Source organism: Phodopus roborovskii, unplaced genomic scaffold (genome assembly GCF_943737965.1).
Source record: "Phodopus roborovskii unplaced genomic scaffold, PHOROB, whole genome shotgun sequence".
Lineage (NCBI taxonomy): Eukaryota > Metazoa > Chordata > Mammalia > Rodentia > Cricetidae > Phodopus > Phodopus roborovskii.
Genome location: NW_026126525.1, coordinates 33,988,716 through 34,042,500, shown reverse-complemented (window position 1 = coordinate 34,042,500; position 53,785 = coordinate 33,988,716). Strand labels below are relative to the sequence as shown.

At 39.5% G+C, this 53,785-nt stretch overlaps 1 protein-coding gene across 2 annotated transcripts; it reads left to right on the top strand.

Annotated features, from left to right (window-relative positions):
• Positions 1 to 20,831: 20,831 nt before the first annotated feature.
• On the top strand, positions 20,832 to 41,697 carry Tmem33 (transmembrane protein 33). 2 transcript variants are annotated; one of them, XM_051198570.1, is made up of 9 exons: positions 20,832 to 20,978; positions 21,120 to 21,189; positions 23,891 to 23,985; positions 24,380 to 24,567; positions 27,544 to 27,611; positions 29,314 to 29,447; positions 37,493 to 37,576; positions 40,036 to 40,156; positions 40,921 to 41,697. In XM_051198570.1, the coding sequence occupies exons 2-9, from the start codon at positions 21,145 to 21,147 to the stop codon at positions 40,924 to 40,926; spliced, it is 741 nt and encodes a 246-aa protein (XP_051054527.1). In that variant the 5' UTR covers positions 20,832 to 20,978; positions 21,120 to 21,144; the 3' UTR covers positions 40,927 to 41,697. The 2 variants fall into 2 exon arrangements, with proteins under 2 accessions (XP_051054527.1, XP_051054526.1); XM_051198569.1 differs by having other exon boundaries at positions 40,036 to 41,697.
• The last annotated feature ends 12,088 nt before the right edge of the window (positions 41,698 to 53,785 follow it).

Here is a 53,785-nt window from a genome sequence, read left to right as displayed (position 1 = left end):
AAAAAAAAGTCTTGCATTTTACAGAGAGAAGAATTAGATATACCTAAACATCAATACAACTTGTACTTTTCCCTTTTGAGGAAAAATTTGAAGATATGCTGCCAAATATCATGGAATAATTATTTATAAAGGCCTGTTGGAGGGGGGGGTGTCCCATTTCCATGTCAGCCTTGAAAGGAAACAGTTAGACCAGACTATCTGGACGATTAAACTCAACATCCAGAATTGCCCTGGCCTGGCAGTTCTGACCAGGGACAGCTTCCTACAGAAAATGTCTGTTGTCTTTTGGAAATGGAGCCAAGACCAGGTGAATTGTCACTGTAGGAGAATTAAAAGGGGCCTCTGTGTTTTATAGTTAGCTGGGAAATTTGGTCTCAGTGTTACCTAACAATAGATTTTCATCTTCTCAGAGTCAGTCTGGAGCGGAAAGATTACCTGACTGGTTTGACTGGTGAAATATGTTGGCTAATGGATTCCACTGTACATTTAACCTTAGATTAGTGCTCATTCTGGGTCCTATACCATACTCTAACCAAGTACAAGAGTCCCCTACCACTCTCAGACCCAGAAGGACACACCTGGTAACTACCACCAAGGAACTTTGAAAAGTGCAGGTCACTCCCGTTAACCATAACCACATTGCACTTCCAGGGAGATGGACTATTTACCAGTATGCCGCCTACTCTGTCTCTGTGGAAGGGGGAGCTTTTCTCTGGTGTGTTTGTACCTTGGCTGGAGTCACCATTGTCTGCATAGTCACCATTGTCTGACTTCTCCTAGGGTACCTTGTTTCCTAACAGCCACACCTTTCCCTGGAAATGTACCTCTTAGGGTAGCTTTTGTTTTAAAGTCTCATTTTACAGCTGTTACAGCTGTGACTGTGCTATCCTTCCTGGGACCAACAGTGTTACCCATGGCAGCAGAAGGAATACTTCATTTGGAGATGGGTGAGAGGGGCTGGGTTTCAGGTTCACTCATACTCCTGCAGAGATTGGAGAGGAAGGGGACCTCATTTGATTAGGACTGGTTTGGGGGTCCCCTCTCAGTACTTAAACAAAAACAAAACAAAACTTCTTGAGGACATTATGACACTCAGCGATGGTTAAGAACCACATTGCTGGGGTCTGGAGAGATGGCTCAGCAGTTAAGAGCATTGACTCCTTTTCCAGAGGTCCTGAGTTCAATTCCCAACACCACATGGTGGCCCACAGCCATCTGTAATGGGATCTGATTCCCTCTTCGGGTGCCCATGAAGAAAGGTCACTCATATTCATAAAATAAATATTTTGAAAGTGAGTAAATAAAAAGCTAGTTTAAAAAAGAAGAACCACACTGCCCTAAGCCTAGTATAGTTCATGTCTTAGAAGGTAGCCCTCTACTTGGAGTCAGTGAGACATAAAACCAAGGAGAAAGCTAGTGGCAGGATATCTAACTTGGCTCTCTGTAAAGAAAACAAAACAAAACAAAACAAAGTACAAAATCACGCATATGATGCTTTTTATGATTCTACAAATAATATCTTGGAACATGTACTGAAGAGGGGAAAACACTCACAAGTTCAGGGTGTGGCTCCTGACATTGCAGCTGTGTGAATCTGAGCAAGCCTCTTTATTTCCTTGAGCCTTCATTCTAAATAAATAAATAAATAAAGGCCACACGGAGATGACAGTTTCTAGTTTACAGGATCAAATTACAACACTGGCATCTCCCCTCCCTCCTGAAGCTCTGAACCTCCAAATGCTCTGTGGATTATCTTATTGAACCCTTGCAAAATCCCATTTGTGGAGGAATTAGGAGGCTGGTGTGTTGACAAGTAAGTGTTTTGTAATTGATAAAATGCTATAAATATTTGATGTGATACTATATGATGACCTCCGTGGTGAGAAAACATGGAGACCTCACTTGAATTGGTTTCCTCCTTATTAGTCCTTCATGGTTTTGCCAAGCTCTCCTACTCACAAGGCTCATAGCTTGAAAGATGATAAAATTTCTATTTTTGCTCTAACATCAAGGTCATCCATCAATCTTTCTCCTATACTGTGTGAATCCTAGTTAATACAAATTATGTAGCACATTGGAACTCAACTGGTCCATCCACTACATTAGCTTCCCCCCAAATTGGAACAATTTTCAGAGTTGAAAAGGCCTGATTTCTTTCTTTTCTTTTTTTTATTTAATTTTATATAACAAAGTCCAATTAAATGAAAACAAACATTTATACACAATAGTTGGGAATTTGGGCGTCGTTCTTTCCAAACTACTTCCTGCTGGTAAGGGGCGCTGTCTTGGGGGATTCGAAGAAGATTCAGATATCCTAGCTGTAGTCTGTAGGGCTGTTTTGTCCAGCTGTTTGGAATGTAGGATCAGCTTGTACTCTGTTTCAGGCGGTCTGGTGTGATCAAACCGGCCTGATTTCTTTCTAAGTATGACATCTATATTCTGATTGTTATGGGGTACATCTCTTCCCAGGCTAGATATCAAGCCAGAGCCAGGTATTTATTTCACTATAAAGACCCCAGGCTTAACACAATGTGGACCAGCCATTCTAAACACTACAATGCATCCCCCATCCTTGTTTTACAGTGACTGCTCTCTTTACCACTTTAAATGGCCAGGACAGGATAAAAGGCACTGTGGATGGGTTTCTCCTGAGGCTTTGATACCGATTCGGACTGAATTTGTTTCTCTTGCATTTAAATCCTGTTTTTTGAACAGTAACTTCATCAGTGGGTCAGTTTGCCTTGGAGGGTACCCTGGGAACCTTTCTCATCTGCCTGGCTGGCTCTGATTCCAGAAGCCGCTTCCCTGTGTATCCTGTCTCTCTGTTGTCCATCTGACAGAGATCAGGAACAGTTCTTGTGTGTGGTTGTTGCTCTAGTGGAAGCTTTAGTGAAATTGAACTTAATTTTTAAAGAAGAGATTTCTCTTCTTTCTTTTTTAAAATGACAGGTTTTTATATTCTTGGCCTGTTGGCTCTTGGTTTCCATGAGAGGACTGCCCCCTGGTGGACAAGAATTATCATTCACCTGAAATCTTTTGCTTCAGTTACCTGAATCTTTGTTTTGGTTGATATTAATTTTATTCAAATGAACAAAAGAGGTTGAATATATAGGATGTAAGTTCCATTAACATATGCCTCAAATGTCCCTCCAGGTATTCCAGTAGGAGGATTTTTTTGTTTTGTTTTTTGAGAGAGAGTTCCTCTGTGCAACAGCTCTGGCTGTCCTGGAACTTGTTCTGTAGACCAGCCTGGCCTCAAATTCACAGAGATCTTCCTGCTTCTGCCTCCCAAGTGCTGGTATTATAGGCATGTGTCACTACTACTCAGCTAGTAGGAGTGTCTTAATCTTTGAAAAAGAAATTCTGTGGACTGTAGTGGCTGGGGAGTTATGAGTTCTAATCTGTAGGTTAATCATAGCCACTGATGTAGTGTCTGCTACAGGAAAACAGTTTTCACCGAATCAGTATACTGCATGGAATGGAACATATAGATGCTGAATGCTGTTTTGGGAATAATCATACAGAATGTACACAAAGTAGCCCAGGCATCTAAATTTATTTCTCTTTTCCTGTAGGCGGTCTTGGCAGCTGTCACTCTTGTGCAGGTGAAGAAACCAGGAACTGTCATTCTAGGAAACGACATGGCTGGGATTTAAGCCTAGGTACTTGGGTTTCAGAATGCATACTATACTACATGTCTTCACTTCCCAGTTTCAGTACACTTTAGGATTCCAGAAAGTTCGGAGAGCCTATCATGCTGTGCTGTCAGTGTCAGTGTTATGGAAGACTGGAATTTACCAATGGCAGACCCCCCCCCATCATCTTCTCCATGTGACACTCATGAGGTTGGATTAGTTTAAGTATTTCTCCAAAGCCTCAGCTCTCAGCTTATTTGCTTTCCTTTCTTTTTCAAAAGCACTGCAGTGGATCCTGCATGATCAAAATACAATTGTTTGGCTTTTTCCATTCGGAACAGCACGAGCTACGTGCTGGAATGCACTTAGAACATCACGTTCACTGCAAAGCTTTCCCAAGCCAAGGAGACTACAGGTCTATTTTCATCTCTAGGATGCAAATTCTCCATGTGGACAGAGTCCACACTTCTGTATCTAATCCCTTTAAAGGGCTTCCTCGAAAATGGGCCTGGGCAAAGTCGAAAAAGATTTATTGAAAAATTACTTAATTCAAGCCGGGCATAGTGGTGTATGTTTTTAATTCAAGCATTCAGGAGGCAGAGGCAGGCTAATCTCTAAGTTTGAGGACAGCCTGGTCTACACAGAGAAATCCTGACTCAAACAAACAAACAAACAAACAAAAAAGAAACCAAAAGAAAGCCACTTAACTCAAAACACTGTAGCTCACACCTGTTACCTCAGTGTTCAAGAGACTGAAGCAGGAGAATCTTTCATTTGAGGCCACACAATGAGACTCTGCTTAAAGAAAGAATGAAAAGGGATGAAGAGAAAATTCACCAAACTCACATTCTGGAGTGGGACTGAGTCAAAAAATTAGGGTCCTGGCTGGACATTGATGCCTTTAGTCTCAGTACTTGGGAGGCAGAGACAGGTGGATCACTGTGAATTCGAGGCCAGCCTGGTCTACAGAGCTAGTTCCAGGACAGCCTCCAAAACAATACAGAGAAACCCTGTCTCAAAAAACCAAAACCAAACCAAACAAACAACCAGGGTCCTGAGAATTCAGACTCAGAAAGTGGCTGGAGAGTATCTCCAGTCCCAAAGCCTTCCTTTTCTGAGTGACATATGTCCTTCCTCTCCATGCAGTTGGGCTGTTTGCTTCCAGTCTCGGGCACTTGTGGCCTTGCTTACCCACCCAGAGCCTAGCTGCAGCCTAGCTCTCCACCTCTCCCACACAGAGCCCAGCTGCACCCTAGCTTTCCACCTCTCCCACACAGCTGCTTCAAAGCCTGTCTTTTCAAGGGCTGGTCTCCATTTTGAAGGATGAATTCCTCCTGTTTGGAGAACCTAAAACAAGATCAACTATTTATAAAGAAACAAGGATTTTTTGGCAAGGTCCAAGGCACTTCATTGAATACTATATGGCTTAAAATACTGACCTGGTGTGGGCTTCCCTAGAACAGCATTCCATCCATAACAGATGATGTTATGTATATTTGAGTGTACAACACAAACTTTTTTTTCTTAAATATACAAATATTTTCCTGGGAAACCACCACAGCTCTTGAAAACTGCTGTACGACTCTCTATACATTGACTGATAAGATGGCTCCGTTAGTAAAGATGCTTGCAGCCAAACATGACAACCTGAGTTCTGTTCATGGGACCCATGCAGTGGAAGGACAGAACGAACTCCTGAAAGTTGTCCTCTAACCTCCGCACACTGACTCACCTGTGACTGTACGCATGTGCATACATCATCATGCGTGTACACACACGCCAAATAAATCAAGTTTAATTTGTGAAATATTTAAAGACCATACACTGTGAAAGGAGCTCAGTCAAAGTGATGACTTTGCATGCATGAGTCCCTGGGTCCAGTCCCCAGCACCACATACATCAGGCATGGTAGCACACGCCTATAATCCTGTCATTTGGGAGGTTGAGTATAGGTCAGAATGCAGACAAGCAGGAGAGTCAGAAGTCTAGTATTGCCTTTCAGCATGTAGTGAGTTCAAGGCCAGTCTGGAGTACACAGGCTGTCTCAAAATCAGAAACAAAGACTCTACCCACAAACACACATTTCAGAAATACTTATCAAAATGTGTTGGAGAGGAGCTGGAGGGATGGCTCAGTGGTTAAGAGCCCTGGCTGCTCTTCCAGAGAACCCAGGTTCAATTCCCAGCACCCACAACTGTCTGTAACTCCAAGATCTGACACCCTCACACAGATAAACATGCAGGCAGAACACCGATGTACATAAAATAAGGATAAATAAATGATTTAAAAAAATGTGTTGGAGAAGTTCCTTCAGTGACCTGAAAATATTAACATGGTTTCAAAATACTCTCTGCTATCCCTGTACCTCCTTTAATTAACTATGAACCCTGTCAGAGTGTTTCTTACCTTTGCTTCTGCTAAAACCCCGTTTGACTGGTATTTGGCTGTTGTTTTTCTCCAAATTTAAAACAAGAAAGAAAGGACTTCAGTTGACAGCACAACTTGAAAGCATTTCACTTTACACTAATATGAAAGAAATGAAATTCTATACTTGTCAAGGCTGAAATATGGATTGAATGAATTAATACAGCCTGCAATGATGTTTCCTACCCCCGATTCCATCCCACTGCCATCTGTATTCACCCAGAAGTGCATGGTGCAAATCAGACCGTCTGGGTGTCTTGGGCACAAAGGAACCCTTTGAAAAATCTGATTTGAGCATATGAGTGTCAAGAACCCCCCAAACAGAGCCGATCCGAGTCATGCTACAGGGTCTCCATTCAGAGGGCATCAATGTGCCTCTTTAACGGTTTTACAGAATCCCAGGAAATTGTGATTACATGGCATTAGCTTTTCATTTGCTGAAGAATGGACGAAAAGCTTGAGAGTCCGCTTCACAATGTGAAGAAAAGTATTTTTGGTTCTGGTCATCTTCTGCTGTTCTCCGGTGAAAAAAACTACACAGAAAATGCCTTTAAGATGCAACACAATTATATATACAATTATAGTTCAGTGGCTCGGGTGCTGGGGAGAGTACAGTCTCAGCCAGACTGAAAAGGACTCCCAAATGGCTATTGTTCTCACGGAATAGTCACTTAGTCAAGGGTGGGATGGGCAGTCATGATTTCAGGAATTTAGTTTTCTTTCTCAGGGAGATGCTTCCCTGGAATTCCCTGGAATTCAGGATTGACAGAAAAGCTATTTCTAAGGAAGTAACTGTGGTTTAAGTGAAAACTTATTTTAGTTGTTTGACTCTATACTTGAGAAGGAAAGCACTCAAAACTCGCGCTTTAATTATGAATGTATCGTTAGCCTGACTGTAGTCTTTGTGAATCAAGGATTTGTTGGCTGTGAATAAAAAAGCATCAAAACCAACATTACAGAAGAACTTCGGGTGACTGACCAGGTAGCGAGATGTCTCTGTCATTTCTAGAGTTTATATATTATCCCTCTGTGGTCTTTGAAGGAGTTGAAGACAGTTATGGTTATAGTTTTCCTTAGTTAGGATTAAAGATAAATTACATATAAGACTTTAGACTCACAAAGATAGTATAGGTAATGGAATTCTTTCTTAAAAGAGGAGGTGATGGGAGATGTCATTCTGTAAATATGTTTCTCTTATTAGTTAATAAATAAAGCACTGTTGGCAAATAGGAAAGCAAGATAGATGGGACTAGGAGACAAGGAGGATTCTGGGAGATGTAGTAGGAGATTCAAGATGTAGAGATTTGAGAGAGCAGAGGTCCGGCCTCTGGAAATGGAAATACTTAGATTGACAGAAATGGGTTAATATTTAAGATAAAGCTAGCCAATAAGAAACACTAGTAACAGGCCAAACAGCTTTATATCTAATACAGCGTCTCTGTGTGCTATTTGGGGCTGGTGCGGCTGTGGGACCAGGCTGGCAGATCCTTTGTAATAAGGATCAGTGCACAGATTGAGGCAAAAACTGACAAATACCTTACTCCTAAAAGGAAAAAGCTACCATGTGCAAGTTTCTTAAAGTAGTTTGGGAACATATAAGCCCTTGAGTATATTAAAACCATAGCAGAAAATCCAAATCCAAGAACTTAATGAAAACAACAGACCAAAGATGTATATCACCTGGACGACCTAAACAGGAAACAGATGGGGCACAGTGGCTCACACCTTTAATCCCATCACTTGAGAAGCAGAAGGCAAGTGGGTCCCCCTGAGTTCTAGGTCAGCCAAGGCTAGATAGAGAGTTCCAACCAGGGCTGCTTAGTGAAACATTATCATAAATAAGGGAGACCATCTAATATTGGGATGCCAAAGGCCCCACAAACTTGTCATCTGACTACCTGGTGTGTGTGTGTGTGTGTCTGTCTGTCTGTCTGTCTGTCTCTGTGTGTCTATGTCTGTGTCTTTGTACCAACAGGCAAAGAGTTCCCAATAGTGCCCAGGTTTCACCTCAGCTCCATCACCTCTGCTTGACATGACATAATCAAATTTCTATCTATCCATCTGCCCATCCATCTATCCAGTCCTGGTCATGCACCTCACCTCCACAGTCCTGCCCCTCCACAACTTTACTGGCTCTGAAACCCTGAGCCCAGTTCTGTAACTCCAATGGCTTTCTAACCGGGTTCCTTAATGTTTTACTCTAGCTCTACAATGGCTGTCTTTGCAATCTGCATCTACCTCTGTCTCCAGTAAAGGAAAGGATCTTTGAATTGCATGGCTTCTTTAATTTTTTTGTAACTATTCTATAACACACACACACACACACACACACACACACACACACACACACACACGCAATGCTGGTTAGTTTTGTTTTTTTGTTTTGTTTTTGTTTCTGTTTTGTCATCTAAGAAGAGGGAACCTCAGCGGAGAAAATGCCTCCATAAGAATGGTCTACTGCAAAAAGAATGAGATACATTTTCTTAATTAATGATTGATGTAGGAGGGTCCAGACCATTGTGGGTGGTGCCTTCCTTGGGCATTTGGTTCTGGGGTGTATGTAAGAGCAATCCGAACAAACCATGAAAAATAAGCCAGCAAGCAACATCCCTCCACAGCCTCTGTTTCAGTTCCCATCTCCAGGTTCCTGTACTGAATTCCTGCCCTGACTTGCCTTCTAGATTCTTCAAAGCTGACAGCACTAATACAGTGGATAAGAGCTATTTGGAAGGTGAAATCAGAGAGCTGTGGCAGGACCAAAAGGGAATTAACCTCGAATGACAAATTACAGAATTTATTATCAAAATTATGTTGGAAACATTTAAAAGAAAATTTTCATTCTCCATCCCCAAATAAAAACTTTTTACTGTTATTTATTATTTTAATTGTTCCAGGCAGGCAGACAATGGAAGACTCTCAAACCAACAATTTGGATACATACTATTCATCCTGAGGCTGAGGACGTGGCTCAGTGGTAAGAAGAGTCTTGATGAACACGAGGGCCCTAGGACTGATGCTCAGAACTAACTGTAAAGGAGAAAAGGAAATGTTACTATTTGAATATGTATATGTCTTTCAGGAAACTGGATAAGCTAAGTCCTGTCTGACACAGCTACTTAGGGGAGAACAGTGACCTCCTCCTCAAAGCTCACCTGGCTGTATTTATAAACAGTGTTGTGCCCATTCCTAGCTTGTGTTTGTTCTTTGACCACACTAATGGGAAGTCCCTTTATAAGAGGTCCTAGTGTCTCTTCACAGCAATAGAAATCAGCATTAGTAGAGGAGTATGCAATGGTGTGAACTGGAGCCAGCCTCCACATACAGCAGGGGTCTACATTACCATTTGCAGCTATGTGAAGGGGCTGAAGTGTGGTAGGATATAGTTCTCCAGAATGGTTACGCTGCATTATCAATCTACTATTCCTAGGGTTCTCAGAAGAGACAGACATTAAAATATGGTGCAACATGTGTGGTTGTGAGTAAATGATGCATCCCACTTCATACTGAACAACGTACCCATATTTCAGTAGTAAAGGTGAAGTGCACAAGCATCTTGATAGGACATCTTGTACAATGGCACACTCTATGTGTGAATGTCTTGCTACACTGTGGTTCCCATGAGAGCAAAGTGTTTACTTTAAATCTGTGTCCCCTGCACTTTGGAGGTGTCAAGTCAAGCTTCCACAGCAGGAGAAGATTGTGTAGAAGTTGTGTGGAAAGAGAATGTGTGTAATGTGGATGTGTTGTTATTTTACGAATATCTCTGCTTGTTCTTATCAGTGAGTATTTCAGGAATGGAACAAGTAACTACCTACTCAGTATTACTCAGTGTGTGTGTGTGTGTGTGTGTGTGTGTGTGTGTGTGTGTGTGTGTGTAGGCCAGAAGTTGACTGGGTATCTTCTTCAGTGACTCTGCCTCAGTATTACTCAGTGTGTGTGTGTGTGTGTGTGTGTGTGTGTGTGTGTGTGTGTGTGTGTGTGTGTGTGTGTGTGTGTGTGTGTGTGTGTGTGTGTGTGTGTAGGCCAGAAGTTGACTGGGTATCTTCTTCAGTGACTCTGCCTCATTATTGGGACAGGGTCTCTCACTGAGCCTAGAGCTTACCAAGTCAGCTGGACTGGCTGGTCACTGAGTACCAGTCTTCCTGTCTAAGCTTCTCCAGGGTTGGTTAAAGACACACAGCACTGTGCAGGGCATCTTACTGAGTGCTGGAATCCTAAACCAGGGCCCTTGTGCTTGTGTGGCAAAAGCTTTAACAGCTGTGGCTTAAATGAGATGTTCCCATAGCCTCTTTGAATACTTTGACCCCAGTGATGTCACAGCTTTAGGAGCGGCCTTGCTGGGGCAGGCCTTTGAGGGTTTAAAGACTTTCACCATTTCTAGTTTGTTTTCTCTCTGCTTCTTGGAGATGTGAGCCTTCAATTTCCTGCTCTAGCGCCTTGCTTGCTGTTTGCTGCCACACTTGCCCACCATGACAACCCTTATGCTCTGGAAACCTAAGGCCAAATCAAGTCATTCTTCTACAGACTACCATGATCATGGTGTTTTACCACAGCAACAGAAAAGTAACGAATAACCAGCTGAGCCACCTCCTCAGCCCCTGCATTGCTTTTCGTTCCCAGACAAAAAAGGACTAACATGTGAGCCTCATCTCAGTGCAGACTGTATCCCATGAGGACTCTCTGAATATAGTGCAGTTATTTATGGGCAAAGGACTTTGGGCTAAGCATTGTTGAATTTCTTCACATACATCAATGGAGGGTATAGTTTGTTTTATGATAGCATAGGATGTGAAGCAATGTTTTAATCTTGAGAATGATTTCAGCGATATGTAGGGCTTTTGAAATGTTTATGATCCTCGAATATCATCTCTGCATTTGAAGTAGTATTTCAAAGATACTGTTCAGGCCTTTCAGAATGAATAGTTTCTATCTAAATTGTCAATTTATTTGTGAGTCTGCCATCTTTTACCTACTTTGCATAATTAATATTGCAAACAATATTAATGATGTTCTTTGATATTGGACTTGGGAAGGAAAATTTAATTTTAAGGGTATTCTGCAAATAATTTTATAGTTGATTCTGTAAATGTCATTTTAAATGTACTTATAATTGTTCTCCAAACAATTCTTCTGGCAATAAGCCATATTATATAGCAAATAATTTCTTTATCTTCTTGGATTAAATAAAACAACATATTTATCTCTGTCTTTGTTTGGATTTTTCTTGCTATGACTCACTTTGCTAGCAAAGTGAATTTTAAAAATAAATAATAAGCTGGGCAGTGGTGGTGCACACCTTTAATCCCAGTACTCAGAGGCAGAGGCAGGTGGATTTCTGTGAGTTCAAGGCCAGCCTGGTCTACAGAGTAACTTTCAAGACCGCCAGAACTGTTACACAGAGAAACTGTCTCAAAACAACAACAACAACAAAAACATAAATAAAATAAATTCTGATGACGTTTTGTTTTCTCACCATATATAAAAAAGGAAAAAGAAGGATGAATGCAAGCTTAAGAATATAAAATGCTTGAAAGTATCTTGTTAAAATTTCAGAAGATAGACAATAGTAGTCATTTCTTAGGACTGCCATCACAAACAGTGGGTTAGCAGAAATAAGGTCTCATCGTTCTTGAAACTGCAAATCTAAAATCAGGTATCAGTAGACTGCTGTTTCCCTCTGCCCTGTGTGTGTGTGTGTGTGTGTGTGTGTGTGTGTGTGTGTGTGTGTGTGTCTGTGTCTGTGTGTCTGTCTGTCTGAAAACTGAATAGGATTTCTTTGTACCTCATCCTTTCTTTGTGGATACATCTCAACAACCTCTTTCTTCCCATGACCATTTCCCTACAGTGACACTCGTCATACTGGAGTAGAGGTCTACCCCACTCCACTATGACTTCCCATTGGCTAATTATATTGGAATTAGGGCTTTATACTCTTTTTGAAAGGGGCTTGATGTGGTAGTGTATCTTTAATCTCAAAACTCAGGAGGTAGAGGCAAGAGAAACTCTGTGAGTTCAAGGTCAGTCTGGCCTACATAGTGAGTTCTAGGCTAGCTGGGGCTACATTGTGACACCTTGTCTTAAAAAAAAAAAAAAAAAAAGGACAGAAGAAAACAAAAAGGCATAATTCAATTTATAAAAAACATTTTGCTATCAAAATTTAACAAATATTTGGATCTGGAAAGATAGCTCAGAGGTTAAAAGCACTAGCTGCTCTTCCAGAGGACCTGGGTTTGATTCCCAGCACACACCATCTATAACTCCAATTCCAGAGATCTGACACCTTCTCTGGCTTGTGCAAGCAAAGAAGCATACACATGGTACATAGAAATAAACACAGATCAAACCCTTATACACATAAAATAGAATAATTTTTTAAATTAACAAATATTTGCATAGTATTGTTACCTTCAATTATGTAACTGAAAGTGTTTCTTCCAGGTGGTGGTAGTGCATAACTTTAATCCTAGAATTCAGGAGGCTGAGGCAGGCAGATCTCTGTGAGTTCAAGGCCAGACTGGTTATATAGAGAGAGTTTCAGGACAGCCAGAGCCCCTGTGAAGCAATTGTGACCCCCCCTAAAGGGGTCGGGACCCATAGGTTGAGAACCACTGCTCTAGCAATTTGAGAAGAAAGCTTGGCTGTGGTTCAACAACCAGAGAAGAGACATCAAAACACAAGAAGAGCAAAGGTGAAGGAGCCACCGTTTCAAAACCAAAGGGTGCACCTTCAAGCAACGTAACAGAACACTTCACAGGTGTATTCTTCTCCGTTCATGAAAACGCCATCATTTGTAAACATTTAAAAGTAGAAAAGTCTGGTACGTACATTTCCTGATTGTCATGAACCAAACTGTTCTCCTGCAAAACCTACTGAACTCCTACTTCCTGATGTGGCAGTATTTGACTATGGGACCCTTTATAGGAAATCAAGTTTAGATGAGGTCAGGAATGGGGGGGATTATTATTCTATGGAGAATAGATGCAAAAACATTTGTGTCTGGTGGGAGCCGTCATTCTGTAAATATGTTTCTCTTATTGGTTAAAGCACAGTTGGAAAATAAGAAGGCAAGATAGGCAGGACTAGGAGACAAGGCGTATTCTGGGAGATGCAGTGGAGATTCAAGATGTAGAGACTTGAGAGAGAAGAGGTCTGGACCTCTTTGCAGTAAGATAAGACCACGTGGAAACACTTAGATTAATAGAAATGTGTTAATATTTAAGACAGAGCTAGCCAATAAAAAATGCTATTAACAGGCCAACAGCTATATATCTAATACAGCGTCTCTATGTGTTGTTTGGGGCAGACACAGCTGTGGGACCAGGCTATCCAGAAAACTGCTTGTAACATATATCCTCTCTCCCTCTCTCCCTCTTCTCTTTCCTCTTTCCCTCTCTTCCTCCTTGTGATGACACTGCAAGGGGTTGGATGCCAGGAAGAGAAACCCCTCTCATCCTTGGCTATAGCCTGAATCTTGTAGCCCTCACTAAGCAAATAAATTTCTACTGTTTAAGCCTTTTTGCTAATAGGGTTGGTATGTCAGCCTTACCTAGATAAATACAGAACCATATCTGCTCACTGTTTTCACATGACTAAGCAATGCAAAAGTCAGAGCCCAAGGTCAACAATGGTGAGAGAAAGAGGTTCTTGGGTTTTTCATGAGTAGGGTGGGCAGAGGACTTTGCCTATTGGCCATGAATACAGTGGCCTAGCATTATCTTTCATAGAAAAATACCTTTTCTACTGGCTAATGCTTAGTAAATGTTTCCTCTCTTTTCTTTTTAACATAATTCATTTGATTGATTCTTTTGGAATTTCATATTATGTACCCCAATCCTGCTCATTTTCCAGTCCCTCCAATGTCTGCCCTCCACCCCTGTAGCTGCCCACATAAAATAAAATAAAATAATCTTTCCCACCTCTCTATCACATATTTATTTGTCATAGTGACCTTGGGAGCTGCAGTGTGTCACACAATATACTCCCCTGGCCAAACAGCTTTACTTGCAAATGTTCATTGCAGTAAGTTGTTGGCCTGGTTTAAGGCCTCTTGCTTCTGGTACACCATCAATACTGGACCCTCACTGAAGCTCCTCTAGGATAGCCTGCTGTTGCCCTGACTTGTGGACATCCTGAGGCTATGGACCAGTACCTTTGCAAGCTCTAGCAATTCATAGATGGAGTAGGTGTGAGGTGAGCCCACTCAAAACGAGTTGGCCAATCTATGTCTCAGCTGGGACTACTCCCCTCAGGTGAGTGTTAGGGTTACCTCTCCAGTGTGCATGGTGAGGGGTAGGTCAGCTCTCCTACTGCATAGGCTGATGGTGGGGATGGACAGTTCTCCCAGGGCAGACAAAGGTCAAGGCCAGCTTTCCCATGCCCACATCATTGTGGTGGTGCCAATTGTGGGGGCAGATCTCCTGCTGAGGTAGGCAGTGGAGGGCAGGACCATGCCACTGGGGCTAGCTTTCTCATGGCCCCCAATGGTAACATGGGCCATGAGCTTCAACACAAATCCAAGATGAAGTATGACCATGGTCCTAGATGTAACCCTTGGCCACAGTCTGGGCCAGGACATCACCACGGCCCCAGTTGACAGCATAGGCCACCCAGATCAACATGGCCCTGGTCACAGCTTGGCCCTGGGACATCGACATAGTGACAGGTGTCAGCCCAGACCATAGGCACCCATATGGCCCTTGTTGGTAACATGGGCCATGGATTAACCCACCTAAGGGAGGGCCATGTTATTTTGTTCGCTGAAACAGGGTCAAGACATAGCTGAGGTTAGACTTGAACTCCTGATCATTTCTCTCCACCTCCTGATTGATGGTATTAAAGGCTTGTACCATCATACCTGCCAATTTTTTTTTAGGTTATTTATTGCATGATCTTGATCTATAACATTGCTCTCCAGTTCTCCCATGACAAAATGATAAAAGGGTTTGGGGTTAGTAATATGTAAGTATCAAATTCATTGTCCCCTGGATCCTTCGGGCTACATAATTACTGGGAATTTTTATGTTTTAGGAGGTTGTATTTCAGTGGCTAGGGTAAAATTCAAAGCCAGTTATTGTGTCAGGGTTGTTTGAGGTGAAAGAGGACAAAGCTGGGTAACTGCCACTCATCAGAATGAAGAACTCTCTGATGGCCTTGGCAAGAATAAGATGCTTTTTCAGCAGATAGGCTTAATTTTTATTTAACCCTGCAGAGTAGCATTTGTGTATCAGTGATTAAAAGTGGAACTTTTCTGCATTCCAGATAAAACAATGGGTAGGAGGTGTTTTGGTGTTTTTTGTTGTTGTTTTGTTTGTTTGTTTTGCTTTGCTTTTCATTTGTTTGTTTCATTTTAAATCCCCTTAGCTTGATTGTGGCATAAAGCTGAGGGTCAGGGAGTAGTAACCCAATCTTTGACTTTATCAGCTATTAAATCCCATTTCCTGCCAGAGCAATCCCCTATGTAGGCTGAAATTTATGCAAAGGTGGAAGAGATGGAGATGACTTTTAATTTTAGAAGCATTAGAATATATCTATAGTGTGTGTGTGTGTACACCCAGGGCACAGATTTTATGCAGCTCACTAATTAATGAGAGAATTAGGAAAGCTGCTAAGGCTGATTGAAATGAAGAGTCAAAGGCTGATAAAGTAATATTCGGCTGGTTGTAGCACATGCCTTTAATTCCAGTACTTGGGAGGCAGAGGCAAGCAGATCTTGGAGTTCAAGGCTAGCCTGGTCTACAGAATGAGTTTCAGGACAGCCAGGGCTACACAGAGAAACCCTGTCTTGAAAAACCAAAAACCAACCAACCCCCCCCAAAAAAAAACCTAAAACTAAAACTAAAAGAATATTCAAGTGACTTTACATATTGTAACAAACTGGATTTTTATACAGCAATAGGTAGGTAGGAAATGCAGGAGAGTCCTCAAGCAGGTAGAATCATTTGCATGCTTCTAGATGTAGTAAGTAGAGTAATGTCACCCCAGTCCTCAGGACATGTAATTATGTTAGGTTCCACCATAAAGGGGAGTTACAGCTGTGGATTAAACGACAGCCCCTAGAGCTTCAGCCTCCCATTGAATGTTTGCTTTGAAAAGTGGCAGTAGACATCACTTATTAAGACCCACACACCAAGCTTACTTTTCCAGACTGCTAATATAAGAATGTATTCCAGCAAGGTGAATGACTCAGCACTTAGCAGAGATTATTAATCATTGCTAATGAGGAATGAGCAAATTGATGACTTGATGGTTCGGTAAAAGCTCCCTGGAAATTCGAGGAGAGCCAAGTCACCAATAACTCTGGAATCAGTCCTTGCTCCCTCAGCCAGTTTCTAGGCAAAAGGAGTAACGGACCATTGTGAACAAACTGCTTTTAGTTTGTGAGGTGTGTTATGTCAAGATTTTCTTGCTTTCAATTAACCCAATCTTGGTGACCCTTAGGAATTGCCTCTGAGCCTGCAGGGAGACTTAAGTAGGGACATTGAAAAACAAATTATAAAAACATATACTAAAAAAAAAAATGTATAGTTTTTGCCTCCTCTGGCACCCATACTTTTTTTCATAGCAACACTCTTAAATTTCTGGTGAGAATAACTGCACTGGTTTCCATTTGGTGGGTGAATAATCCATATTTGTTGACTATATTTTAATTTTAGGACAAAAGTTTAGAAATTTTGTAAAAACAAATTTGGTGCCATGAAAACGAAGCCTGGACAGTCCTCTAGAAACACCGGGAAAGAGCCCTTTGTGTGAGCTGGTCTTTGCTGGGCTGCTGGAACATGGGCTAACCTGTAGGAGAAACCAGTTTGACAATGAAATCAGTTTAGGGGGAAGCAGAGGAGAACAGGTTTCTTTGATGTTATTTGAACTCTTGAATCTTCTTGTGACTCAAGAAGGGGTCACCTGTCTCCATTTTGTCTCTGTTGCTCGATTATTGGGCCATTGATTTCTCATGTGTTGGTTTAGGCTTAATTTCTGTTACTGAAATCTTTGTTGCATTGATTCTTCCTAACCCGTGGAGGACATATTCCAAGGCACTCAGTGGAAGCCTAGAACTGCAATTTTAGTGGTGCTTAATCCTGTACATATTGCATTTCTTCCCCTGTACATACATACCTGTGACTAAGTTTAATTCATAAAGCAGGCACAATAAAATATTGAGAATAAAATGGAGCAATCACAACAGTATACTTCATAACTCATATGTATGTGTTTCCTCAAACTATCCTCATGTACTGCGCCTATCTATGTCTCATGTGTCATGAGGATAATACAAAGACAGGTCAGGTATGGTGGCCATTGCTCTAATCCCAGCACTTGCGAAGCAAGGGCAGGTGGATTATTGTGAGTTCCAGATTAGCCAGGGCTTCAGAGTCAGACTTTGGAGAAAGAGGGGGGAAGGGAAGGGGAGACCAGGGGAGGGAAGGGAGACAGTGAGAGAAAGGGGGAGAGAGAAGCCTATGTCAAGAGATGAAATGAGATGAATGACATAGGCATTGTGATACAGTATTAGACTATTATTGATGTGACAATATGACAGAAAGGTCCTCTGCTTTGTTCTGAATTGAGATGACAAAAGCTGGACCACGTCATCCAAAACATTGTACAATTTAAAACTAATAACCTCCCCCCTCCCTGGGGCAGGGTATTCCTTCCCTTTTTAAAAGCAAAATCCCACATAGCCCAGGCTGGTCTCAAATTCACCATGTAGCCGAGGATGGCCTTAAACTCCTGATCCTCCTGCCCCCATCGCTCAAGAATGAGATTACTGATGTGCACTGCAACACCCAGATTCTCTGGGATTTCAGTTTATTTATTTATTTATTTTTCTATGTTGACTACAAATTGAATTGCAGCATCACTAAGTGAAACCTCAGATAAGAGGACATTACTGTATTGGCTTAGAGCAGTTCCAAAACCACAAATTTTATTGAAAAATAAATAAATAAATAAATAAATAAATAAATAAATAAATAAAAAGGCCACCAAGATGGCTCAGTGATAAAGGTACTTGCTGGCAAGCCTCACTGTCATTATGGGTTTGGGTTGCTCAGAGATTCACCATGACCATGAATAATTTTAATTTGAAGAGGTTTTGTTTTGGTTTGGTTTTTTGAGACAGTTCTCTATATAGCCCTGGCTGTCCTGGAACTCACTCTGTAGACCAGGCTGGACTTGAATTCCCAGAGACCCATCTGTCTCTGCCTCCTGAGTGCTGGGATTAAAAATGTGCCCCATCACTGTCCCAGCAAAAAGAGATTTTTATTTATTTATTTATTTATTTATTTATTTATTTATTTATTTTACTTAGGAACTGGCACTCAAACCTGGCACCAGGGTTGCACCTGAGAGTGTTCCCAGATGCAGCTCTGAGCCATATCAGCCCAGGGTTTATAAAGGCAAAACCCACAAGATTACATGTATTTTGCTTAGGCATAGGCAGGGTCTTATTTAAACATATATGTTGAGTAGGTGTCCTAGTCATCTTTTTTGGCAGAGTTTAATTATACAAAAGCAGAAATAGCAGTTAATCTTATGACCTATTATCTTTCAAGAACTGCAAATTCTACCAGATCAGTAAATTTAAAAATAATTTTCATCAACATCTGGGAAAAAGGGGGAGTGGCTGATAGAGTATAGCAATATAAGCTGGGGAGTTACAGTCTAAGGCATTTTGCAATATACGTATTAAGCATAGTAATTAAAACCTTAAATGTAATGTTAATCATCAGAGTCTGAACCTAAGGTTCACATGGTAGATCACCAACTCTTGCAAGTTGTCCTCTGACCTCCGTTCACATGCCATGGCATGCCTGCCCTGACTCATTAATAAATGTAATTAAAATAATTCTTGAAGTTGGGGGTAGAGGAGAGGAGAGGAAAGAGAGAGAGAGAGAACACGACTGGGAATGGCATGAGTCTTTGAACTCTCAAAGTCCATCTCCAGTAACATTCCTTCCTCCAACAAGACCACACACCTCCTAAATGTGGCCACCAACTGGGGGACAAGTGTTCAAGAATCTGAGCCTTACAGGGATCATTCTCATTCAAGCCCAAACAATTTTTATCTGTTCAAAAATTATTTTTTTCTTAAAAGCTTTTTAAAGAGCATACACCATAAGCCAATAGCCAGAGTTCTTCTTAGTTTATATCCAGGAAATCTGAGGCTACAGAAGATGCTGAGAGAAATCAAATTCAGCTACTAAGATTAATAAGATCATTGATTCAGGCTACAAAACTAAGTCTTAGAATGAAACCTATCTTGCTGGTAAAATGATTTAGGATTTCTTGGCATCCATAACTATGAGGAAAAAGAAGTCATGCTATTTAAAGTACTTAGCCTGTTGTATTTGTTTTAACACCCTTAATGAACCAAGTACACACACACACACACACACACACACACACACACACACACACACACGGTGGGAGAGGCAGATTAAACAGTTAGTTAAAAAAATACTTGACAATGATAACTATAAAGTATGTGACAAATGGTACACAAGCAATAAAGAGACAGTCACATGTTAACTGAGTTGGAAGGATAGGATCTCTATGCTGCAGATTCTGGGGACTTGAATGTGAAGCTCCCTTTGACTCCTAGGCAGCAGCTGACTGGCACCTTGTCTCTTATGGATTATGAGGATAATTGCACTTCTGAGAGAGAAGGAGCACAGAGATGCATGCTTTCACAGTTGGGGTGTGGCTCGTTCTCTAGCTCTTCGGCCAGCTCCCCTCCCCAGTTCTTCCATGTTTTATTCTCAATCTTTTGCTCCTCTTTCTTTATGGTTCTTCTCTAGGTCCCAGAAGATGACTGCTCTTACCACCCCCCCATACCTTTCTCTAGCCAGACATCAAATTGTGGAAGTCATATTCAAGTCATCTTTCCTTTTCTGTTCTCGGACACCAACACCACAATCCATGATTTCATTCTTTCTCTCCTAGTGTGTGCAGTGGCCTCCCCATGATCATTCTAAACCTGATGTAACACTTCTGCTTAAACTTGTAGCATGGCTCTCTAGATTGCAGGGTTAAGTTCAGATGCTCTTTTATAAATATATTTTTAATTGAAATATAATTCCACTCTTTCCTTCAAACCGCTTCCAACACCCCCTCCCCGAATCATGTTTTTCCTTATAATAAGCACATCCTGTCTCTCTGTGGTTCAAATCTTTCATCCCAGATACATTCACATCCAGTCAGCTCACACAGAACTGTCCTCTGACTATTCTGTTACTTTACATGCCTTGTTCCTTTATTTGGGATTCCCTTTCCCTTTCATCCAACTTTTCCTTTAACATTTAGGATCAGAATTACCTTTTCCAGGACCCCATCCCAAACACCCGCCCCGATCAACTCAGCTTATGCCCATATTTTATACAAGTTTTTACTGTGATTTCCATTTACTCTACTGTCTTTCAAGAGGTCAGTGTTATGTTCATGTACTCCATGCCAAGTGTAGCCTGTCACTTAGCCGATTACACAAGAGCTTGAAAGACGCTAAAACACAGGGGTTGATGAATCACTGTCTGGGGAGATCATAGATACTTCAGAAGCTTCTGTATACCTAAATAGAGAGATTTTTGAGGTCTGGCAGCCGGCAAGGAGAATCGCCTGAGTCGTGGATAAGAGCAAAATTGCTTCACCTGCTTCTCTTCTTAGATCCCTAGGCCAATTGGGGCTAGTAGGGCTGGTGAAACCAAAATAAGAAGGAAAACTGCATTTCCCGTCATGCCTCTCGAGTCAACTCTGGATGACCCTCAACGTCCCCACCTCACTCACACGGAAGCGAATGTGTCACTTCCGGTTTTGCAACCCCGTGAGCGGGCAGCGTCGGTCAGCCCTTTAGGGCTTTATTGGGAAGCTCCGCCTTTGCTTAGGTCTTTCTGGAAAGACAGTTTTCATCTGGACCGAGTGGGGCAGGTATTATCCGGCCGCCGTGGGGCCTCCCGGGGCCGTGTGTTGCACGGGGCCAGCAGATCCCGTTTCTCTGGGGCTTTGGGGTTCCGGCGGGAGGGTGTCGCCCAGCACTGACGTTTACTCTGCTTTTCTCTGCTGTCTCAGCGTCCCCGGCTCCTGTGTGTCTCCCATGGCGGATACGACCCCGAACGGCCCCCAAGGGGCGGGCGCTGTGGTAAGTGAGCGGCCTGGTCACCGGGCTCCATCAGCAAGAGTTGGCGAGGAGCAGGAAGTGTTGAGAGGGACAGAGCGTTCTGGAAGGCGCTGCCTGCGGGACCGGGGTTAGGGAGTGGAGTGCGGGTGGAGAGAGGAGCTCGAAGTTTGTTTCAAAAGCGACTGCAGGCAGGCATGGAGCAGGTGGTGGCCATCACCTATCTGCTGGGATATCGGGCCTCCTTGCGCCTTCCCACACCTCAGTCTCTGACCGTCTCCGGCCCCAAGGTTGAAGATGCCATCTGAGGCAGAGGCTTCCACCCACACTCCTCGTGGTGCGGGTAATAGTGCCCTTTGTACCTACTTTAAGCCTTTAAAGAAATTACGAAAGGGGAAGAGCGGTGTGTTTCCTTCAGTATGTCGTTTACTAGGAGGGATACTAACTACCCTTTTGTAAACTTTATAATTAAAAAAGGCTATTCTACAGCTCTACACTAGATATTTTGTCATTTAGTCCTTAAACTGAAGTTTTGTTTGTTTTTTTTTTTTATAAACATTTTACAACACCTCTGTATACACCTATTTTGCTGACCCATTTGAAATTCTTGCTAACCTACAAATGCTAAGTATTATTCTCCGCTTGGCTCCATTTGGAAAGTTTAATATTGATGTATGTTAACCAAATATATAGTTTATGTTCAGATTTCCTTAATTGACCATTGGCACATCCCCTCCTTGGGATTCAGCCATTGCATCTGTTAGTCTTATCTCTTTACTCTCATTCAGTCAATGGAAATTCCTCTGTTTGACCTCTTTGGGTTTTGAAGACACAGGTAGTTTCAAATTGCAGAATGATCCAGAAACTGCAGTTACATGACTGATTGTGTTCTTCTCAAGACACAAGAACCATTTTATGTTGATTCTTTGGGGGAATTCAGGTATGGTGTTTAAGGAGATATCAACTGATTCGAAATTGTAAAAAGACAGTTTCCCCTTTATAATTAAAAAGTTGTCTGTCCTGATACTATGAGACTGTGTGAATAATATGCCCTGGAGTGTTCAAATCCAAAGATCCATTAAAATAATTGGGGGTGGGGGATGTGTAACTGTATATATCAGGCAGTTCACACTTAAAAACTTAAACCAACATGTGCCTTTTAAGTTCCTGTATTGTGTACCTGTATAAAAAGACCCAGATGAGGGACTGGATAGATGGACGCAGTGTTTAAAAGTGAATGTCGCTTTTGCAGAGGACCCCAGCCTAGTTCAGTTCTCAGCACCCACATGGTGGGGGGAGTGGCTCACAACCACCTGTAACTCCAGCTCCAGGGGGATCTTCTGGTTTCCTTAAGTTACTATATACTCCACACGTGTATTCACACCCAGGTTCACATAATTAAAAGCAATAAAAATGAATCTTTAAAAAAGATGTCTGAAATGGATAATTCAGTGACTTACTGATGAATGAAGTAGGGTTACACAGAGGCATGTGTAGAGGTCAGAGGAAAACCTATGAGTCAGTTCTCTGCTTCCATGGTGGTCTTGGGGCTCAAACCCCGGTCATCAGTCTTGGTAGCTTGGGCTGGGCTGTCTCAATGGCCCATCAGAATGGATTTTAAAGAGAATGCTCTAAACAAACTGAGCACAGCACAGTAAACTAGATTCATCTTTGCATTTGACTGCTGCTATAATCAGATACATTTTGGGCATCATAGTATAATAGCTAGGTCTCAATAGAATAAGCTGGCAGCATGTTATATTCCTGATATTGCTAGCATGTAATTAAAAGGCATGTAATAAAATGCCCTTGTATACTTGTGTTTTCTTTAAAACATTTTTTTGCACACTCAAGACAATAGAATGAAATTGCTTAAAAGTAATATTTTAAGACATCAAATGCATAAAATCAGTTTATTGGAAGCACCAACTAGAAGCAAAAAAATCTATCACATGTAATGAGGATTATATTATATGTGTGTGTGTATATATATATATATGTATATATAATGTATATGTATATATATATATATATACACACACATACCCACATATGTTTGCATCTTGGTGTTTATTTTTTAACGTTGTAGTTAAAAATATGAAACCCTGTTTAGAAATGGTATATGTTAGTAGTAAATTGGATTTTAAGTTCTTGCTTTCATGATAAACTTAGTCTTAGGGCCACTGATAATAAGGTAAAGTTTGTGTGGGATCCTGTGGGAGTTGCAACGAGTCTTATGATCTGAGAAGCAGATACCAGTTCATACTTGACAGGCATGTTTTGAGTGTGCCTTGGGTTTGGTAGGCTCTTCTGCATGTACATGACAGATAGTCTCCAGACTGATGAGTTCAGCACTAATTTCAGGACTAACTCTCCCTTTGTAATAGTTTATTTAATCCAAACCTAATATTGGATGCCTTATTCAGTTCTGGGGCCTGACTGTTTGGGTTTGAGATTTTTCTAAGAATAGACAGTACAGTTCTCTTGAGAGCCATTAGTTCTTATTTAACGTTGTTTTAAAATGGATGGAGCCATTGTTATAAATGTTGAAATAGCACAGAGAATTTTATATAGTTGAATTACTGTCCTGATTTTTTTCTCAAAGTGCTTCTAAAAAACGTTGCAAGGTGGTTTTTAAATATCCTTTGTAGTAATAAAAGTGCATAATTTGTCCCTAACACAATTTACACTTAGCTTACCATTATATTTTTCTTTTTAAATCTAGCAATTCATGATGACCAATAAACTGGACACAGCAATGTGGCTTTCTCGATTGTTCACAGTTTATTGCTCCGCTTTGTTTGTCCTGCCACTTCTTGGGTATGTATTATTGTATTTCTGACTCAGTGGGATGTTCAGTCAGCATTTATGAAAAATGTGAAATGGCATAGGGCTAATTAACACAAATCCTATTTAAAATCAACAGTAATCTATAATACCAGTTAGGGGATCTTTTATTGTGGTTAGTGTGGCTGCTCATTGACAATCATGGTTTTAGTAATTCTTACTTTTTTAACTTGACAAAGAGTGAGTGCTTTATATTATGTATATTTGAAGTGATGCTTCCCAGAATGAGGAGTACATTCATATAATTTGTTTTCTATTGACAATTAAATGATTTAGGTGTTGTGCAATTATGATGCAATTCACATAGGAGGAAGAACTGTGGTAGCTGTTGATGTCTCATGATAACTTTTCCTCTGGTAATTTGCAGGTTGCATGAAGCAGCAAGCTTTTACCAGCGTGCTTTGCTGGCAAATGCTCTCACCAGCGCTCTGAGGCTACACCAGAGATTACCACACTTCCAGTTAAGCAGAGCATTCTTGGCTCAGGCCTTGTTAGAGGACAGCTGTCACTACCTGCTGTATTCACTTATTTTTGTTAATTCCTATCCTGTCACAAGTATCCTTTTCATGTCATGACACTGAAATTGCCATACTAAGCATGTAGGAGCCGTCTTCATTATTTTTCTGTTGGAAAGATACAGTAATGATGTTTCATGAAGCTTGTTTATTTGGGTCATTTGTATGGAGATGTAAAATTTCTATCTCCAAAATTTGAAGTCTAAACTCTGTAGAGCTGTTTTGGGAATGTAAACTTCATCTCTCGGTAGTTTCAGTATTGTAAACCTAGCAGATATTTAACAATTAACAGTCAAAGCACAAGTTGATACATGAATTCGGTATTTAAATCTTTATTTCACTGACTTCATATTTCTTTGGGAATACGCAATTTTTTTTCAAAAAATGCAAATTATTTACATGTATGAGTGTTTTGCCTGGTATATGTATGTATACCATGTGTGCTTAATGCCTGTGGAGACCAAAAGAGGCTGTTGAAACTCTTACAACTAAAGGTATAGGCAGTTGTGAGCCACTTGTGTGGGTGATAGGAAATGAATTTAGGTCCTTTATAAAAGTAGCCAGTGTTCTTAACCCACAACCATCTCTCCGGCCATACAAATGTGTTACTTAAAATAAATAAATAAAAGGTCTTTGGCTACCCAGCTTCCAGTGATCTAGGAATAAAAGAAAATCCATAAAAAATAATTTGCTTTGACATGAGCCAAGTGTGGTGAGCCTGTGATCATAGCTCCAGGAGGCACAGGAGGTCGAAAGAGCTAGTTTAAAGAGCTAGTTTCAGACCAGCCAAGGTTATGTAGTGAGGCTTTGTCTCAAAGAGCAAAACCAGGCTAGCTAGTTGGCCCAGCAGGCTCATTCTGAAGAGTCAGGAGAGAATGAAAAGTAGCAAGAACATAAACCTAGGAAATGCTAATCTAATTCATAAAGAAATTGGGAAGTATGGTATCTGCAAAGATGGCCCACAGTAATACTATAGATGTGTTTGGGCCTTTGCTGTTTGTTTGTTTTTTGAGACAGGGTTTCTCTGTGTGTAGTAACAACTGTGGCTGTCCTGGAACTCCACTTTGTTAACCAAGTTGGCCTCAGACTCACAGAGATCTGCCTTCTGAGGGCAGGGATTCTTTTGTTCTTAAAGTGGTATTGTTCTTGCTCTGTCCATGACTGGCACTTAAGAATAACATGGTAGATTTTTCATTGCTTATCTTTTCTAAATAAAGTAAAAGTGACATTGAACCAGCCTTGTAATTGCATACCTTTAATTCTATCACTTGGAAAATGAGGGTAGGAAGGAAGTCAAGGCTAGCCTGGGTTTTCATGAGACCTTGTCTCAAAACCAGAGGTTGGAAAAAGTAAAGTGACATCAAAAGCTAAGATGAACCTCTTAAAGCTTTGTGAACTGTAGACAATTAGAGATGAAATACTCATTACAAATCTCCTTGGTCTCTATGAGGATAAAATTTAGCCTAAGAGAATGAGAATGGTGAAAACCAGAACTGGAACCCAAGTAACTTGACTTGTGTTGAAGGTTATATTTTTCATTGCTTCTGTTACTGTTACTTCAAGTCTGGGGGTGTCAGTTTAAGTTGAATTTTTATACGGTTTAGCAGAGTTTCACATAGGCCTTAAAAATGAGAAGCTTTTTAAATTTCAAGCTTGAAGGAGTCTGGTTCATTAAAAATTTTTAAATTGGAGCCAGACATGAGTGTACCTGTAAACCCTGGGAAGGGAGACAGGGAGTTTGAAGCCAGCTTAGGCTGCAGAGTAAAATTGGAGTTTGTGTTTAGATTCTTGTAATGTTTGGGTATAGCTGCTTACTGGTTGGAATGAGTGAATTAAAGTTATCATGACTTTGATACTTGGATTATTAGCATTTAGCAGTTTCTACTCATGCCATACCATTCATCATTGACAGTCTGTCATTCATGAAATACTTGAAAAGTTTTCTATTATTATTCTGGCAAAAATTGGAGTGGATTGTTTACATTTCTATCTTTTGAAAAATTGAGCTAGATGGTGATGGTGCATGCCTTTAATCCCAGTACTCAGGAAGCAGAGGCAGACAGATCTCTGTGAATTTGAGGCCAGCCTGGTCTGCAGAGTGAGTTTCAGGACAGCTGGGGCTACACAGAGAGACCCTGTCTCAAAAAAAAAAAAAAGAGTTTTCATGAAAATTATGTATTTACCTATAGTGTAAGATAGGTAAATGTTGGACTTAATATGAAAATTAAAAAAAAACATTGAGTTTAGTATAAAAATTCCTTAATTATATTTGTAATTAAGCTGGTAAGACCTGTGGTAGATTTTATGTAAGCTGAAATTACAGTCTCTCTTTACAAATTTAGTATGAATTCAAAATGTTTAAACAAAATTCAGGTATATTTCCTCAAAGTAATGGAATTTACTTTGACACCTTTGTCAACAGTGTAGACGCCTGTAAAAGCAAGGTTTTTCTGTGTTTTAAGACCAAATTGGTATGCTGGAGAGATGATGCTTAGAGGTCTTATTGTCCTTGCAGAGGATCCAGGTTTGATTTCCAGCTCCCACATTAGGCAACTCACAACTGACTATAATTCCAGTTCCAAAAGACCAAGTCCTACTGGCCTCCAAGGGCACCTGCATGTGTGTGGTGAACATAAACTCGTGCAGGTACACACACATAACTAAAAATAATAATAAATAAATCCTAAAAAAACCAAAGTGGCCATTGTGGGGTGAAAGCTATATTCAACGTAGGGGTTGGCCTACATTTTAGCTTTGCTTAGCAGTTTGTGGTCCTTTATTAAAAGTGTTTTTTTGACTTCTCAGAAGGATGGTAAGATTTAGAAAAATGAGGAAGTTTACTGCTTCCTATGTGGTAGAACTCCATTTGGTTCCAAGTCTGGCTCAGAAAGAAAAGCCATTCCACCAAAGTCATTGTCAAGTGTTGCTTCAGCTCTACTTTGCACATGTGCACAGCCGTGTCCACGGGTGCACAGTGCTCAGTGACTTAAAGACTTTCCTTAACTGCTTTCTCCAGTGAGCATTTTCCCAGTCTTGTTATTTTCTTTGCTTCATGCTGCCACTTACACTAAGAAAGTCCTTGATGTGAGTAAAGCCTTTTTGTTTCTTTGGTTTTTAGAGTGTCGATAGTTGGTATGACTTTGAGTTTCAGACACTTTTCACTTAAGTCACTCTGTTCCCCCATAAACTTGTTAGAATTTTTTTTAGTGTTTGAAAGTTATATTGTTCAAATGTCATAAAACAGCATCTTTTGTAGAGAAAGGATTGTCCTTAAAATTTCCTTCCAGGTCCCTAAAGATTGAAATATACATCTCCATTTATAAATGTGTGACTTGCAGGGTAGTGGTGGTGGCACACACCTTTAATCCCAGCACTTGGGAGGCAGGGACAGTTGGAGCTCTGTGAGTTTGAGGCTGGCCTGGTCTACAAAGTGAGTTCCAGGACAGCTAAGAGCTGTTACACAGAGAAACCCTGTCTAGAAAAACAAAGCAAAAATCCTGTGTAACTTTAAGTTTGATGAATTGGCAGAGTCTTATGTTACTATCCCTCAAACTTACTGTATAAGTTATTATATTGAGTATTTGTAGAATAACATTAAGAGCTGCTTTCCTCCATTATTTTTTCCTGGGCTGGGGGTTTAAGCAGTCAAACCAAGCAGACATGCTATATGTACACTTAAATTTGAGTTAAAATAACAAGTTCAAGGTTTTTTGTTTTGTGTTGGGTTGTTTGTTTTTTTACCCTGGCTGGTCTGAAACTCTACTTAAGCCAAGCTGGCCTTGCCTCTCCTCCCAGTGGTGGTGCACACTGGAGGCAGAGGCAGGCGGATCTCTGTGAGTTCCAGGGCAGCCTGGTCTACAGAGTAAGTTCCAGGATAGCCAGGGCTATACAGAGAAACTCTGTTTAGAAAACTTGGGTGAAGGTGGGAAGCTAGTGTTTAATCAATTATTTTTAATGAATGGTTTTCTTTTTTACAATTTATTTTATGTGCATTACTGTTTTGCCTGCATGTATGTCTATGTAAGAATGTCTAGTTCCCTGAAACTGTCGTGACAGACAGTTGTGAACTGCCAAATGGGTACTGGGAATTGAACTTGGGTCCCCTGGAAAAGTAGTCAGTGCTCTTAATTGCTGAGCCATCTCTTCAGACCTAATTTATTTCTTTATTTCTGGAGCCACATGAGCAATTATGATCCCATAATTTGTGTTGTTATCTAAGGAGTCACAGATATTTTAACTATTGATGAATAGTCAGCTTTTTGTTCTGACTAGAGACAAATAAGCACTTTTTTGGGGGGAAGGCTGGAATTTAACTTTTTTATGGAAAGTAAAGTAAGAATGAAAATTTCTTTTTTAATGTGTTTTGGGTTCTTTTGGAAACAGAATAAAGCAATAAAGTACACTAAGTTCTTGGTTTGTGAGTTCTTAAAGTCACTTTTAACTAACTGACCTTTAGTTGTATTATCTGTTAAATATGCTACTGATCTAAAGACAGTGGTCAGTTCTTCAGATTTAACCAACTGTGAATCAAAAGTATTTGCCAAAACATGTTGTGTCTGTACTGAACTGCCTTTCTTGGCATTCTTTAAATAGTTATCACTGTGTAGCTTTTGTGTCATACTAGATTGCAAGTGATGTAGGGATGGCTTAAAGTATAGAAGATGTATGTAAACGTGGTGTCATTCTAAAGAGGTGTCCTGAGCCCCCATATATTTTGTTGTTAGAGTGACTAGTGTGTTGTTAAAGATGTCAGGTTCCTTCTAATGCTTGTTTCCTTTTGTTTTAGGCAAAGGGTTCAAATAGTTTACCTCTGCTGAGATCTGTCTTGGATAAGTTAAGTGCTAACCAACAAAATATTCTGAAATTCATTGCTTGCAATGAAATATTCTTGATGCCTGCTACAGTTTTTATGCTCTTTAGGTAAGAATGAAATATGCTTGTTTTGAAAGATTGATGACAGTTGAACATAAAGATAGTCGCCGAGATTTCACCCTGCTTGAGTCAGAGCAAGTTCAGCATGATTCCCCCAGGTGGAACATCCTAGCTGCTTTAGTAGAAGCATTGTGCTGTGGGAAAGCCAGGGAAGTGTCTCTTTCCCCAAATGCTTTAACGGGCTTTTAAAATCATTTTCTTTGATGTTTTCATGCATGCGCTTAGAGCTTTGGTCATTTTCACCATCCCATGGCCCCATTACTCACTCATCTTCTCTTTTCTCTTGTTGAACCCCTTCTCTTCAAGGTCCCCACACTTAGAGGTCTTTTTTGCTTATTAATTAATTTGGTGACTATTTAATTCATGTATATAATGCATGTGATTTTTCTCCCCATCCTCTTGTATTTTCCTTTCATCCTTTTCTATCCCTATTCCCTATTCCTTCTTACAAGTCCTTCTCTTAGCCGATCGTTGGTGGCACACGCCTTTAGTCCCAGTACTCGGGAGGCAGAGGAAGGTGAATATCTGTGAGTTCAAGTCCAGCCTAGTCTACAGAGCTACTTCCAGGACAGGTTCCAAAGTAATACAGAGAAACTCTGTGTCAGAAAAAAAGTTGTTATTTTTTTTTTGTTACCCATTGTGTTAAATCAGAGCCATTGGTGTGACCAGGGGTGTGAACTATCCATTGGAGCCTGTGGGCTCACCAGTGTAGGACTGAAGACACTGACTCAGTGCTCTTTCCCCGCATCTATGAATAGCCCCAGGATAGGAAATTTGCCTTACACACTCGTGAAACATAATTTAACCCTTGTAAATTAATTTTTGAATTTTGAAAATTAATTTAAAAATACTGTATATAGAAGAGTCTTTTGTCTTAGTTAGGGTTGCTGTTGCTGTGATGAAACACTGGGATCAAAGCAACTTGGGAAGAAGAGGGATCATTTGTTGTGCGAGTCCACATAACAGTTCATCATCTACGGAAGTGAGGGCAGAAACTCTTTAACAGGGTGGGAACATAGCAGCATGAGCTGATGGAGGGGAGCTGCTTACTGGCTTGCTTCTTGTACTTGCTTTCTCAACCTGCTTTCTTAATAGAACCCAGAACCTCCTATCTGTGGTGGCCCCACCCACAGTGGACTCCCCCACTGATCACTAATTAAAAATAGGCCCTACAGGCTCTCCTGCAGGCTGATCTTTGGAGGCAATTTCTCAATTGAGGTTCCCTGCTCTCTGTGCGTGTCAGATTGACATAAAACTAGCCAGCACCAGCCTAGTTCAGCTTATTCTTGCCTTTTTTGAGGTGATACAAGGAGTTGTTTTGAAAGTATAGTCTTACAGTAACAATTGCCTACAATTGTTTCTGTAGTTTGTAAAGAGAAAACTTCTTTTGAGAGGTGAAATACCACCATAGTACTGGTCTCTCCATTGGCAATTTTGCATTTGATTTTACATGTGCATATCTACCTGGATGCTTGTTTTTATAATAGTTTTATAGATAAGCTAATAGGGGTATCTAACCTATTGGCTTCTCTGGGCTGTGTGGTCATCTACGAAGTTCATGATCAAGCAAAGAAAAAACTTTCCACAGTATTTTAACTAAGGTTCCTATTTTATGTTGGACTGGATTTTTAGCTGTGTTGTGCTTCATGTGGCCTCACAGGCTCTAGGTTGGGCACCCTTCCCTTCTAAAAGAGCATTTTATGATGAATTCTAGTTGTGGTTCTGTGTTTTCTGTTCCAGAGAAAGCAGTTTAATATGTGTGCATTTGTAATCCACTTAGAAAATAACACCGCTTCTCGTGGTGGTGCCTCTCCTACTCTCTGGAGGCAGAGGACAGCCAGGCAGAGAAACCCTGTGTTGAAAACCAAAACGATAAAAATAAATAAATAAGTTAATTAATTGAGAACACATCTGTAGAAACCATAGTTTGTGGGAGTTGCTTTGTTTATTGTATTTATTGTTTGTCATAGTTGCCATAATGCATGAATTATTGCAGCTTGTTTTTCCAGTCAGGAAATTTTATTTATTTATGTTTTATGTGTGAATTCTGTGCATGCAGAAGAGAGCATCTGATCTTGTTATAGATGGCTGTGAGTCATACCATGTGGTTGCTGGGAATTCAAATCATGACCTCTGGAAGAGCAGCCAGTAGTTTGTTTGTTGTTTGTTTTGGTTAGTTGTTTTCTCCAGATGGGGTCTGGCTGTCCTAGAACTTTATAGACCAGGCTGGCCTCAAACTCATTGAAATCCATCTGTCTCTACTTCCTAAGTGCTGGGATTAAAGGTGTACACCACCACTGCCCACCTGCAGCCAGTGTTCTTAACTGCTAAACCATTTCTGCAGCCCATTTGTTTCTTTTAATGGTTATTCATTGTTCTGTTGAATTTGTATGTTCTATTTTATTACCCTGGTGTTTTGCATTTTTAGTTTTCCAAATATTGATACAGTAGACACCTTTCTTAGCTTGCTTATACTTGTATACCAAGAATGGTTTCTTTATAGATACCAGATTTTTTTGTGTTTAGTGCACTTTGTCTTTAATAGACCATGTCAGGATGTTCTTTAAATGTCTTTGGGTAGCATGAAAAATAAAAGACCCAGAGACAGATATTGGAGTTGAAGCTTCGAGCTGAAGATCAGAGAAGCAAAGCAGCCAAGCCAGTAGATTTTAACCTTTAGCCAACTGAAATGGCAATCCTGACTCCATGAATCCTCAGAGGCAAAAGCTCTTGAGTTCCTGTCTCCTCTTCCTTATATTCCTTTCTCTGCCCAGCCATATCACCCCTGTCTCTATCTCCCTAGTGCAGGGATCAAAGGTGTGAGCTCTGTTACTCTTCTTTCTTGTATAGGCCAGAGTAGCCTTGAACTCAGAGAGATCTATCTGCCTGTCTCCTGAGCCCTGGGATTAAAGTGTGCATCACGACTGCCTATAGCTTGTGGCTGGTTTTGCTTTCTTAATCCTCACTCAAGCTTTAATAAATCATAAGTAACATATCACCACATCTGTGTGTTGTCCAGGCTTAGGCTTGTAATCTTAGCTTTGGGAAGGTTAAGGCAGGAGATTTCAAGTTCAAGGCCAGTTTAGGTTATATAGTTAAGACTCTTGTCTAGAAAAAAGTCTGTAGACTTGGTTTTCATAATTTTTGTACAAGTTGTTGTAACTGAGTATAGAACTTTGTACTTTTTATAGTCTTTGTTGACTGACCAATGAAGTTTTTATATACCTGACAGTTGGTTTTAGTTTTATTTTTTCACTCTGCTATTGAGCTGTATTGCCCTTGGTCCATTTTTACTTTTCTTTTTTCTTTTTGAAACAAGGTCTTGCTAAGTTGCCTAGGCTGGCCTTGAATTTATAATCCTGCAACCTCCTCCTGAATTTCTCTCTATGTTTTTTATTTGTTTTTGACACAGGGTTTCTCTGTGTAGTCCTGGCTGTCCTGGTACTCAGTCTGTATACCAGGCTGGCCTTGAATTTACAGAGGTCCACCTGCCTCTACTTCCCTGATGGGATCAAAGGTATGTGACACCACGTCTAGCTATAAAAATTTTCTGAATAAATTTTTCTGGACCTCCATTATAGTTTCTCAGACTTTTAACTTCTTTATGAGCTTGAATTTTTCGCATTTAAAAGGAAATACTGCCTAGTATGTGTAAGACTTTGTGTTTAACCTCTAGCATTGAAACAAAGTAGTAATTTAAATAGATAAATAGCTAAAATCCATTTCCTAAATGTTGAGTATAGGATTTGATGCAGCTGTGTTTGTAGATTATTCAACTCTAAAGCTTACACCTTAAAAATTTAGCATCCTCACATGAAACCTAATTTTCGAATTATAGTAGGATTTTACTTTTGATCTTAACTCAGTTGAGCTCAATAAGACATTTATTTAACACTGTGAATAAAGTTGTCATCAAGAGTAGTTTATCAGAAATACATATAAAGATAATTTTTTCACTTGAATTTATTCCTTCAGAGAGAGAGAGAGAGAGAGAGAATGTGTTGACATTGATTGTCTTCCATTATCACTCGCCAGACACAGTGAACTGAGAGTTCATTATTTGCCTACCCTGGCTATTTAGCAAGCCCCCGCCGAGCATGTATGTGAACTCATGTCCTCATGCATGTGCAGCAAGCCTTCAGCCACTGAGTCTTCTAGTCTGTGAATCCTGACACTCAGCTTGTCTGTATTCCTCTTCCCTCCTAGCATCTGTTGATTACTTTTTTACTTTTCCTTCAAACAACTTTACTCACTCATTTGAGTGAGTGTTAAATTTTTCTGTCTCAGGTTTATGTACTTTATTTTATGTGTGTGAGTGTTCTACCTGCATGCATGAATGCCGTGCCCATAGAGTCCAGAAGAGGCCCTGGAATTGGACTTATGGGTAGCTGTGAGCTGCCATGTGGCTGCTAGAAGCCACTCCTACATGTTCTCCAAGAGGAGCAAGTGCTGACTGTTGAGCCCTTTCTCCAGCTCCACTCTTATCATGTCCAGTTCCATCCATTTTTTTCCCGCACTACAAATGATAGTATCTCATCCTGACTGACTAGCATTGAGCCATGTATGTATACTTAGGAATATGTAACACATTTCTGTATCCGTTCATCTGCTGATACTTAACTTCAGTTGATTCCATGTCTTGGCTGTTGTGAGTAGTGATGAGGTAAACATGGAGTGCATGATCACAGTGATAATGTTGACCTCATCTCCTTTGGAGACTTGCCCAGAAGAGGAGTAGTTGGATCATGAGGTTTATTCCCATTTTCCATAATGTTTGTACTAGTTTACATTGCTACCACCCATGCATACCTATCTTTTTCCCTACATCTTTTTTTTTTTTTTTTTTTTTTTTTTTTTTTTTTTGCTTATTTTCATAATTGCTCTTCTGATGGATGAATCTGAATTCTGCTTTCACTAACATTTTAACAATATATTTAATGTATAAACAAGGGGGATTCTTCTGGTTTTGTATGCACTTAATGTTGTTCATATAATTTTAATATAATAAATTAAAATCATTATTTATATAAAGTTTATTTATTTTGTCTTTGGGGATCAAGCCCACAGATTTGACACATGTTAGGAAAGTGTTCTACCACTGAGCTATGTCCTCACCCTTCCATGTGCAATAGTATATAATACATAGAATACTTAATACTTTAAGTGTGTAACTTAAATATAACCAAAACTATAAAATTAAAATAACCATGCTATCACTATTCTTTCCATGCTATTTTCATGGAGATACACTATCTGATTAGTAGGGGCTGTATTACTTAGAGCTCTGTATTGAATGATAAACCTACACTGGAGATTATCATATATATGCATGAACATATGTGCAAACACAGATGGCCATTGTAAGTTTGTTTACTTCTTTGCTTCTTTTCCTATATTTTCATCAGTTCCTCTCTTCCTTTTCCCTCTGTTTCTGCTGTCTTGCTTTCTTCCCTTCCTCCCACGTTTTAGATTTTGAGACAAGGCCTTGTTTTGTATAGCCCAGGCTCCTATTGAGACAGTCCTCCCCCTTCTACTTCTTCAGTACCAGGGTGTTGAGACATAAGCACCCTGTCATGTTTTTTGTTGTTTTGAGGGATTTAATCCTTTAAAAAAAAATATCCACAGGTACTTATAGGATGTTTTGCAGGTACTACATGCTCAGCTATTGCTTTATTTTTTAATGTATCCGAGAGCTCCCCTAAATATTCAAACTCAGGAGGCTTGGTAGTAATAGTAGGAACATAAGATGGAATACTTAAAGCTGTAATAGGAACGGGATAATTTTCATGTTATATCATATTACGTGTTAATAGAAGTTAAAGTTGGTTAACAACATATAAGTTGTTCCTCATTTAATTTTTTGGATCGAGCAAGGACAGGTACATGTTTTTTTTTCTCTCATGTTCATAGTAGTGTCACACTCTCTAGAGCTAGTAAATAGTTATGTGATGAGCATTGTGTTAGTATTAGTTATTTTGTACACTTGTGTACATTTGTTCCTAGAAAGATGGATTATGGGAGTGTTTTGAGAAATTCATCAAGGATTAACTTGGATGGTGGGAAATGGGTTTTCTGTAAATGTTTTCTATATTAACATTTTAGTTTAGAAAGCTAAAATTTTGTTAGATTATTTGTTGGGCAAAATGTGTATAATATTAAGTAATAAGCATATAATCATAAATTAATTTTATTATGAAAGTATGCAAATTATTGTTGGGCCCTGACAAATTAGAATAAAGGTTTAAAAATACTAAGCTCTTTTTTTTACAAAAGGTTTTGTTGTTTTTGGCTTTTTTAAAGTCAGGCTCTCACTATGTGATTCTGGTTATCCTGGAACTCAGTATATAGACCAGGCTAGCCTTGAATTCACAGAGCTCCTCCTTTGTCAGTCCCAAGTGCTGAGATTAAAGGCATGCTTTAAAGTCACTAAATTGGCTTTTTTTAAAAAAAAAAGTATTTTGTTGCATATATTATTTCTTTGTATGTGTATGTACACATACATGTAGAGGTCATAGAACACCTTTGAGGAGTCAGTTCTCTCCTTCCATCATGTGGGTCCCGGGTTCTGTCTCAGGTCATCATGCTGGCCACCTTAGCTGCTGAGCCATCTCTCTGGCTCACATTCTGAATTTTACCAAAGTTGCTCTGTGGGTTTTCCTTCGTCCCCCCCCCCCTTTTTTTTTTTAAGGACAGAGTCCCCCATAGTCAAACTAGTCTCAGACTCACTATATGCTTAAAAATGATCAGCTCCCTCTATCTTTCAACTGCTGGGATTGCAGTGTGTTCCACCATGTCTATCCATTAGATATTTTTTTATGGCCAAGATTTTTGAAATACTCGATGCGATGTAATATACAAAGCATGCTGTCTCACTGTGTCCACATAAGCTTGCAGTTGTATGCCATCCTCCCTTCTTCCCTCCCTCCCTTGTATCCAGAGCCTTGTGTGCCTGTTATGTGCTCTACTTTGCACCGAGCCACATCCATAACTCCATACCTGTTTTGTCTTTAGCTATTTGAGTGTCTTAATCTAGATAGTTTGTAGAAAATAATACCAGACTTGGAGTTTCATAAAACATACACATACATGCCTCTTGAGGTATTCGAATTAGGTTTTTTTAATTAAGAACATTAATTAACATAGGCTCTGTCAGTTTTATTAGTTAGTTGGTATAGTTTTGAATTTTTCTTGCTAATATAAAATAAGGTAAGCTTTCTTTTTTTTTTTTTTTAAGACAGGGTTTTTCTGTGTAGTTTTGGAGCCTGTCCTGGTACTTGCTCTGTAGACCAAGCTGGCCTCCAACTCACAGAGATCACCTGCCTCTGCCTCCTGAGTGCTGGGGTGAAATGCGTGCAATACCACCACCCAGCTAAAACAAGCCATTCTTAACTTGGATTTTTAAGATTTAGAACTTAATTTCAGGTGGGCATGGTAGAATATACATGTAGTCTTAGCTCATTATGCTGCGATAAGAGGCTCAGGAGTTCTAGGACAGCCTGGGTTACATATTGAGACCCTGTTTCAAGAAACATTGCGCCCACAAGATGATTGGACAGGTAAAGACACTTGCCTTGCAAGCCTGGCTATCAGAGTTTGATCCCTTGGTTTGATCCCTGGAACCCAAGGATAGGTAGGAGAAATCCAGCTTTGCCCTCTGACCTTTTTATACACACACACACACACACACACACACACACACACACAAAACAATTTTTTAAAATACCAACAAAAACTTTGATTTTTTTTAAATCAGTTCTCTGCTAATTACAGGGATAATATTTTCTGAGTTTTAGTATTTAAAATTTTAACGTATAGATATATTTATAAAAACTTAAGAAATAGCATTTTGCTCTTTTTCAGTCATCTGTATCCTTCTATTTCTGTTGTAAGAGTAATTTGTGCCTAGATAAGGTAATTGTTACTGACCCATCTGATGAAGACACACATATTCTCCTTTTAAATTGTTTGCAATTTTTGAATATATGTATGAATTGGTAACAGGTATTCATCATCTTTGTATTTGCTTATTTCAGTGGCCAAGGAAGTTTGCTCCAGCCTTTCATATACTATCGATTTCTTACTCTTCGCTATTCCTCTAGAAGAAATCCATATTGTCGGTAAGTTGGTGACTAGCTTACATCTCTTTTGTTTAGTATAGTGTCCAGATTTACTATTTATAACCCTTGGAAATTTGTTAACTAATAGTTTAGAACTTAGAAGAAATACCTTTGAAATTTAAGTTATCGGCTTTAAAACCAGCTGGGGTTAGTGAAGATGTAGTTGTGTAGCTGATCTCCACTTAGAGGTTTCCATCCTGAGAACTTCACAGTTAAGTTGAAAATGTATTTAATACATCTACCTCAGCCAACAGCTTAGCAGCAAGTGCTCCATAGGATGCCCTCGTCACTGGAGCTGCAGGTGCCTGCTGTTTCATAGCTTGTTGCTAGCCTCAGAAAAGATGGAAATCTGAAGGATGGTGCTGCTCAGTGCATACCACTTTTGCAGCAGCATAAGTAAAAAACACTGGAAGTTAAACTTTGGAGATTGGGACCTTAACGTTCCTTTGTAGAAATTGAAGCTAGAGTTATCATCATTTAAGGTTCTAATGCCTAGGAAATACATGAAACTTTTACGTTTCACTCTTAAGGACTTTCTTAGTTGAAACTAAGTTAAAGTTAACAATAGTTAAAGTATTCACAAATCAATATGCAGCAGTGTCACCTTGTGTGAACTATAGCTTCCTATACTTCTGTTATACAAGGTCTAAAAAGCTCATAGCCAGGCAAGGTGGTTCACACCTATAACCACAGCACTCTGGAGTCTACTGCAGTTCTCTGTACTCAGGCCCAGTGAGTCAGAACATAAGGTGAAAACTGGGAGTAGTCAAAATGACCCTTGAGGATCCATCAGATCGACTTATAGTACAGTATGCAGTATACATTATTTTGTATATGATGTGTATGTATATATGCATGTATAATATGTAATGAAGGATACTTTGTGGGCAGTATAGGTCAGGCAAGGAAGGGCACTTAAACCCGGAACAAACATGAAGCAACACAGCACTGTCAAAAATTGCGGTAGGAAATGGAGTGTGGTGTGAGATCAAGGTAGATTGTGTGAACTGGTAGGTAGATTTTAATCTGAGAGAGCTGGTTTGGTCAGTATCCAGGTTGTAAAATGGCAGTTATCGAGTATGTTCAATGTTGTCTCCTTTAACTTCATAGCACTGAAACTCCTAATGCTCAGAAAACTCTGAAGAAGCAGCATGTAGCCTGGTGTGGCATACACCTTTAATTCCAGCACTAGGACAGAGGCAGGCAGACCTCTGTAGATTCGAGGCTAACCAGGTCTACAGCATGAGTTTCAGGACAGCATGAGAAACCCTGTTTGAAAAACCAAAAATTAAAAAAAAAAAAAAGGGGGGGGGGGAGAAAGAAAGGAACAGTGTGTGAATTGCCCATGTTATGTAAATTTTTTTGGTCTTGTTAAGAATGAATTGAATTTGTAAAATGTGAAAACTGACTAGTAAAGAAAAAATGTAGCTAATCCCTTTTAGATATAACTGTTATTTTTTTTTTTTTTAATGCTTTTTGTTACTTTTCTACTCAAAAAGACACTGGATTTTGAGATTATTGTCTGTAATGAGTTGGGAATCCTCATGCTATCCTGACTGGTCTTGAAATCCTAGGCTCCGCACCTCATACACTAGTTCCTGAGGGCTAGATAGGTGTGCATGGGTTAGTGATATTTATGATTCATTAAAGCTTGACAAGATTCAGAAAAGCAGAGTTAGCCACAAGCCTTAGAAGCCAGGCACACACCTTTAATCCTGGGACTCAGGATTAAGAGTTAGAAGGATCCCTATGAGTCTAAGGCCATCAATCTATACAAGATTGAATCAGTCTAAAAGAGAATTATAGATCACACCTTTAATCCTAGGACTCACGAGAGGTATGTAAGTCAGTATCCAGATTCAGTAGGACATTCATTCTCTAGCCACTCTGAGGAGACTTGGTGAGAGCTTATGGAGACAGGATCAGATCATTCAGCCTGAGGGAGACATTTGATGCTAGTGGCTAGCTGTTTGCTTTCTGATATTCAATTTGAATCCCAATATCAGTCTCTGGGCCTTTTTTTTTTTTTTTTTTTTTTTTCTGTTACATATTCGTGACCCACGTTGGGGATGAAAGGTGTACCCCTGGCTTGTGTGGCTTGTGGCTAACTTTGCTCAGTCAAGCTTTAATAAACCATAGATAATATTTTACTACACATGGGTTCACCTTTTTATATTCCTTATAGTGTATTCTAGGTCCGTCTTTGACTTAAATTTCTGTTGTCGTTTTTCGAGTCAGGGTCTTGCTGTGTAGCTCTGGCTATTCTGAGACTTATTATGTAGACCAGGCTATCCTGAACTCAAAGGTCTGCCTGCCTCTGCCTCCCAAGTGTTGGAATAAAGGTTATGCACTGCTCTAACCAGCTACTTCTTTAATTTCTTTTCGGTCAACTTTTTCTCAGCATTGTTTGTATTTGCTGCCTTTTTGTTGTTTCTGAGCAACACTATTTTACCTTACAGGAACTTGTTTAATGAACTGAGGATTGTTGTTGAACACATTATAATGAAGCCCTCCTGCCCACTGTTTGTGAGAAGACTTTGTCTCCAGAGCATTGCCTTCATTAGCAGACTGGCACCAACAGTTGCGTAGTTTAACATCTGATTAACTGTGGGTAGAAAATAAGCAGTAGTAGCTGGTAACTTGGATAGGGGTCTCAAATGACAGGTCTAACACCGACCTCAGTTCAGTTTACATGATTTACATAAGTGCATCTCACTGCAAAAATAATCATTTTTGTGGCATGTTATTTACATTATTATTTGTGGTTGTGTAAGTTTAGTGATAAATGTTACTCAATTGTTTTAGATACTTCTGTGCCTACATCATGAAATACATTTATTTCTTTTAAAAAGAATTCTGAAATTTGTTTCACCCTAACCATTAACCCAAGTTATGTCTGGAATGAGTTCATTATGGTAATAGATTAATTCAGTATATTTTGAGACAGTATTTTTCCATTCAGTAATTTTGGTTGAGATTTTAACAGAAGCCCATTCCCCTGCAGTTTTTTTTTCATACCAATCTTGTGCTGCTTTGCTAGGACAGATGTGTTTCGCTTGTACCATTACAAGGGGAATTCTGTATCTATTTTATGACCTACTAAACTTTCATTTCCATTGGTACATCTATGGCCTTGATGGTGTTGGAAAACAGCTTGACTGTAAACCTGTATTGGTTTAGTTATTTGGGCTCATATAACCAGTTAGTCTAGAAGGTGGTAGTGAAACAGAATTCCTTTCTGAGGCCTACATTTTACAAATGTCCACAGATAGATTATCAGTGTTGCTATAGTTTATAGAAATACCTAGTTCAGATTCTTAACTCCAGTTTTCTTGGTTTCTTAGGCTTGAAATGTCCTAGAAATTTGCAGCAGCAGTTCTGATGCCTTTGAAAGGATGTGATTGAAGATTGAGCATGTGAATACACTTGTATGTTCTGAAATAATGAAGAATGTTCTGTAGATTACATGCTTATCCAGCAAATATGATTCAAAAAGTTAAATGGAAAGGTTTATAGGTAAGGTAATTAAATAGGCCTGGGTAATAGTTGAGGAGGATAATGGGTGTCCAGCCTGTAATGCATACATGAATTTGGGGGAATTGGATGTATTGCATCTGTGATTGGGGCTGGGTAATATATTCAAGCCTATAATTGAGTTCCCATCAATTCCTATATAAAAGTCACTTTGATCCTTATTACTGTTGCATGATTGGAAATGCTTAAAATGATGCACAATTTTAGTATAGAGTAATGTAATATTGTGGTCTTTTTTTTGTACCCAGTTCTCTTCTATCTGCATGTAATTTGGATTTCTTAAATACATTCATTAGTGACTTGTAACATCAGTTTTCTTTTTTTTTAAAGCTCCTAATCTATAGAAAGGTGATAACTTGGGGTAAATTTCCAGAAAAACTACTTGATAGCTTAGCTTTAACCAGCTACTTTTACTTTTTTTTTTTTTTTTTGATATTTATCCACTGAGTTGGAGAAGCAGCCTCATAATATCCAGTTGATTTTTTTTTTAATGTATGTGTCTAGCCTCCTTATCACTATATGTGTAATCTGATGGTTTTAACAATACAACTTTGTAGAGCAATAAAGTGACTACAATGTTATGTAAACATACTGATTTCTAATGATGTTTTAAAACATTGCCTTGAATGACATTAAGTTCTAGCAGCTAAGGGCATATTTATTTTGAAATATTTTTTCCCTCCCCCCCCTTTTTTTTTTTCCCCCTATCTTGGACCATTTTATACTCCTAAGAGGTCATAAGAGGTTCAAAAATAGTGCTGAGAGTTTCTATGTACCTCTTCCTTAACTATTTTTATATTAGAATCTTTTAATTAGTAGGACATTTATGCAAAGTAAGATAATAACCTTGGATTAACTAAAATACTAAATTTATTTGGATTCCACCAATTTTTATGTTTGTTGTATGTGTGTGCTGTGTTTCTACCTGGATTGCCTTTTATGTGTCAAGGTGTGTAGGTGAGTTTTTGTTGTTTATAATGCTCAAAAATATTTCCTTAGAGAAGCTAATTCATACTGTTTTTAACAAGAGTTTTTTCCTTAAAACTGTAATTTCAAATGCTTAGTGATATAAATTAAGACTTTTTAATGAGACTACAGAATTACATTATTTCTGATAACACTTGTGCTTGAATGGAAATATAGGTTTGTTACTTACAGGAAGTTGCAGAATATAAGTAATATTCTTAAACCTACAAAAAGGCAAATTTTATAATTTAAACATTACTAGATGTTTGCATGGAAATTGTAGTTAGAAATATCACATTATGTGTGAATATGTGCAGTCAGCTGATCTTGAACCTGAAATTAGTGTTTCCATGTACACCTATCAAAATATAGGTAATGTGCATAAAGTGTATGAGCAGGGAAGACGTAACACTTACTGCATAACTAAACAGTTGAAAAGAATTTGGTTATCCAGAATGTCTGGTCCTTTAGGACATGGAACAGTGCTGCTTGTTAACCCCATTGGACAGATGGAAGCATCATACAAAGCCTGTTTTTCTTTAGCAAGCATTATGTATTTCTTTGTATACTTCATCTCTTATTGAGTTGGATGAATTTTTTTGTTTGTTTTGTTTTTGAGACAGGGTTTCTTTGTGTTGTAATCCTGGTTGTCCCAGAACTTGCTCTGTAGATCAGGCTAGCATTGAACTCACAGAGATCTGCCTGCCTCTGCCTCCAGAGTGTGGAATTAAAAGCATGAGCAACCACTGCCTGGCAAGTTGGCTGTATTTTAATATTAAGCCACAGCAATTTCTTAAGTGCAATTTGTATTTAAATTTTTTTAAATAAAATTTCACTAAAGTGAATGTTTTTGGAAGAAAAATAAGAAAGATAATTTTAAAAATTAAATTTAAATACTTATGTACCCCTCATGGAAAATGTCAAAGCAAACCTAATAACAAACCAGAAGTTCTGGAAAATTAGTGGATTCTCTTAAATTGCAAAGCACCAGTACATCTAAAGAGCTAGACAGAAATTTGAAATAGATTTGTAAGTTTAGCAAATATCCTGGAAAGGAAAATGGATGCATATGTAACAAAACAAATAGAACTTGAGTTCTCTAAAACATTTTAGATGAGAGGTTGTGGTAAAAACCCTCGGCTAACCTTAAGGAAGTTTATTGATTAATCATCCAGGGAGAAAATATCTATGGACAGTTAATGTTTATAATCAGTAGGTGTCACTCTTTCCTTGGTTAGAACCCATTTTTACTGCTGTGGTAGGTTAGATGCTATGCTACTGCAAGTGTTAGCTGACCATACACTAAGGATCTTAATTTTATGACCCCTTAATTTAACATTGAACAGATACTTGGTAAGTACTTACTATACATGCTGGGAGGTGGGACTGAGGATTGATACATGGGCCTCTTGTTCTACCCCTGAGCTATATTTCCATCTGAGGAGTACTGCCTTATTATATAAAACATTCAAAAGAAGTGCACTGTCAATATGAGCTAGTAAATGGGACACGGTTGGGAATGGCATCATGCTACTGTCTCATCTTTTCATTCCCAGCCTAAGTCACCTGAGTACAAAAATTGTAAGGTTATTATTTCCCTTTATCAAATGTAGAGAAATGATAGTTAGTCTTTTTTTTTTTAATCTTTTCTTTTATAGAGAGATGGAATTTTAATTTTTTTCATCATTACACTAAATAGAATCTGTTTAGCCTAAGCATCCGACAGTTGGATATTATATCAGGAGTGCTACCTGAGTTTGAAAAATCAAGTGTATTTTGTGAAGATGACAAGTTTTTCTTAGCACCACTGGAATTCCCTAGGACCAGGGGAATTCCACACAGACAGAGTGTTGTGAGATTGACAGACAGTATACTAGAGCATGTAATACCTTTGAAAAGTGTGGAGTTGTTTCTCCACAGTTCTTTAGTGTAGTTTTGACTGCAAAGCCATTTTTGGAGCTAGTGTCAAGGATATCAGAGGAGCTCCTGAGAGTTTGGAAGATATCCTATAATTAGTTAATGAATGAGATTCCTGTGAACGGAGGTGGTGCTTAAGTGACTTATCCAGAATGGACATATTCTCAGGTGAAGGATTCTCTCTGTGATCTCCCATTTTGTACTGTTCTTGCTGTGTAACGGACCCACACTGAATTTGAGTTGATGGTGACAAGACAAAATACAGTGTTCTTGTATCTGAAGTGGATTCTTTTTCTTAGAAAACAATAGGGAAAAGATGATTGATAGCTGTGTTTGCTAGTCTTAACAATTGGCTATTGTAGGAAGAAGAAGGGTGCAAGAAACATGTCAATGTTTTTTCTTCTTTTCATTCCTAGCTTGTTGCTTCCTTCCCTTCCTCCTCCCTTGTGTGCCTCCCCCATCACCCCCCTCCCCCGCAAAAAAAAAAAAAAAAAAAAAAAAGTCTCCAACAGGGTTTGGTTTCTCTTACAGCTCTGACTGCCCTGAAACTCACTCTGTAGACTAGGCTGGCCTCAAACTCAGGGATCTGCCTGCCTCTGCTTCCCATTTTTTTCTGTCTTTCTAAAGCTACGTTTTAGAAATAGGCTTAGCATTTTTGAAACTAACATATGTGGTTCTTAACATTTCATTCCAAGCTTTCACTATTCTCTTTTGTAACTTTAAGAACAATTCTTTTCAACGTTAGTTTTTATCTACATGTATCTGCAAATTGAGACCAAAAGAGCAAAATCTTGGGCAGGTAACATTTATGATGTGTGTATATTGGAACAAATATATAAGGATTGCAAAGATTACAGTTATAGAAACTGCTTGATTTATAAATGCATCACCTCTGGTACTTGATAAAATGGGATATATTGAACTAAGAAAATTGTATATACAGTATGTCAGCATTTCTTACTAACACTCTTGAATCCATTTTTAATATATTGTTCAGGTTGGGGAGTTATATATACTCTTCAAGCCAATACTGTCCAGACTATATAGATTTATAAAATAAATTGAAAAATTCGTCATTCTCCTGTATTCAAGACCAAAGCACATAATGCTAATGTAGGGCTCAGAGGGGGAATATAGTTCTCCTGCATATTTGAGAAAATGTGAAGGCCTTTCAAGAAAATGTAATAAACATAATAGTCATAGCCTGCTGACACCAAGGAAAAAGGGCCTCATTCGCTCTTTCTTTTATGCAGCGATTTACTGGTCTCTGCTGATTTCAAATTGGATCACTGTAGTGAATTATCCATGCTGATACCTATGAAAGGAAGCCCTAGGATCCATATTTGTTTTGTGTTCTGCTTAAATCAGCAAGAATGATAAATTTGATGGTGTGAAATTGGAAGTATCAAGGGCTTTCTTTGATGATTGAGCAAGTCTTATCTCATCTGTAATTTTTTGTGACCCTTTTCACTGTGTGTGCTTTATATGTCTAATATTTATTTCAATGCAAATTAAATTGTTCTTCTTTCATCTATAATGTTATACCTTACATTTTACTGATGTGAAGTCAAATTGTATAATAAAAGTCTTCCTGGATTTAAGCAGGTTTAGAAATGTTATGTTGCACAAGTACATTTACAGTTAGAATTCAGCTTTCCTTTGTGTTTAATTGCCTATTGTTAGAAGAAGGTGATCTGGGACACTTCTGTTGTCCTCATCCCATTACAAATAATAGAGATACTGTGATGTTGAAGACTGGTGTTAAATGGGAAGACTGCATTACAAGGTGAGACTTGGATATCTCAGTTGCTTGCTTTTATACATTTTTGTTTCATGAAATGGATAGCCTGGTGGATGAATTATGTATAGCCCTAAAATGGCTCACGAATACAGTGCATCTAAAGTCATCAGTCAGCACCAGATAACAAGTACATTTCCCTTCTGTGTATCTAGAATTGGTAGATATTCTGTCAATTGAACAATAGGAACTTACTAAGTAATGCACTGTAGAAACTAGTTATATAAATCCTTGTCCACTTCAGTAATGCAGCCTAAAATCAGTTTTATATGAAGGCAATTCTGATAAGTGGAAAATAGTGGATTAATTAGTTCCATATATGGGGTTAGGGATTTTTAGCTCATTGGTCCAACTCAAGATCCTTAGCTCTGAGGGAAAGGTGGGTAATGGCACATAACAAAATTACAGAAAAGACCAAAGACAACTAGTGTTAGCTATATAAGCAGGAAAATGTTTGGGGGCTTTGGGATAAGATAGCTTGACAATAAAGCATTCCCTTCTCTAGCAAGCATGAATGAGACCCTGGATTTGATCTTTGGCATTATATGAAAGTTAAGAAAAATTGGTTTCCTAAAGATTTTTTTAATGTATTTATTTATGTGTATGAATGCTTTGACTGCATGTATGTATGTATGTGCACCACATGTAGGTACCGGGTGCCTGTGGAGGTCAGAAGAAGGCATCAGATCCCCTGGAACTGGAGCTACAGATAGTTGTGAGCTGCCATGTGGGATGTGGGTGCTAGGAACTGAACTTAGGTCTTTTGGGAGAGCAGCCAGCACTCTTAACCATTGCTCTAACTCTCCAGCCCTTCCTAAAGATTTTATGGTTGGTTATATCTGAGACCTTCATGTTGTTGGCTTATAATGTAGTTTTTTTTTTAAAAAAAAAAATCAGATTTTTGAAGTTTATTATGCATCAGTCCTGAACTTTTTTTGGTGAACGAGGCTCTTTTTACAAAGCCTGGCTGTCCTGGAACTCACTATGTAGACCAGGCTGGCTGCCCAAACTCTTAGATATCTGCCTGTGTCTGCCTCCTGGATACTCAGATTAAGACATGTGGTGTTACATCCAGTTCTGTAATTCTGAACTTTGGGAAGCAAGATCAGCTCATTCCCTGGTTGAATGGGGACAACTCAAAGAAATGATATACTGAGATCCTTGAGAAGAGGTAATGTGTCGGTAAGAACTATATTTTAATAGAATTTCTTAGGGCTGGGGAGATGGCTTAGTCGATAAGAGCACTTGTTCTCTATGCATGGGTACATCAGTTCAAATCCCCAGAATCCCTGCGCAAAGCTCATTGTGGTTGCGCATTTTCAGGTGATCCTGGCACTGTGAGGGGTGGAGATAAAGAGACACCTTCGGTCTTGCCAGCTACCAGCCTGCTCAGCGTCACTGAGTGGCCCCGTTTTGAAATAAGGTGAAGGAAGTGAAGCGGGACCTGACATGTATGTGTCTGGTCTCCATGCGAGTGCACATGCCGCTCATCCACATACTCACAGAGGTTACCTTAGAGCACATTTTAAACAGACGTGAATGCTGACCAAATGTCTAGAGTCTACACAGAACTCAGAACCCTCTCCTGTGACTTATTATCTCCATAAACTTACCCCTTTCCTAGTTTAAATATCTTTAAAGCATCTTTTAAGATCAGTATAAAATATCTTAAGTAATTCACATAGATATTTTAGGCTGGTTGATAGAAATAAGGCTTCTGAGTTTGTAACAATGATGCTCTGGCTGTTCCTTAAGTCAACACAAACCTGACTTAATTAGGAAGAGGAACCTCAGTTAATAAAAATGCCTCCAGATTGCTTGTGGGGCATTTTCTTAATAATGGATGTGGGAGTGACCCAGCCCAGTGGGTGGTGCCACCCCTGGGCAGATAATACTGAGTTTTCATGCTGTTGGACCTTGGTTTTGCTTTTTTTTTTTTTTAATGTAACGGTGCCCTTGATTTACCCCCTTGGAGTAAGGATGTAATTTTTTCTTGGTTTTATGGGCGCTTAAAGAGACTGAAAACTTTCAAAAGTGTTTGAGTTTATTTTAAAGGCTGGGATTTTTGAAGTTATGTTTTATATTGTGATACTAGTATCATCAACATGACAGCTTGGGAACAAATGAAAAAAGGAAAGATTACAGTTGAAAGGTGATTTGTTTGTGTGTCAAGTTGATGGGTCAGCTGTGCTGGCTGTTTTTTGTGTGTCAATTTAATATAAACTTAGATTGCTGGGAAGAGGAACCTCAAATAAAAGAATCTTTGAGCTGGTCAGTGGTGGTGCTGTGCCTTCGTCCCAGCACTGGTGGCAGAGGCAGGCCATTCTTTCTCTGAGTTGCAGGCCAGCCTGGTCACAGAGTGAGTTAAAGGATGGACAGAGCTGTTACACAGAAAACCTGTCTCGAAAGACCAAAAGAAAGGAAAATTCCTTCATCAGACTGACTGTAGGTAAGGCATTTTCTTGATAATTTTTGTGAGAGGGTCCAGCCCACTGTGGGTGGTACTTCCCTCTAAGCAGGTGTTATCAATGAAAGCAGGCTAGGCAGGCCATGAGAAGGCATCAAGCAGTGCCTCTCCATTCTTGCCTCCTTATTCCTTCCTTGAATTCTCTCAGAGCTGGGAGTATGACTTGGGAGTTGCAAACTTAAATATATGCTTTCCTTTCTGAATTGCTTTTGGTCATGGTGTTTTCTCACAGCAACAGAAACATTAACTAAGATGGATGAACATTTTGAAGGGAAAGGAAACTGCTGTTATGTGTTAATAAAAGTAGGGCCTGGCCTCTGCCTCCTTTGCCCTCAGAGTAAGATAGGGACATCAGCAGCTCTGCCTCCTTGGGGAAGTGATTTGAATGGGAGATTTGCTTTTATGGTGTACCTGTGGAGGTTAGGTGACAGCTTGCCAAACGGTTCTCTGTTTCCACTATGTGAGTCCTAGGAATCAAACTTTGTCAGGATTAGCATGCAATGCCTTTATCCACCACTGGGCAATCTTGCTGGACAAATGAGGGGTTTTCAGATCCAGTTCTGTCAAAAACCCTAGGAAAAAGTCCTGCAGAGGAAGAGAATGCTGAGAAGGGAATAATTTGGAGTTCAGACACTAAATAAAGGATTTAATATTTAAATAAATGTCATGGCATTTGGGAGACAGAGGCAAAGGGCCTCACTGAATTTGTAGTCAGCCTGGTGTATAGAGTGAGACCCTGTCTCATGGACAACAAAACAAAATTTTTGATTAACATAAACTAGCAAGTATGGATGTAAGTCAAGGCACAGAATTGTACAATCTTTTGTTGCTATTGAATGTTGATTATGAGTCCCAACACAATAATTAGCCAAATCCCAGACTTGGTGACAGGAAGTGAAAAGGGGGTTAGAGAGATGGCTCTGGGTGAGGCTACTTGTTATGGAAGTGGGAAGACCTGAGTTTGGAATCCTGCCATCCACTTGAAAAGGCAAGTAAAGTCTCCAGTGCCCCTAATCCTGCTCCCAGGAAGTAGAGGCAGGAGGATTGTTGAAACTTACTGGCCACAAGCCTAGCTGAAAAAAATGCTATGAGCCTAGGTTCAATGAAAAACCATGAAGAGGAGGACATCTCATACCCTCTTGCCACATATGCACAAAAGTGGAAACATTGAATTGAGCAGAAGAGTACATATTTAACACAAAGGCATGCAAATTTTAGGGCTGCCAGATAACAGTTCAGTGGTATTGTGTTGGCATAACAAACAAGGCCCTGGGTTTGATATCCCAGTACCAACCTCCAAATACTAAAAGTACTGTAAATCACACTGTAGACCTTTTTTTAGCAACCCAAATGTTAAAATATAAGGAAGCTATACCTCCAGAACTAGGATTCATGTAAGAAGCTAAGCATAGTAGCTCAGGTCAATAATCCCAACATTTGAGAGGGAGTTGGGAAGATCTGGAATTCAAGACAAACTTAGGGTATAGAGCAAGTTTGTGGCTATCCTGAAACATGAAAAGGTCTCAAAAATAAAAGGGTCTGTCAGAAGTCATGATTTTAGTATTTGGACATTCTCATTGTTTTTGTGGACCTAAATTTTCTCATTTTAAAATGTGACTAGTAGGAAAAAATTGAAGGTTACTTGATTTGGTATATGTGAAAACTATTCACAGATGGTAAAGATTTTTACAAAGGGCTGTATTTACACTATGTTTCTGACTCTAGAAAGACTAGGACTCCTGGAATTTGTAAGGAACTGCCCTCAAGAGAGTACTTGATGAATGTGTGTTGCTTAATCTTTGTGACCCTCATATGTTAAGATGACACTAATGGAAAATGAAATTCGGGACTGGGCATGTAGCCCAGTGGCAGAGCTTGGGTTAAACATTTATAAGACCCTGGGCTCAATCTCCAGCAAAAAATAACTAAAAAAGAAACCAAACTTTGAACCTACTAAAATATTTGGCCCATTCAAGTAAAAGACTTCTGTTTTCACCTGCCAATTCCAGACATTTATGCAGGAGGTAGAAACTAGAAGTGTGGTTACTTAGCTAAACCTCACATATCTGTCCTGAAGTGCTCTTTGCAGAAGTAACATCTTTAAAATCAGCAAATGATTCAAAGACATCACTCTTTCCAGATTATGAATATGTAAGTAGGATGCAGAAGTTGTCTACAGTATGCTCAAAGCTCAATGTATCTGTGATATGCTGAGAATGTATCTTAGTGTTACATTTTTCTGCCTGCCTTAGGAAAGTTGAAAGCCTTACAGCATTGGATGGCCATGTGATCTGGCCATGGTAGGAGTCTGAAGTCAAATAGGCCTGGTTTCAGTTGCATTTTAATTTCAGTGTGCCTGTATCCCTCAAAACTGGCATGGTGGCCACACACATTTTGTGAGATGATAGATGAGTCAGACACAATGTTTAACAGTGGTTTTCATACACGAACTTAATAAATTTTGGCTGTGTTTCTCACTGTCATCTATAATTTAGAACAATTCTGAAGATTGCTTCATTGGATAAACTGACTAACATAATTTCTTCTCCTATGTACTTATAATCCAGTCAGAAAATAACCATACTTCTCTAGATACTGTATAGCAAAAGGTGATAGTTGGAATAATGTACACATACACTTTTAGCTCCTCAAGTTGGAAAAATTTTAAATTTCAAAAGGTTTACATTTTGAAGCTTGCAAACATATTGTAATACAATTATAAAAATATAGGAACCTGTATTTTAGCAGTAACTATCTTTTATAGCTCTCTGACTTTTAGGGAACACATTTAATTCCTCAAACCATCTGTCTCCTCTTGGGGAAAAAAAAGTAATACCAGACCCAAATATTAAAGTATCTATGATGGATATAGTTTTCTTGTCAGTCCCATTTTTTAGAATATTGAATCCCTAATGATTAATAGAAGGGTGGTTTTAAAAACCAATGATACCTAAGGTGGTGGAGAAGTATTCAGTGAAACGAAAAAAGACTTAGTTTTGGTAGATACATTTCATAGGCCCAATGAAGACTTTGCTCTTCTGTTCCATACACACACACTTTAAATCCTACGCACTGTTGATGTTAAACCAGTTGGAAGGCTGCAGAGATGGCTCAGCAGGCAGGAGTGCTTGCTGTGCAAACATTAGGACCTGAGTTCAAATCTCCAGAACTCAACATAAAAAGCTGGATATGGCCATGTGTACCTGTAACCCTAGCACTGTGAGAGTCAGGGGCATAAGTAGCTTTAGCAACAGAGAGAGACCCTGTCTCGAAGGACTAACAGAGAGAATGATGGAGCAGAAATCTGTTGTCCTCTTGTATGCTTCACATGAAGATGGGCATGTGCACGCACGCGCACACATGTTGCCACCCTGCTGCTGCTGCCATCACCACACACACACACTTTGAGCAAGGAAAGACTGCTTTTTCTGAAGATTACTTAAAAGAATTGTAGCTGGCATTTTGAAGGAAGGAATACTTCAAGATGACCTAGACTTAGAGGTGGTGAGCATGTGTGTGCAGTAGAAATGCAATGCCAGTAATGTAGGTAATTTTAGGTTTTCTTCTAGCCACATTAAAAACAATAAAAAGGGACTTGGGTTATGGGTCAGTGGTAGTATATGCTTTGCATTATTATGTGAAAAGTTTTGGGGTCCATCCCCGGCAGCATAAAGCATAATAAAAACACCAATAAAATTAATTTTTAATGTTTCATTTACTCCAATATAAGCAAAACATTTTAACAATAGACAAGCTGGTTGATGTATTTCGATTTTTCTCATTTTGAGTCTAACATATATATGTGAAATTCTTAATCACATCCTATATGAAAGGACTCTCTGGAGAGTCTCTGCTGACTGTCACATCACCACTTGTTGCTCTCCAGAGCACAGAAGCTCATAGCTCTGAATGGCATTTAAGGACAAGAACTTAAAATCAGCATCGAGTGCTTGTGGACCTTGTGATTAAGCCATAACATAAAAATGAAATTATGATTAAATATTCTTGGATTTTGGGTGTGTGTGTGTTAAATCGGCCAGCTAAAGACTGTTTTGCTATAGACGCCTTTCCCTTACAAAATTAGTTCACTGGGATGACCATAGCAAAATCCCACAGTTGGAATGGTTTCAACAAGTTTATACCTTCCCTCTTCTGGAGCCCTGGCAAGTCCAAGAACCAGGCTTCCTTCTGAGACTTTCCTTCCTTCCTTCCTCCCTTCCTCTCTCTTTCTCTTCCTTCCTTTTTTCCCTTCCCTTCCTTCCTTCCTTCCTTCCTTCCTTCCTTCCTTCTTTCCTTCTTTCTGCTTTCCCCTGTTATAAGGCTACCAGGCCTATGTGCTTAGGACATCATTATCACCTCTTAACTCCAATTATTTTTGTAAACTCTAGTGTTATTTAAAATACTTTGCTACTAAAATACCATGACACGTGCAATAGTAGGCAATAAAAATTTGTGTGGGGCACAAGCATGCCATGGTGTGTGTGTGGAGGTCAGAGGACAACCTTAGATGTAGATTCTCACCTTGTACCTTCAAAACAGGGTCTCCAGGGTTATGGGTTTATGAGCTTCCAAGACTGGCCTGTCTCTACCTCCTTCTTTGCCATAGGAATACTAGAATTATAGAGGTGTACTACTACAACCAGCTTTTTAAGTGGGCTTGGGGAATTTCAACTCAGGACCTCACACTGGTGTTGCAAGCACTTTACCCCCTGAGCTACCCCCACTCTAATAGTTATTAATCGGTTTCTGCATAGTACCGATATATCATGTTTCATACATCAGGTAGTAGGAACTGCAAAACTGTTAACGTAGGTTTTGTACCACTAGTAATGTCTCAACTCAAACATCAAAAGCATTTAGTCATTAGAAAGTCTCAGAAGGACCCTGTCCCCAAATTGCCAGGTACACTTTCAGATACGCCCAGAATCAGACTGTGTTTTCACCAGCCTCAGTTACTGCATGAACAAAAACTGCATCCATCCATTACCTAGAATGTAACATAAGCTTCTTTACACTTCTTCTGCTTTCGCCCACCCCTTTCTACATGCAGTTGGTTTCTGATGCAGCAACCATTGATCTGCTGAGTCCTTTCAACATGTCTCCTCAGCACAAAATCTGAAGCTTAGTGGCTTCCACTCTTGGAGCCCTTGCAGTGACCTACAAACCCCCTTCCCCCATCCCTCAGGTTTCCATATGTTGCTGGGACTACTTTGATGGCCTCAGGCTTCTAGGCTCAATCAATCTGCCTCCACTGTCTCCTACTCTCTAAATAAGGGTGGGGTGTGATGAGCTATAATGCTTCCTGTGCTTCTTAGCTTAACAAGTAATAGCCCACCCAACCCCTTAACTGGAAGTGCAGCCCACATTGTGGACTGGGATTTCTTGGCTAAGGGCCAGGTAAATTAACAACTGGAAACTTTTTTTTTGTCATGGGAAGGGAGTAAGAGTGTGAATATTGACTGAAGTATAGCTTCCATTATGGACGGGTATTTCTTTGACTAGGGTAGAGGTAATTCAGGGGGGAGCT

Excerpts from the sequence above, each read along its gene's own strand:
- Tmem33 (XM_051198569.1), top strand. The coding sequence starts at position 21,145 with ATGGCGGATACGACCCCGAACGGCCCCCAAGGGGCGGGCGCTGTG. Across the intron at positions 24,568-27,543 it reads TAATTCCTATCCTGTCACAA|TGAGCATTTTCCCAGTCTTG; the intron begins GTATCCTTTTCA and ends TGCTTTCTCCAG. Across the intron at positions 29,448-37,492 it reads ACAGTTTTTATGCTCTTTAG|TGGCCAAGGAAGTTTGCTCC; the intron begins GTAAGAATGAAA and ends TGCTTATTTCAG.